This window comes from Eubalaena glacialis, chromosome 18 (genome assembly GCF_028564815.1).
Source record: "Eubalaena glacialis isolate mEubGla1 chromosome 18, mEubGla1.1.hap2.+ XY, whole genome shotgun sequence".
Classification (NCBI taxonomy): Eukaryota; Metazoa; Chordata; class Mammalia; order Artiodactyla; family Balaenidae; genus Eubalaena; species Eubalaena glacialis.
In genome coordinates, this window is record NC_083733.1 from 42,973,322 (window position 1) to 43,043,566 (window position 70,245).

The window sequence follows — 70,245 nt, forward strand, 5'->3', positions numbered from 1 at the left end:
GCGAGTTCACCCAGCTAGGAATCAAAGTTCAGGAAAGGTACTCAGGGTGCTGGTGAGCGCAGGTTCTTTCACCAGGCAGCCCAAATCGAGTACCTCCATACACATTGTTGTAAAGGCCTCACCCTTCAAGCCCACGTCAGTTGCATAGAGAAAACACCAGGCCTCGGTGTGCCTTCCTGTGGCAAGGAAACTTGGCTTGCATTCCTAAGGTGGCACATTGGCTCAGGACTGCCCTACCCGAAGCACTCAGGCTGTGCAGCCCGACTGGTGGAGATCAGCCCTTCTGGCTCTCTCACGGTTGAAACCAACTAGGAAAAGAGCCTCTCCTAAGCTGGGAACGTGGTGGCTTTTCCTAGTCTACCCAGGAACAGCACTCTGAGGGAGAGGAGCTGCTGACGTGTGGTAGCAAAATCTCCTCTGCTGAAGAGAAACATTTCGTTGTAAGCGGGATCCATCAGCCTTGCCACCTTTTCTCAGCTGGCTATACTGGAGGGCAGTCTGTTGGCAGACTCCCCTGAGGTCCTGCTTCCCAGGCTGTGATCCACACACGCCGCCTGCTTCAGCCCAAAGGGACAGCTTATGGTAAGGTCAAAACCCTGTGTTGTAAGTGCCTGCGTAACCCTCGCACAAGCACAAGCATATTGGCCATTGGTCAAAGGCATTCCCCACAAGCTTAACACGTTTGGTCCCATCCAGCCTCCGAAGGGCGAGTTCACCCAGCTAGGAATCAAAGTTCAGGAAAGGTACTCAGGGTGCTGGTGAGCGCAGGTTCTTTCACCAGGCAGCCCAAATCGAGTACCTCCATACACATTGTTGTAAAGGCCTCACCCTTCAAGCCCACGTCAGTTTCATAGAGAAAACACCAGGCCTCGGTGAGCCTTCCTGTGGCAAGGAAACTTGGCTTGCATTCCTAAGGTGGCACATTGGCTCAGGACTGCCCTACCCGAAGCACTCAGGCTGTGCGCCCGACTGGTGGAGATCAGCCCTTCTGGCTCTCTCACGGATGAAACCAACTAGGAAAAGAGTCTCTCCTAAGCTGGGGAACGTGGTGGCTTTTCCTAGTCTACCCAGGAACAGCACTCTGAGGGAGAGGAGCTGCTGACGTGTGGTAGCAAAATCTCCTCTGCTGAAGAGAAACATTTCGTTGTAAGCGGGATCCATCAGCCTTGCCACCTTTTCTCAGCTGGCTATACTGGAGGGCAGTCTGTTGGCAGACTCCCCTGAGGTCCTGCTTCCCAGGCTGTGATCCACACACGCCGCCTGCTTCAGCCCAAAGGGACAGCTTATGGTAAGGTCAAAACCCTGTGTTGCAAGTGCCTGCGTAACCCTCGCACAAGCACAAGCATATTGGCCATTGGTCAAAGGCTTTCCCCACAAGCTTAACACGTTTGGTCCCATCTAGCCTCCGAAGGGCGAGTTCACCCAGCTAGGAATCAAAGTTCAGGAAAGGTACTCAGGGTGCTGGTGAGCGCGGGTTCTTTCACCACGCAGCCCAAATCGAGTACCTCCATACACATTGTTGTAAAGACCTCACCCTTCAAGCCCACGTCAGTTTCATAGAGAAAACACCAGGCCTCGGTGTGCCTTCCTGTGGCAAGGAAACTTGGCTTGCATTCCTAAGGTGGCACATTGGCTCAGGACTGCCCTACCCGAAGCACTCAGGCTGTGCGCCCGACTGGTGGAGATCAGCCCTTCTGGCTCTCTCACGGTTGAAACCAACTAGGAAAAGAGCCTCTCCTAAGCTGGGAACGTGGTGGCTTTTCCTAGTCTACCCAGGAACAGCACTCTGAGGGAGAGGAGCTGCTGACGTGTGGTAGCAAAATCTCCTCTGCTGAAGAGAAACATTTCGTTGTAAGCGGGATCCATCAGCCTTGCCACCTTTTCTCAGCTGGCTATACTGGAGGGCAGTCTGTTGGCAGACTCCCCTGAGGTCCTGCTTCCCAGGCTGTGATCCACACACGCCGCCTGCTTCAGCCCAAAGGGACAGCTTATGGTAAGGTAAAAACCCTGTGTTGCAAGTGCCTGCGTAACCCTCGCACAAGCACAAGCATATTGGCCATTGGTCAAAGGCTTTCCCCACAAGCTTAACACGTTTGGTCCCATCTAGCCTCCGAAGGGCGAGTTCACCCAGCTAGGAATCAAAGTTCAGGAAAGGTACTCAGGGTGCTGGTGAGCGCAAGTTCTTTCACCAGACAGCCCAAATCGAGTACCTCCAAACACATTGTTGTAAAGGCCTCACCCTTCAAGCCCACGTCAGTTTCATAGAGAAAACACCAGGCCTCGGTGAGCCTTCCTGTGGCAAGGAAACTTGGCTTGCATTCCTAAGGTGGCACATTGGCTCAGGACTGCCCTACCCGAAGCTCTCAGGCTGTGCAGCCCGACTGGTGGAGATCAGCCCTTCTGGCTCTCTCACGGATGAAACCAACTAGGAAAAGAGTCTCTCCTAAACTGGGAACGTGGTGGCTTTTCCTAGTCTACCCAGGAACAGCACTCTGAGGGAGAGGAGCTGCTGACGTGTGGTAGCAAAATCTCCTCTGCTGAAGAGAAACATTTCGTTGTAAGCGGGATCCATCAGCCTTGCCACCTTTTCTCAGCTGGCTATACTGGAGGGCAGCCTGTTGGCAGACTCCCCTGAGGTCCTGCTTCCCAGGCTGTGATCCACACACGCCGCCTGCTTCAGCCCAAAGGGACAGCTTATGGTAAGGTCAAAACCCTGTGTTGCAAGTGCCTGCGTAACCCTCGCACAAGCACAAGCATATTGGCCATTGGTCAAAGGCTTTCCCCACAAGCTTAACACGTTTGGTCCCATCTAGCCTCCGAAGGGCGAGTTCACCCAGCTAGGAATCAAAGTTCAGGAAAGGTACTCAGGGTGCTGGTGAGCGCAGGTTCTTTCACCAGGCAGCCCAAATCGAGTACCTCCATACACATTGTTGTAAAGGCCTCACCCTTCAAGCCCACGTCAGTTGCATAGAGAAAACACCAGGCCTCGGTGTGCCTTCCTGTGGCAAGGAAACTTGGCTTGCATTCCTAAGGTGGCACATTGGCTCAGGACTGCCCTACCCGAAGCACTCAGGCTGTGCAGCCCGACTGGTGGAGATCAGCCCTTCTGGCTCTCTCACGGTTGAAACCAACTAGGAAAAGAGCCTCTCCTAAGCTGGGAACGTGGTGGCTTTTCCTAGTCTACCCAGGAACAGCACTCTGAGGGAGAGGAGCTGCTGACGTGTGGTAGCAAAATCTCCTCTGCTGAAGAGAAACATTTCGTTGTAAGCGGGTTCCATCAGCCTTGCCACCTTTTCTCAGCTGGCTATACTGGAGGGCAGTCTGTTGGCAGACTCCCCTGAGGTCCTGCTTCCCAGGCTGTGATCCACACACGCCGCCTGCTTCAGCCCAAAGGGACAGCTTATGGTAAGGGCAAAACCCTGTGTTAGCAAGTGCCCGCGTAACCCTCGCACAAGCACAAGCATATTGGCCATTGGTCAAAGGCTTTCCCCACAAGCTTAACACGTTTGGTCCCATCTAGCCACCGAAGGGCGAGTTCACCCAGCTAGGAATCAAAGTTCAGGAAAGGTACTCAGGGTGCTGGTGAGCGCAGGTTCTTTCACCAGGCAGCCCAAATCGAGTACCTCCATACACATTGTTGTAAAGGCCTCACCCTTCAAGCCCACGTCAGTTTCATAGAGAAAACACCAGGCCTCGGTGTGCCTTCCTGTGGCAAGGAAACTTGGCTTGCATTCCTAAGGTGGCACATTGGCTCAGGACTGCCCTACCCGAAGCACTCAGGCTGTGCAGCCCGACTGGTGGAGATCAGCCCTTCTGGCTCTCTCACGGTTGAAACCAACTAGGAAAAGAGCCTCTCCTAAGCTGGGAACGTGGTGGCTTTTCCTAGTCTACCCAGGAACAGCACTCTGAGGGAGAGGAGCTGCTGACGTGTGGTAGCAAAATCTCCTCTGCTGAAGAGAAACATTTCGTTGTAAGCGGGATCCATCAGCCTTGCCACCTTTTCTCAGCTGGCTATACTGGAGGGCAGTCTGTTGGCAGACTCCCCTGAGGTCCTGCTTCCCAGGCTGTGATCCACACACGCCGCCTGCTTCAGCCCAAAGGGACAGCTTATGGTAAGGTCAAAACCCTGTGTTGCAAGTGCCTGCGTAACCCTCGCACAAGCACAAGCATATTGGCCATTGGTCAAAGGCATTCCCCACAAGCTTAACACGTTTGGTCCCATCCAGCCTCCGAAGGGCGAGTTCACCCAGCTAGGAATCAAAGTTCAGGAAAGGTACTCAGGGTGCTGGTGAGCGCAGGTTCTTTCACCAGGCAGCCCAAATCGAGTACCTCCATACACATTGTTGTAAAGGCCTCACCCTTCAAGCCCACGTCAGTTTCATAGAGAAAACACCAGGCCTCGGTGAGCCTTCCTGTGGCAAGGAAACTTGGCTTGCATTCCTAAGGTGGCACATTGGCTCAGGACTGCCCTACCCGAAGCACTCAGGCTGTGCAGCCCGACTGGTGGAGATCAGCCCTTCTGGCTCTCTCACGGATGAAACCAACTAGGAAAAGAGTCTCTCCTAAGCTGGGGAACGTGGTGGCTTTTCCTAGTCTACCCAGGAACAGCACTCTGAGGGAGAGGAGCTGCTGACGTGTGGTAGCAAAATCTCCTCTGCTGAAGAGAAACATTTCGTTGTAAGCGGGATCCATCAGCCTTGCCACCTTTTCTCAGCTGGCTATACTGGAGGGCAGTCTGTTGGCAGACTCCCCTGAGGTCCTGCTTCCCAGGCTGTGATCCACACACGCCGCCTGCTTCAGCCCAAAGGGACAGCTTATGGTAAGGTCAAAACCCTGTGTTGCAAGTGCCTGCGTAACCCTCGCACAAGCACAAGCATATTGGCCATTGGTCAAAGGCTTTCCCCACAAGCTTAACACGTTTGGTCCCATCTAGCCTCCGAAGGGCGAGTTCACCCAGCTAGGAATCAAAGTTCAGGAAAGGTACTCAGGGTGCTGGTGAGCGCGGGTTCTTTCACCACGCAGCCCAAATCGAGTACCTCCATACACATTGTTGTAAAGACCTCACCCTTCAAGCCCACGTCAGTTTCATAGAGAAAACACCAGGCCTCGGTGTGCCTTCCTGTGGCAAGGAAACTTGGCTTGCATTCCTAAGGTGGCACATTGGCTCAGGACTGCCCTACCCGAAGCACTCAGGCTGTGCGCCCGACTGGTGGAGATCAGCCCTTCTGGCTCTCTCACGGTTGAAACCAACTAGGAAAAGAGCCTCTCCTAAGCTGGGAACGTGGTGGCTTTTCCTAGTCTACCCAGGAACAGCACTCTGAGGGAGAGGAGCTGCTGACGTGTGGTAGCAAAATCTCCTCTGCTGAAGAGAAACATTTCGTTGTAAGCGGGATCCATCAGCCTTGCCACCTTTTCTCAGCTGGCTATACTGGAGGGCAGTCTGTTGGCAGACTCCCCTGAGGTCCTGCTTCCCAGGCTGTGATCCACACACGCCGCCTGCTTCAGCCCAAAGGGACAGCTTATGGTAAGGTAAAAACCCTGTGTTGCAAGTGCCTGCGTAACCCTCGCACAAGCACAAGCATATTGGCCATTGGTCAAAGGCTTTCCCCACAAGCTTAACACGTTTGGTCCCATCTAGCCTCCGAAGGGCGAGTTCACCCAGCTAGGAATCAAAGTTCAGGAAAGGTACTCAGGGTGCTGGTGAGCGCAAGTTCTTTCACCAGACAGCCCAAATCGAGTACCTCCAAACACATTGTTGTAAAGGCCTCACCCTTCAAGCCCACGTCAGTTTCATAGAGAAAACACCAGGCCTCGGTGAGCCTTCCTGTGGCAAGGAAACTTGGCTTGCATTCCTAAGGTGGCACATTGGCTCAGGACTGCCCTACCCGAAGCTCTCAGGCTGTGCAGCCCGACTGGTGGAGATCAGCCCTTCTGGCTCTCTCACGGATGAAACCAACTAGGAAAAGAGTCTCTCCTAAACTGGGAACGTGGTGGCTTTTCCTAGTCTACCCAGGAACAGCACTCTGAGGGAGAGGAGCTGCTGACGTGTGGTAGCAAAATCTCCTCTGCTGAAGAGAAACATTTCGTTGTAAGCGGGATCCATCAGCCTTGCCACCTTTTCTCAGCTGGCTATACTGGAGGGCAGCCTGTTGGCAGACTCCCCTGAGGTCCTGCTTCCCAGGCTGTGATCCACACACGCCGCCTGCTTCAGCCCAAAGGGACAGCTTATGGTAAGGTCAAAACCCTGTGTTGCAAGTGCCTGCGTAACCCTCGCACAAGCACAAGCATATTGGCCATTGGTCAAAGGCTTTCCCCACAAGCTTAACACGTTTGGTCCCATCTAGCCTCCGAAGGGCGAGTTCACCCAGCTAGGAATCAAAGTTCAGGAAAGGTACTCAGGGTGCTGGTGAGCGCAGGTTCTTTCACCAGGCAGCCCAAATCGAGTACCTCCATACACATTGTTGTAAAGGCCTCACCCTTCAAGCCCACGTCAGTTGCATAGAGAAAACACCAGGCCTCGGTGTGCCTTCCTGTGGCAAGGAAACTTGGCTTGCATTCCTAAGGTGGCACATTGGCTCAGGACTGCCCTACCCGAAGCACTCAGGCTGTGCAGCCCGACTGGTGGAGATCAGCCCTTCTGGCTCTCTCACGGTTGAAACCAACTAGGAAAAGAGCCTCTCCTAAGCTGGGAACGTGGTGGCTTTTCCTAGTCTACCCAGGAACAGCACTCTGAGGGAGAGGAGCTGCTGACGTGTGGTAGCAAAATCTCCTCTGCTGAAGAGAAACATTTCGTTGTAAGCGGGTTCCATCAGCCTTGCCACCTTTTCTCAGCTGGCTATACTGGAGGGCAGTCTGTTGGCAGACTCCCCTGAGGTCCTGCTTCCCAGGCTGTGATCCACACACGCCGCCTGCTTCAGCCCAAAGGGACAGCTTATGGTAAGGTCAAAACCCTGTGTTGGCAAGTGCCCGCGTAACCCTCGCACAAGCACAAGCATATTGGCCATTGGTCAAAGGCTTTCCCCACAAGCTTAACACGTTTGGTCCCATCTAGCCACCGAAGGGCGAGTTCACCCAGCTAGGAATCAAAGTTCAGGAAAGGTACTCAGGGTGCTGGTGAGCGCAGGTTCTTTCACCAGGCAGCCCAAATCGAGTACCTCCATACACATTGTTGTAAAGGCCTCACCCTTCAAGCCCACGTCAGTTTCATAGAGAAAACACCAGGCCTCGGTGTGCCTTCCTGTGGCAAGGAAACTTGGCTTGCATTCCTAAGGTGGCACATTGGCTCAGGACTGCCCTACCCGAAGCACTCAGGCTGTGCAGCCCGACTGGTGGAGATCAGCCCTTCTGGCTCTCTCACGGTTGAAACCAACTAGGAAAAGAGCCTCTCCTAAGCTGGGAACGTGGTGGCTTTTCCTAGTCTACCCAGGAACAGCACTCTGAGGGAGAGGAGCTGCTGACGTGTGGTAGCAAAATCTCCTCTGCTGAAGAGAAACATTTCGTTGTAAGCGGGTTCCATCAGCCTTGCCACCTTTTCTCAGCTGGCTATACTGGAGGGCAGTCTGTTGGCAGACTCCCCTGAGGTCCTGCTTCCCAGGCTGTGATCCACACACGCCGCCTGCTTCAGCCCAAAGGGACAGCTTATGGTAAGGTCAAAACCCTGTGTTGCAAGTGCCTGCGTAACCCTCGCACAAGCACAAGCATATTGGCCATTGGTCAAAGGCATTCCCCACAAGCTTAACACGTTTGGTCCCATCTAGCCTCCGAAGGGCGAGTTCACCCAGCTAGGAATCAAAGTTCAGGAAAGGTACTCAGGGTGCTGGTGAGCGCAGGTTCTTTCACCAGGCAGCCCAAATCGAGTACCTCCAAACACATTGTTGTAAAGGCCTCACCCTTCAGGCCCACATCAGTTTCATAGAGAAAACACCAGTCCTCGGTGTGCCTTCCTGTGGCAAGGAAACTTGGCTTGCATTCCTAAGGTGGCACATTGGCTCAGGACTGCCCTACCCGAAGCACTCAGGCTGTGCAGCCCGACTGGTGGAGATCAGCCCTTCTGGCTCTCTCACGGTTGAAACCAACTAGGAAAAGAGCCTCTCCTAAACTGGGAACGTGGTGGCTTTTCCTAGTCTACCCAGGAACAGCACTCTGAGGGAGAGGAGCTGCTGACGTGTGGTAGCAAAATCTCCTCTGCTGAAGAGAAACATTTCGTTGTAAGCGGGTTCCATGAGCCTTGCCACCTTTTCTCAGCTGGCTATACTGGAGGGCAGTCTGTTGGCAGACTCCCCTGAGGTCCTGCTTCCCAGGCTGTGATCCACACACGCCGCCTGCTTCAGCCCAAAGGGACAGCTTATGGTAAGGTAAAAACCCTGTGTTGCAAGTGCCTGCGTAACCCTCGCACAAGCACAAGCATATTGGCCATTGGTCAAAGGCATTCCCCACAAGCTTAACACGTTTGGTCCCATCTAGCCTCCGAAGGGCGAGTTCACCCAGCTAGGAATCAAAGTTCAGGAAAGGTACTCAGGGTGCTGGTGAGCGCGGGTTCTTTCACCAGGCAGCCCAAATCGAGTACCTCCATACACATTGTTGTAAAGGCCTCACCCTTCAAGCCCACGTCTGTTTCATAGAGAAAACACCAGGCCTCGGTGTGCCTTCCTGTGGCAAGGAAACTTGGCTTGCATTCCTAAGGTGGCACATTGGCTCAGGACTGCCCTACCCGAAGCACTCAGGCTGTGCAGCCCGACTGGTGGAGATCAGCCCTTCTGGCTCTCTCACGGTTGAAACCAGCTAGGAAAAGAGCCTCTCCTAAGCTGGGAACGTGGTGGCTTTTCCTAGTCTACCCAGGAACAGCACTCTGAGGGAGAGGAGCTGCTGACGTGTGGTAGCAAAATCTCCTCTGCTGAAGAGAAACATTTCGTTGTAAGCGGGATCCATCAGCCTTGCCACCTTTTCTCAGCTGGCTATACTGGAGGGCAGTCTGTTGGCAGACTCCCCTGAGGTCCTGCTTCCCAGGCTGTGATCCACACACGCCGCCTGCTTCAGCCCAAAGGGACAGCTTATGGTACGTTAAAAAACCTGTGTTGCAAGTGCCTGCGTAACCCTCGCACAAGCACAAGCATATTGGCCATTGGTCAAAGGCTTTCCCCACAAGCTTAACACGTTTGGTCCCATCTAGCCTCCGAAGGGCGAGTTCACCCAGCTAGGAATCAAAGTTCAGGAAAGGTACTCAGGGTGCTGGTGAGCGCAGGTTCTTTCACCAGGCAGCCCAAATCGAGTACCTCCATACACATTGTTGTAAAGGCCTCACCCTTCAAGCCCACGTCAGTTTCATAGAGAAAACACCAGGCCTCGGTGTGCCTTCCTGTGGCAAGGAAACTTGGCTTGCATTCCTAAGGTGGCACATTGGCTCAGGACTGCCCTACCCGAAGCACTCAGGCTGTGCAGCCCGACTGGTGGAGATCAGCCCTTCTGGCTCTCTCACGGTTGAAACCAACTAGGAAAAGAGCCTCTCCTAAGCTGGGAACGTGGTGGCTTTTCCTAGTCTACCCAGGAACAGCACTCTGAGGGAGAGGAGCTGCTGACGTGTGGTAGCAAAATCTCCTCTGCTGAAGAGAAACATTTCGTTGTAAGCGGGATCCATCAGCCTTGCCACCTTTTCTCAGCTGGCTATACTGGAGGGCAGTCTGTTGGCAGACTCCCCTGAGGTCCTGCTTCCCAGGCTGTGATCCACACACGCCGCCTGCTTCAGCCCAAAGAGACAGCTTATGGTAAGGTCAAAACCCTGTGTTGCAAGTGCCTGCGTAACCCTCGCACAAGCACAAGCATATTGGCCATTGGTCAAAGGCATTCCCCACAAGCTTAACACGTTTGGTCCCATCCAGCCTCCGAAGGGCGAGTTCACCCAGCTAGGAATCAAAGTTCAGGAAAGGTACTCAGGGTGCTGGTGAGCGCAGGTTCTTTCACAGGCAGCCCAAATCGAGTACCTCCATACACATTGTTGTAAAGGCCTCACCCTTCAAGCCCACGTCAGTTTCATAGAGAAAACACCAGGCCTCGGTGAGCCTTCCTGTGGCAAGGAAACTTGGCTTGCATTCCTAAGGTGGCACATTGGCTCAGGACTGCCCTACCCGAAGCACTCAGGCTGTGCAGCCCGACTGGTGGAGATCAGCCCTTCTGGCTCTCTCACGGATGAAACCAACTAGGAAAAGAGTCTCTCCTAAGCTGGGGAACGTGGTGGCTTTTCCTAGTCTACCCAGGAACAGCACTCTGAGGGAGAGGAGCTGCTGACGTGTGGTAGCAAAATCTCCTCTGCTGAAGAGAAACATTTCGTTGTAAGCGGGATCCATCAGCCTTGCCACCTTTTCTCAGCTGGCTATACTGGAGGGCAGTCTGTTGGCAGACTCCCCTGAGGTCCTGCTTCCCAGGCTGTGATCCACACACGCCGCCTGCTTCAGCCCAAAGGGACAGCTTATGGTAAGGTCAAAACCCTGTGTTGCAAGTGCCTGCGTAACCCTCGCACAAGCACAAGCATATTGGCCATTGGTCAAAGGCTTTCCCCACAAGCTTAACACGTTTGGTCCCATCTAGCCTCCGAAGGGCGAGTTCACCCAGCTAGGAATCAAAGTTCAGGAAAGGTACTCAGGGTGCTGGTGAGCGCAGGTTCTTTCACCAGGCAGCCCAAATCGAATACCTCCAAACACATTGTTGTAAAGGCCTCACCCTTCAAGCCCACGTCAGTTTCATAGAGAAAACACCAGGCCTCGGTGTGCCTTCCTGTGGCAAGGAAACTTGGCTTGCATTCCTAAGGTGGCACATTGGCTCAGGACTGCCCTACCCGAAGCACTCAGGCTGTGCAGCCCGACTGGTGGAGATCAGCCCTTCTGGCTCTCTCACGGTTGAAACCAACTAGGAAAAGAGCCTCTCCTAAGCTGGGAACGTGGTGGCTTTTCCTAGCCTACCCAGGAACAGCACTCTGAGGGAGAGGAGCTGCTGACGTGTGGTAGCAAAATCTCCTCTGCTGAAGAGAAACATTTCGTTGTAAGCGGGTTCCATCAGCCTTGCCACCTTTTCACAGCTGGCTATACTGGAGGGCAGTCTGTTGGCAGACTCCCCTGAGGTCCTGCTTCCCAGGCTGTGATCCACACACGCCGCCTGCTTCAGCCCAAAGGGACAGCTTATGGTAAGGTAAAAACCCTGTGGTGCAAGTGCCTGCGTAACCCTCGCACAAGCACAAGCATATTGGCCATTGGTCAAAGGCTTTCCCCACAAGCTTAACACGTTTGGTCCCATCTAGCCTCCGAAGGGCGAGTTCACCCAGCTAGGAATCAAAGTTCAGGAAAGGTACTCAGGGTGCTGGTGAGCGCAGGTTCTTTCACCAGGCAGCCCAAATCGAGTACCTCCATACACATTGTTGTAAAGGCCTCACCCTTCAAGCCCACGTCAGTTTCATAGAGAAAACACCAGGCCTCGGTGTGCCTTCCTGTGGCAAGGAAACTTGGCTTGCATTCCTAAGGTGGCACATTGGCTCAGGACTGCCCTACCCGAAGCACTCAGGCTGTGCAGCCCGACTGGTGGAGATCAGCCCTTCTGGCTCTCTCACGGTTGAAACCAACTAGGAAAAGAGCCTCTCCTAAGCTGGGAACGTGGTGGCTTTTCCTAGTCTACCCAGGAACAGCACTCTGAGGGAGAGGAGCTGCTGACGTGTGGTAGCAAAATCTCCTCTGCTGAAGAGAAACATTTCGTTGTAAGCGGGATCCATCAGCCTTGCCACCTTTTCTCAGCTGGCTATACTGGAGGGCAGTCTGTTGGCAGACTCCCCTGAGGTCCTGCTTCCCAGGCTGTGATCCACACACGCCGCCTGCTTCAGCCCAAAGGGACAGCTTATGGTAAGGTCAAAACCCTGTGTTGCAAGTGCCTGCGTAACCCTCGCACAAGCACAAGCATATTGGCCATTGGTCAAAGGCTTTCCCCACAAGCTTAACACGTTTGGTCCCATCTAGCCTCCGAAGGGCGAGTTCACCCAGCTAGGAATCAAAGTTCAGGAAAGGTACTCAGGGTGCTGGTGAGCGCAGGTTCTTTCACCAGGCAGCCCAAATCGAGTACCTCCATACACATTGTTGTAAAGGCCTCACCCTTCAAGCCCACGTCAGTTTCATAGAGAAAACACCAGGCCTCGGTGTGCCTTCCTGTGGCAAGGAAACTTGGCTTGCATTCCTAAGGTGGCACATTGGCTCAGGACTGCCCTACCCGAAGCACTCAGGCTGTGCAGCCCGACTGGTGGAGATCAGCCCTTCTGGCTCTCTCACGGTTGAAACCAACTAGGAAAAGAGCCTCTCCTAAGCTGGGAACGTGGTGGCTTTTCCTAGTCTACCCAGGAACAGCACTCTGAGGGAGAGGAGCTGCTGACGTGTGGTAGCAAAATCTCCTCTGCTGAAGAGAAACATTTCGTTGTAAGCGGGATCCATCAGCCTTGCCACCTTTTCTCAGCTGGCTATACTGGAGGGCAGTCTGTTGGCAGACTCCCCTGAGGTCCTGCTTCCCAGGCTGTGATCCACACACGCCGCCTGCTTCAGCCCAAAGGGACAGCTTATGGTAAGGTCAAAACCCTGTGTTGCAAGTGCCTGCGTAACCCTCGCACAAGCACAAGCATATTGGCCATTGGTCAAAGGCTTTCCCCACAAGCTTAACACGTTTGGTCCCATCTAGCCTCCGAAGGGCGAGTTCACCCAGCTAGGAATCAAAGTTCAGGAAAGGTACTCAGGGTGCTGGTGAGCGCAAGTTCTTTCACCAGGCAGCCCAAATCGAGTACCTCCAAACACATTGTTGTAAAGGCCTCACCCTTCAAGCCCACGTCAGTTTCATAGAGAAAACACCAGGCCTCGGTGAGCCTTCCTGTGGCAAGGAAACTTGGCTTGCATTCCTAAGGTGGCACATTGGCTCAGGACTGCCCTACCCGAAGCTCTCAGGCTGTGCAGCCCGACTGGTGGAGATCAGCCCTTCTGGCTCTCTCACGGATGAAACCAACTAGGAAAAGAGTCTCTCCTAAACTGGGAACGTGGTGGCTTTTCCTAGTCTACCCAGGAACAGCACTCTGAGGGAGAGGAGCTGCTGACGTGTGGTAGCAAAATCTCCTCTGCTGAAGAGAAACATTTCGTTGTAAGCGGGATCCATCAGCCTTGCCACCTTTTCTCAGCTGGCTATACTGGAGGGCAGCCTGTTGGCAGACTCCCCTGAGGTCCTGCTTCCCAGGTTGTGATCCACACACGCCGCCTGCTTCAGCCCAAAGGGACAGCTTATGGTAAGGTCAAAACCCTGTGTTGCAAGTGCCTGCGTAACCCTCGCACAAGCACAAGCATATTGGCCATTGGTCAAAGGCTTTCCCCACAAGCTTAACACGTTTGGTCCCATCTAGCCTCCGAAGGGCGAGTTCACCCAGCTAGGAATCAAAGTTCAGGAAAGGTACTCAGGGTGCTGGTGAGCGCAGGTTCTTTCACCAGGCAGCCCAAATCGAGTACCTCCATACACATTGTTGTAAAGGCCTCACCCTTCAAGCCCACGTCAGTTGCATAGAGAAAACACCAGGCCTCGGTGTGCCTTCCTGTGGCAAGGAAACTTGGCTTGCATTCCTAAGGTGGCACATTGGCTCAGGACTGCCCTACCCGAAGCACTCAGGCTGTGCAGCCCGACTGGTGGAGATCAGCCCTTCTGGCTCTCTCACGGTTGAAACCAACTAGGAAAAGAGCCTCTCCTAAGCTGGGAACGTGGTGGCTTTTCCTAGTCTACCCAGGAACAGCACTCTGAGGGAGAGGAGCTGCTGACGTGTGGTAGCAAAATCTCCTCTGCTGAAGAGAAACATTTCGTTGTAAGCGGGATCCATCAGCCTTGCCACCTTTTCTCAGCTGGCTATACTGGAGGGCAGTCTGTTGGCAGACTCCCCTGAGGTCCTGCTTCCCAGGCTGTGATCCACACACGCCGCCTGCTTCAGCCCAAAGGGACAGCTTATGGTAAGGTCAAAACCCTGTGTTGCAAGTGCCTGCGTAACCCTCGCACAAGCACAAGCATATTGGCCATTGGTCAAAGGCATTCCCCACAAGCTTAACACGTTTGGTCCCATCCAGCCTCCGAAGGGCGAGTTCACCCAGCTAGGAATCAAAGTTCAGGAAAGGTACTCAGGGTGCTGGTGAGCGCAGGTTCTTTCACCAGGCAGCCCAAATCGAGTACCTCCATACACATTGTTGTAAAGGCCTCACCCTTCAAGCCCACGTCAGTTTCATAGAGAAAACACCAGGCCTCGGTGAGCCTTCCTGTGGCAAGGAAACTTGGCTTGCATTCCTAAGGTGGCACATTGGCTCAGGACTGCCCTACCCGAAGCACTCAGGCTGTGCAGCCCGACTGGTGGAGATCAGCCCTTCTGGCTCTCTCACGGATGAAACCAACTAGGAAAAGAGTCTCTCCTAAGCTGGGGAACGTGGTGGCTTTTCCTAGTCTACCCAGGAATAGCACTCTGAGGGAGAGGAGCTGCTGACGTGTGGTAGCAAAATCTCCTCTGCTGAAGAGAAACATTTCGTTGTAAGCGGGATCCATCAGCCTTGCCACCTTTTCTCAGCTGGCTATACTGGAGGGCAGTCTGTTGGCAGACTCCCCTGAGGTCCTGCTTCCCAGGCTGTGATCCACACACGCCGCCTGCTTCAGCCCAAAGGGACAGCTTATGGTAAGGTCAAAACCCTGTGTTGCAAGTGCCTGCGTAACCCTCGCACAAGCACAAGCATATTGGCCATTGGTCAAAGGCTTTCCCCACAAGCTTAACACGTTTGGTCCCATCTAGCCTCCGAAGGGCGAGTTCACCCAGCTAGGAATCAAAGTTCAGGAAAGGTACTCAGGGTGCTGGTGAGCGCGGGTTCTTTCACCACGCAGCCCAAATCGAGTACCTCCATACACATTGTTGTAAAGACCTCACCCTTCAAGCCCACGTCAGTTTCATAGAGAAAACACCAGGCCTCGGTGTGCCTTCCTGTGGCAAGGAAACTTGGCTTGCATTCCTAAGGTGGCACATTGGCTCAGGACTGCCCTACCCGAAGCACTCAGGCTGTGCGCCCGACTGGTGGAGATCAGCCCTTCTGGCTCTCTCACGGTTGAAACCAACTAGGAAAAGAGCCTCTCCTAAGCTGGGAACGTGGTGGCTTTTCCTAGTCTACCCAGGAACAGCACTCTGAGGGAGAGGAGCTGCTGACGTGTGGTAGCAAAATCTCCTCTGCTGAAGAGAAACATTTCGTTGTAAGCGGGATCCATCAGCCTTGCCACCTTTTCTCAGCTGGCTATACTGGAGGGCAGTCTGTTGGCAGACTCCCCTGAGGTCCTGCTTCCCAGGCTGTGATCCACACACGCCGCCTGCTTCAGCCCAAAGGGACAGCTTATGGTAAGGTAAAAACCCTGTGTTGCAAGTGCCTGCGTAACCCTCGCACAAGCACAAGCATATTGGCCATTGGTCAAAGGCTTTCCCCACAAGCTTAACACGTTTGGTCCCATCTAGCCTCCGAAGGGCGAGTTCACCCAGCTAGGAATCAAAGTTCAGGAAAGGTACTCAGGGTGCTGGTGAGCGCAAGTTCTTTCACCAGACAGCCCAAATCGAGTACCTCCAAACACATTGTTGTAAAGGCCTCACCCTTCAAGCCCACGTCAGTTTCATAGAGAAAACACCAGGCCTCGGTGAGCCTTCCTGTGGCAAGGAAACTTGGCTTGCATTCCTAAGGTGGCACATTGGCTCAGGACTGCCCTACCCGAAGCTCTCAGGCTGTGCAGCCCGACTGGTGGAGATCAGCCCTTCTGGCTCTCTCACGGATGAAACCAACTAGGAAAAGAGTCTCTCCTAAACTGGGAACGTGGTGGCTTTTCCTAGTCTACCCAGGAACAGCACTCTGAGGGAGAGGAGCTGCTGACGTGTGGTAGCAAAATCTCCTCTGCTGAAGAGAAACATTTCGTTGTAAGCGGGATCCATCAGCCTTGCCACCTTTTCTCAGCTGGCTATACTGGAGGGCAGCCTGTTGGCAGACTCCCCTGAGGTCCTGCTTCCCAGGCTGTGATCCACACACGCCGCCTGCTTCAGCCCAAAGGGACAGCTTATGGTAAGGTCAAAACCCTGTGTTGCAAGTGCCTGCGTAACCCTCGCACAAGCACAAGCATATTGGCCATTGGTCAAAGGCTTTCCCCACAAGCTTAACACGTTTGGTCCCATCTAGCCTCCGAAGGGCGAGTTCACCCAGCTAGGAATCAAAGTTCAGGAAAGGTACTCAGGGTGCTGGTGAGCGCAGGTTCTTTCACCAGGCAGCCCAAATCGAGTACCTCCATACACATTGTTGTAAAGGCTTCACCCTTCAAGCCCACGTCAGTTGCATAGAGAAAACACCAGGCCTCGGTGTGCCTTCCTGTGGCAAGGAAACTTGGCTTGCATTCCTAAGGTGGCACATTGGCTCAGGACTGCCCTACCCGAAGCACTCAGGCTGTGCAGCCCGACTGGTGGAGATCAGCCCTTCTGGCTCTCTCACGGTTGAAACCAACTAGGAAAAGAGCCTCTCCTAAGCTGGGAACGTGGTGGCTTTTCCTAGTCTACCCAGGAACAGCACTCTGAGGGAGAGGAGCTGCTGACGTGTGGTAGCAAAATCTCCTCTGCTGAAGAGAAACATTTCGTTGTAAGCGGGATCCATCAGCCTTGCCACCTTTTCTCAGCTGGCTATACTGGAGGGCAGTCTGTTGGCAGACTCCCCTGAGGTCCTGCTTCCCAGGCTGTGATCCACACACGCCGCCTGCTTCAGCCCAAAGGGACAGCTTATGGTAAGGTCAAAACCCTGTGTTGCAAGTGCCTGCGTAACCCTCGCACAAGCACAAGCATATTGGCCATTGGTCAAAGGCATTCCCCACAAGCTTAACACGTTTGGTCCCATCCAGCCTCCGAAGGGCGAGTTCACCCAGCTAGGAATCAAAGTTCAGGAAAGGTACTCAGGGTGCTGGTGAGCGCAGGTTCTTTCACCAGGCAGCCCAAATCGAGTACCTCCATACACATTGTTGTAAAGGCCTCACCCTTCAAGCCCACGTCAGTTTCATAGAGAAAACACCAGGCCTCGGTGAGCCTTCCTGTGGCAAGGAAACTTGGCTTGCATTCCTAAGGTGGCACATTGGCTCAGGACTGCCCTACCCGAAGCACTCAGGCTGTGCAGCCCGACTGGTGGAGATCAGCCCTTCTGGCTCTCTCACGGATGAAACCAACTAGGAAAAGAGTCTCTCCTAAGCTGGGGAACGTGGTGGCTTTTCCTAGTCTACCCAGGAACAGCACTCTGAGGGAGAGGAGCTGCTGACGTGTGGTAGCAAAATCTCCTCTGCTGAAGAGAAACATTTCGTTGTAAGCGGGATCCATCAGCCTTGCCACCTTTTCTCAGCTGGCTATACTGGAGGGCAGTCTGTTGGCAGACTCCCCTGAGGTCCTGCTTCCCAGGCTGTGATCCACACACGCCGCCTGCTTCAGCCCAAAGGGACAGCTTATGGTAAGGTCAAAACCCTGTGTTGCAAGTGCCTGCGTAACCCTCGCACAAGCACAAGCATATTGGCCATTGGTCAAAGGCTTTCCCCACAAGCTTAACACGTTTGGTCCCATCTAGCCTCCGAAGGGCGAGTTCACCCAGCTAGGAATCAAAGTTCAGGAAAGGTACTCAGGGTGCTGGTGAGCGCAGGTTCTTTCACCAGGCAGCCCAAATCGAATACCTCCAAACACATTGTTGTAAAGGCCTCACCCTTCAAGCCCACGTCAGTTTCATAGAGAAAACACCAGGCCTCGGTGTGCCTTCCTGTGGCAAGGAAACTTGGCTTGCATTCCTAAGGTGGCACATTGGCTCAGGACTGCCCTACCCGAAGCACTCAGGCTGTGCAGCCCGACTGGTGGAGATCAGCCCTTCTGGCTCTCACGGTTGAAACCAACTAGGAAAAGAGCCTCTCCTAAGCTGGGAACGTGGTGGCTTTTCCTAGCCTACCCAGGAACAGCACTCTGAGGGAGAGGAGCTGCTGACGTGTGGTAGCAAAATCTCCTCTGCTGAAGAGAAACATTTCGTTGTAAGCGGGATCCATCAGCCTTGCCACCTTTTCTCAGCTGGCTATACTGGAGGGCAGTCTGTTGGCAGACTCCCCTGAGGTCCTGCTTCCCAGGCTGTGATCCACACACGCCGCCTGCTTCAGCCCAAAGGGACAGCTTATGGTAAGGTAAAAACCCTGTGTTGGCAACTGCCTGCCTAACCCTCGCACAAGCACAAGCATATTGGCCATTGGTCAAAGGCTTTCCCCACAAGCTTAACACGTTTGGTCCCATCTAGCCTCCGAAGGGCGAGTTCACCCAGCTAGGAATCAAAGTTCAGGAAAGGTACTCAGGGTGCTGGTGAGCGCAGGTTCTTTCACCAGGCAGCCCAAATCGAGTACCTCCAAACACATTGTTGTAAAGGCCTCACCCTTCAAGCCCACGTCAGTTTCATAGAGAAAACACCAGGCCTCGGTGAGCCTTCCTGTGGCAAGGAAACTTGGCTTTCATTCCTAAGGTGGCACATTGGCTCAGGACTGCCCTACCCGAAGCTCTCAGGCTGTGCAGCCCGATTGGTGGAGATCAGCCCTTCTGGCTCTCTCACGGATGAAACCAACTAGGAAAAGAGCCTCTCCTAAGCTGGGAACGTGGTGGCTTTTCCTAGCCTACCCAGGAACAGCACTCTGAGGGAGAGGAGCTGCTGACGTGTGGTAGCAAAATCTCCTCTGCTGAAGAGAAACATTTCGTTGTAAGCGGGATCCATCAGCCTAGCCACCTTTTCTCAGCTGGCTATACTGGAGGGCAGTCTGTTGGCAGACTCCCCTGAGGTCCTGCTTCCCAGGCTGTGATCCACACACGCCGCCTGCTTCAGCCCAAAGGGACAGCTTATGGTAAGGTCAAAACCCTGTGTTGCAAGTGCCTGCGTAACCCTCGCACAAGCACAAGCATATTGGCCATTGGTCAAAGGCTTTCCCCACAAGCTTAACACGTTTGGTCCCATCTAGCCTCCGAAGGGCGAGTTCACCCAGCTAGGAATCAAAGTTCAGGAAAGGTACTCAGGGTGCTGGTGAGCGCAGGTTCTTTCACCAGGCAGCCCAAATCGAGTACCTCCAAACACATTGTTGTAAAGGCCTCACCCTTCAAGCCCACGTCAGTTTCATAGAGAAAACACCAGGCCTCGGTGAGCCTTCCTGTGGCAAGGAAACTTGGCTTGCATTCCTAAGGTGGCACATTGGCTCAGGACTGCCCTACCCGAAGCTGTCAGGCTGTGCAGCCCGACTGGTGGAGATCAGCCCTTCTGGCTCTCTCACGGATGAAACCAAGTAGGAAAAGAGCCTCTCCTAAGCTGGGAACGTGGTGGCTTTTCCTAGCCTACCCAGGAACAGCACTCTGAGGGAGAGGAGCTGCTGACGTGTGGTAGCAAAATCTCCTCTGCTGAAGAGAAACATTTCGTTGTAAGCGGGATCCATCAGCCTTGCCACCTTTTCTCAGCTGGCTATACTGGAGGGCAGCCTGTTGGCAGACTCCCCTGAGGTCCTGCTTCCCAGGCTGTGATCCACACACGCCGCCTGCTTCAGCCCAAAGGGACAGCTTATGGTAAGGTCAAAACCCTGTGTTGCAAGTGCCTGCGTAACCCTCGCACAAGCACAAGCATATTGGCCATTGGTCAAAGGCTTTCCCCACAAGCTTAACACGTTTGGTCCCATCTAGCCTCCGAAGGGCGAGTTCACCCAGCTAGGAATCAAAGTTCAGGAAAGGTACTCAGGGTGCTGGTGAGCGCAGGTTCTTTCACCAGGCAGCCCAAATCGAGTACCTCCATACACATTGTTGTAAAGGCCTCACCCTTCAAGCCAACGTCAGTTTCATAGAGAAAACACCAGGCCTCGGTGTGCCTTCCTGTGGCAAGGAAACTTGGCTTGCATTCCTAATGTGGCACATTGGCTCAGGACTGCCCTACCCGAAGCACTCAGGCTGTGCAGCCCGACTGGTGGAGATCAGCCCTTCTGGCTTTCTCACGGTTGAAACCAACTAGGAAAAGAGCCTCTCCTAAGCTGGGAACGTGGTGGCTTTTCCTAGTCTACCCAGGAACAGCACTCTGAGGGAGAGGAGCTGCTGACGTGTGGTAGCAAAATCTCCTCTGCTGAAGGGAAACATTTCGTTGTAAGCGAGTTCCATCAGCCTTGCCACCTTTTCTCAGCTGGCTATACTGGAGGGCAGTCTGTTGGCAGACTCCCCTGAGGTCCTGCTTCCCAGGCTGTGATCCACACACGCCGCCTGCTTCAGCCCAAAGGGACAGCTTATGGTAAGGTCAAAACCCTGTGTTGGCAAGTGCCTGCGTAACCCAGGCACAAGCACAAGCATATTGGCCATTGGTCAAAGGCTTTCCCCACAAGCTTAACACGTTTGGTCCCATCTAGCCTCCGAAGGGCGAGTTCACCCAGCTAGGAATCAAAGTTCAGGAAAGGTACTCAGGGTGCTGGTGAGCGCAGGTTCTTTCACCAGGCAGCCCAAATCGAGTACCTCCATACATATTGTTGTAAAGGCCTCACCCTTCAAGCCCACGTCAGTTTCATAGAGAAAACACCAGGCCTCGGTGTGCCTTCCTGTGGCAAGGAAACTTGGCTTGCATTCCTAAGGTGGCACATTGGCTCAGGACTGCTCTACCCAAAGCACTCAGGCTGTGCAGCCCGACTGGTGGAGATCAGCCCTTCTGGCTCTCTCACGGTTGAAACCAACTAGGAAAAGAGCCTCTCCTAAACTGGAAACGTGGTGGCTTTTCCTAGTCTACCCAGGAACAGCACTCTGAGGGAGAGGAGCTGCTGACGTGTGGTAGCAAAATCTCCTCTGCTGAAGAGAAACATTTCGTTGTAAGCGGGATCCATCAGCCTTGCCACCTTTTCTCAGCTGGCTCTACTGGAGGGCAGTCTGTTGGCAGACTCCCCTGAGGTCCTGCTTCCCAGGCTGTGATCCACACACGCCGCCTGCTTCAGCCCAAAGGGACAGCTTATGGTAAGGTCAAAACGCTGTGTTGGCAAGTGCCTGCGTAACCCTCGCACAAGCACAAGCATATTGGCCATTGGTCAAAGGCTTTCCCCACAAGCTTAACACGTTTGGTCCCATCTAGCCTCCGAAGGGCGAGTTCACCCAGCTAGGAATCAAAGTTCAGGAAAGGTACTCAGGGTGCTGGTGAGCGCAGGTTCTTTCACCAGGCAGCCCAAATCGAGTACCTCCATACACATTGTTGTAAAGGCCTCACCCTTCAAGCCCACGTCAGTTTCATAGAGAAAACTCCAGGCATCGGTGAGCTTTCCTGTGGCAAGTAAACTTGGCTTGCATTCCTAAGGTGGCACAATGGCTCAGGACTGCCCTACCCGAAGCACTCAGGCTGTGCAGCCCGACTGGTGGAGATCAGCCCTTCTGGCTCTCTCACGGTTGAAACCAACTAGGAAAAGAGCCTCTCCTAAGCTGGGAACGTGGTGGCTTTCCCTAGTCTACCCAGGAACAGCACTCTGAGGGAGAGGAGCTGCTGACGTGTGGTAGCAAAATCTCCTCTGCTGAAGAGAAACATTTCATTGTAAACGGATTCCATCAGCCTTGCCACCTTTTCTCAGCTGGCTATCATGGAGGGCAGTCTGTTGGCAGATTCCCCTGAGGCCCTGCTTCCCAGGCTGTGATACACACACGCCGCCTGCTTCAGCCCAAAGGGACAGCTTATGGTAAGGTCAAAACCCTGTGCTGGCAAGTTCCTGCCTAACCCTCGCACAGGGACAAGCATATTGGCCATTGGTCAAAGGCTTTCCCCACAAGCTTAACACGTTTGGTCCCATCTAGCCTCCGAAGGCCGAGTTGACCTAGCTAGGAATCAAAGTTCAGGAAAGGTACTCAGGGGGCTGGTGACTGCAGGTTCTTTCACCAGGCAGCCCAAATCCAGTCCACCTCCTTGCATTTTCCATGGGCAGAGCAAATGGTGTCAACTTACACGCCTCCGGCCAGGGAGGGGCGACCTACACTTTCTTCAGGGGATACAAGCCCATGCCTTCCGTGTGAAAGGCCTCTATGCCTCTTTGCTTTGGCAGCCAGGGATAGCGTCAGCCCTGAAATGCTTCCGAAGGAGCAGAGTCAGAGATCCTTCGAACCACAGAGCAGGTGCAGCCCAGAACAAGGACTGCTCTTGGCCTGAGAACACCCACTGCCCAGCGCTTCTTTGGGGTACGCACGTGTAGAGGAAGGGGGTTGAATTCTGCTGCGTGATAACTTCTCCGGGCCACGTAGTGTGAGCGCAAGTAGAGTGGCCCTATACCTCCTCCCAGTTTCCTGTGTAAGTTGTAGAAGGCCAACTCCCTGCTTGAATCCCTGGGTGGGGTACGTACCGTCCAGAGAAAGATGGATACTTGGGACCCTGGGCTGGGAGCTAGGTTAATGTTCTGTGCATCCACTTGGCAGCTGTTCTCTCTAAGCGGGTCCCAAAGGCTTTTTGGAGGAGTTTCCTGAGAGGGTCGGAAACAGGAAAGTAGCCAACAGGCCCACGGGGATGCCAGTTCTCTCTAGCAACAAGGCTACCAGCCTCAGACACTAGCGTTCTCTTTGGTACATGAAAGAACACTGTGCTTGGAAACTTCTTCCATCCAGTTTGCGAGTCGTGCTTCCACTGGGTCCTAGGATTCCAAGTGTTGCCATGCCGTCACAATGTCCAATTCTGAGGCCTAGGACGGCAGAGTGTCTGGCAGCTCTCAAAGAGACCTTAGCAATGCAGGCTTTTTGGCTCCTTCCGCCCAGAAACCAGCTCCTCCAGATCCTCTGTCGTTAGGTATTTCATGTCAGAATATCTCAGGGGGCCCTCATTCCTCCTCCACGAAGTAAGGCACAAACGGCATTGCCCTAAAGGGAAGAAGCCTTCTGAGTCCGGCAGAGAGGAAGTCTCTGCCACTCTGCATTCCCACTCGGCTGAGCCCTGGGTATGGGACCGAGAGAGGGAGAAAGAGAGCCGTAACCCCGAGCTTTTCCACAATGCGGTATAGGCCTCACCCTTCAAGCCCACGTCAATTTCATAGAGAAAACACCAGGCCTCGGTGTGCTTTCCTGTGGCAAGGAAACTTGGCTTGCATTCCTAAGGTGGCACATTGGCTCAGGACTGCCCTACCCGAAGCACTCAGGCTGTGCAGCCCGACTGGTGGAGATCAGCCCTTCTGGCTCTCTCACGGATGAAACCAACTAGGAAAAGAGTCTCTCCTAAGCTGGGGAACGTGGTGGCTTTTCCTAGTCTACCCAGGAACAGCACTCTGAGGGAGAGGAGCTGCTGACGTGTGGTAGCAAAATCTCCTCTGCTGAAGAGAAACATTTCGTTGTAAGCGGGATCCATCAGCCTTGCCACCTTTTCTCAGCTGGCTATACTGGAGGGCAGTCTGTTGGCAGACTCCCCTGAGGTCCTGCTTCCCAGGCTGTGATCCACACACGCCGCCTGCTTCAGCCCAAAGGGACAGCTTATGGTAAGGTCAAAACCCTGTGTTGCAAGTGCCTGCATAACCCTCGCACAAGCACAAGCATATTGGCCATTGGTCAAAGGCTTTCCCCACAAGCTTAACACGTTTGGTCCCATCTAGCCTCCGAAGGGCGAGTTCACCCAGCTAGGAATCAAAGTTCAGGAAAGGTACTCAGGGTGCTGGTGAGCGCAGGTTCTTTCACCAGGCAGCCCAAATCGAGTACCTCCATACACATTGTTGTAAAGGCCTCACCCTTCAAGCCCACGTCAGTTTCATAGAGAAAACACCAGGCCTCGGTGTGCCTTCCTGTGGCAAGGAAACTTGGCTTGCATTCCTAAGGTGGCACATTGGCTGAGGACTGCTCTACCCAAAGCACTCAGGCTGTGCAGCCCGACTGGTGGAGATCAGCCCTTCTGGCTCTCTCACGGTTGAAACCAACTAGGAAAAGAGCCTCTCCTAAGCTGGGAACGTGGTGGCTTTTCCTAGCCTACCCAGGAACAGCACTCTGAGGGAGAGGAGCTGCTGACGTGTGGTAGCAAAATCTCCTCTGCTGAAGAGAAACATTTCGTTGTAAGCGGGATCCATCAGCCTTGCCACCTTTTCTCAGCTGGCTATACTGGAGGGCAGTCTGTTGGCAGACTCCCCTGAGGTCCTGCTTCCCAGGCTGTGATCCACACACGCCGCCTGCTTCAGCCCAAAGGGACAGCTTATGGTAAGGTAAAAACCCTGTGTTGGCAGGTGCCTGCCTAACCCTCGCACAAGCACAAGCATATTGGCCATTGGTCAAAGGCTTTCCCCACAAGCTTAACACGTTTGGTCCCATCTAGCCACCGAAGGGCGAGTTCACCCAGCTAGGAATCAAAGTTCAGGAAAGGTACTCAGGGTGCTGGTGAGCGCGGGTTCTTTCACCACGCAGCCCAAATCGAGTACCTCCATACACATTGTTGTAAAGGCCTCACCCTTCAAGCCCACGTCAGTTTCATAGAGAAAACACCAGGCCTCGGTGTGCCTTCCTGTGGCAAGGAAACTTGGCTTGCATTCCTAAGGTGGCACATTGGCTCAGGACTGCCCTACCCGAAGCACTCAGGCTGTGCGCCCGACTGGTGGACATCAGCCCTTCTGGCTCTCTCACGGTTGAAACCAACTAGGAAAAGAGCCTCTCCTAAGCTGGGAACGTGGTGGCTTTTCCTAGTCTACCCAGGAACAGCACTCTGAGGGAGAGGAGCTGCTGACGTGTGGTAGCAAAATCTCCTCTGCTGAAGAGAAACATTTCGTTGTAAGCGGGATCCATCAGCCTTGCCACCTTTTCTCAGCTGGCTATACTGGAGGGCAGTCTGTTGGCAGACTCCCCTGAGGTCCTGCTTCCCAGGCTGTGATCCACACACGCCGCCTGCTTCAGCCCAAAGGGACAGCTTATGGTACGGTAAAAACCCTGTGTTGCAAGTGCCTGCGTAACCCTCGCACAAGCACAAGCATATTGGCCATTGGTCAAAGGCTTTCCCCACAAGCTTAACACGTTTGGTCCCATCTAGCCTCCGAAGGGCGAGTTCACCCAGCTAGGAATCAAAGTTCAGGAAAGGTACTCAGGGTGCTGGTGAGCGCAAGTTCTTTCACCAGGCAGCCCAAATCGAGTACCTCCAAACACATTGTTGTAAAGGCCTCACCCTTCAAGCCCACGTCAGTTTCATAGAGAAAACACCAGGCCTCGGTGAGCCTTCCTGTGGCAAGGAAACTTGGCTTGCATTCCTAAGGTGGCTCATTGGCTCAGGACTGCCCTACCCGAAGCTCTCAGGCTGTGCAGCCCGACTGGTGGAGATCAGCCCTTCTGGCTCTCTCACGGATGAAACCAACTAGGAAAAGAGTCTCTCCTAAGCTGGGGAACGTGGTGGCTTTTCCTAGTCTACCCAGGAACAGCACTCTGAGGGAGAGGAGCTGGTGACGTGTGGTAGCAAAATCTCCTCTGCTGAAGAGAAACATTTCGTTGTAAGCGGGATCCATCAGCCAAGCCACCTTTTCTCAGCTGGCTATACTGGAGGGCAGTCTGTTGGCAGACTCCCCTGAGGTCCTGCTTCCCAGGCTGTGATCCACACACGCCGCCTGCTTCACCCCAAAGGGACAGCTTATGGTAAGGTCAAAACCCTGTGTTGCAAGTACCTGCGTAACCCTCGCACAAGCACAAGCATATTGGCCATTGGACAAAGTCTTTCCCCACAAGCTTAACACGTTTGGTCCCATCTAGCCTCCGAAGGGCGAGTTCACCCAGCTAGGAATCAAAGTTCAGGAAAGGTACTCAGGGTGCTGGTGAGCGCAGGTTCTTTCACCAGGCAGCCCAAATCGAGTACCTCCAAACACATTGTTGTAAAGGCCTCACCCTTCAAGCCCACGTCAGTTTCATAGAGAAAACACCAGGCCTCGGTGAGCCTTCCTGTGGCAAGGAAACTTGGCTTTCATTCCTAAGGTGGCACATTGGCTCAGGACTGCCCTACCCGAAGCTCTCAGGCTGTGCAGCCCGACTGGTGGAGATCAGCCCTTCTGGCTCTCTCACGGATGAAACCAACTAGGAAAAGAGCCTCTCCTAAGCTGGGAACGTGGTGGCTTTTCCTAGCCTACCCAGGAACAGCACTCTGAGGGAGAGGAGCTGCTGACGTGTGGTAGCAAAATCTCCTCTGCTGAAGAGAAACATTTCGTTGTAAGCGGGATCCATCAGCCTTGCCACCTTTTCTCAGCTGGCTATACTGGAGGGCAGCCTGTTGGCAGACTCCCCTGAGGTCCTGCTTCCCAGGCTGTGATCCACACACGCCGCCTGCTTCAGCCCAAAGGGACAGCTTATGGTAAGGTCAAAACCCTGTGTTGCAAGTGCCTGCGTAACCCTCGCACAAGCACAAGCATATTGGCCATTGGTCAAAGGCTTTCCCCACAAGCTTAACACGTTTGGTCCCATCTAGCCTCCGAAGGGCGAGTTCACCCAGCTAGGAATCAAAGTTCAGGAAAGGTACTCAGGGTGCTGGTGAGCGCAGGTTCTTTCACCAGGCAGCCCAAATCGAGTACCTCCATACACATTGTTGTAAAGGCCTCACCCTTCAAGCCCACGTCAGTTTCATAGAGAAAACACCAGGCCTCGGTGTGCCTTCCTGTGGCAAGGAAACTTGGCTTGCATTCCTAAGGTGGCACATTGGCTCAGGACTGCCCTACCCGAAGCACTCAGGCTGTGCAGCCCGACTGGTGGAGATCAGCCCTTCTGGCTCTCTCACGGTTGAAACCAACTAGGAAAAGAGCCTCTCCTAAGCTGGGAACGTGGTGGCTTTTCCTAGTCTACCCAGGAACAGCACTCTGAGGGAGAGGAGCTGCTGACGTGTGGTAGCAAAATCTCCTCTGCTGAAGGGAAACATTTCGTTGTAAGCGGGTTCCATCAGCCTTGCCACCTTTTCTCAGCTGGCTATACTGGAGGGCAGTCTGTTGGCAGACTCCCCTGAGGTCCTGCTTCCCAGGCTGTGATCCACACACGCCGCCTGCTTCAGCCCAAAGGGACAGCGTATGGTAAGGTAAAAACCCTGTGTTGGCAAGTGCCTGCGTAACCCTCGCACAAGCACAAGCATATTGGCCATTGGTCAAAGTCTTTCCCCACAAGCTTAACACGTTTGGTCCCATCTAGCCTCCGAAGGGCGAGTTCACCCAGCTAGGAATCAAAGTTCAGGAAAGGTACTCAGGGTGCTGGTGAGCGCAGGTTCTTTCACCAGGCAGCCCAAATCGAGTACCTCCAAACACATTGTTGTAAAGGCCTCACCCTTCAAGCCCACGTCAGTTTCATAGAGAAAACACCAGGCCTCGGTGAGCCTTCCTGTGGCAAGGAAACTTGGCTTGCATTCCTAAGGTGGCACATTGGCTCAGGACTGCCCTACCCGAAGCTCTCAGGCTGTGCAGCCCGACTGGTGGAGATCAGCCCTTCTGGCTCTCTCACGGATGAAACCAACTAGGAAAAGAGTCTCTCCTAAGCTGGGGAACGTGGTGGCTTTTCCTACTCTACCCAGGAACAGCACTCTGAGGGAGAGGAGCTGCTGACGTGTGGTAGCAAAATCTCCTCTGCTGAAGAGAAACATTTCGTTGTAAGCGGGATCCATCAGCCTAGCCACCTTTTCTCAGCTGGCTATACTGGAGGGCAGTCTGTTGGCAGACTCCCCTGAGGTCCTGCTTCCCAGGCTGTGATCCACACACGCCGCCTGCTTCAGCCCAAAGGGACAGCTTATGGTAAGGTCAAAACCCTGTGTTGCAAGTGCCTGCGTAACCCTCGCACAAGCACAAGCATATTGGCCATTGGTCAAAGGCTTTCCCCACAAGCTTAACACGTTTGGTCCCATCTAGCCTCCGAAGGGCGAGTTCACCCAGCTAGGAATCAAAGTTCAGGAAAGGTACTCAGGGTGCTGGTGAGCGCAGGTTCTTTCACCAGGCAGCCCAAATCGAGTACCTCCAAACACATTGTTGTAAAGGCCTCACCCTTCAAGCCCACGTCAGTTTCATAGAGAAAACACCAGGCCTCGGTGAGCCTTCCTGTGGCAAGGAAACTTGGCTTGCATTCCTAAGGTGGCACATTGGCTCAGGACTGCCCTACCCGAAGCTCTCAGGCTGTGCAGCCCGACTGGTGGAGATCAGCCCTTCTGGCTCTCTCACGGATGAAACCAAGTAGGAAAAGAGCCTCTCCTAAGCTGGGAACGTGGTGGCTTTTCCTAGCCTACCCAGGAACAGCACTCTGAGGGAGAGGAGCTGCTGACGTGTGGTAGCAAAATCTCCTCTGCTGAAGAGAAACATTTCGTTGTAAGCGGGATCCATCAGCCTTGCCACCTTTTCTCAGCTGGCTATACTGGAGGGCAGCCTGTTGGCAGACTCCCCTGAGGTCCTGCTTCCCAGGCTGTGATCCACACACGCCGCCTGCTTCAGCCCAAAGGGACAGCTTATGGTAAGGTCAAAACCCTGTGTTGCAAGTGCCTGCGTAACCCTCGCACAAGCACAAGCATATTGGCCATTGGTCAAAGGCTTTCCCCACAAGCTTAACACGTTTGGTCCCATCTAGCCTCCGAAGGGCGAGTTCACCCAGCTAGGAATCAAAGTTCAGGAAAGGTACTCAGGGTGCTGGTGAGCGCAGGTTCTTTCACCAGGCAGCCCAAATCGAGTACCTCCATACACATTGTTGTAAAGGCCTCACCCTTCAAGCCCACGTCAGTTTCATAGAGAAAACACCAGGCCTCGGTGTGCCTTCCTGTGGCAAGGAAACTTGGCTTGCATTCCTAATGTGGCACATTGGCTCAGGACTGCCCTACCCGAAGCACTCAGGCTGTGCAGCCCGACTGGTTGAGATCAGCCCTTCTGGCTCTCTCACGGTTGAAACCAACTAGGAAAAGAGCCTCTCCTAAGTTGGGAACGTGGTGGCTTTTCCTAGTCTACCCAGGAACAGCACTCTGAGGGAGAGGAGCTGCTGACGTGTGGTAGCAAAATCTCCTCTGCTGAAGGGAAACATTTCGTTGTAAGCGAGTTCCATCAGCCTTGCCACCTTTTCTCAGCTGGCTATACTGGAGGGCAGTCTGTTGGCAGACTCCCCTGAGGTCCTGCTTCCCAGGCTGTGATCCACACACGCCGCCTGCTTCAGCCCAAAGGGACAGCTTATGGTAAGGTCAAAACCCTGTGTTGGCAAGTGCCTGCGTAACCCTCGCACAAGCACAAGCATATTGGCCATTGGTCAAAGGCTTTCCCCACAAGCTTAACACGTTTGGTCCCATCTAGCCTCCGAAGGGCGAGTTCACCCAGCTAGGAATCAAAGTTCAGGAAAGGTACTCAGGGTGCTGGTGAGCGCAGGTTCTTTCACCAGGCAGCCCAAATCGAGTACCTCCATACACATTGTTGTAAAGGCCTCACCCTTCAAGCCCACGTCAGTTTCATAGAGAAAACACCAGGCCTCGGTGTGCCTTCCTGTGGCAAGGAAACTTGGCTTGCATTCCTAAGGTGGCACATTGGCTCAGGACTGCTCTACCCAAAGCACTCAGGCTGTGCAGCCCGACTGGTGGAGATCAGCCCTTCTGGCTCTCTCACGGTTGAAACCAACTAGTAAAAGAGCCTCTCCTAAACTGGAAACGTGGTGGCTTTTCCTAGTCTACCCAGGAACAGCACTCTGAGGGAGAGGAGCTGCTGACGTGTGGTAGCAAAATCTCCTCTGCTGAAGAGAAACATTTCGTTGTAAGCGGGATCCATCAGCCTTGCCACCTTTTCTCAGCTGGCTATACTGGAGGGCAGTCTGTTGGCAGACTCCCCTGAGGTCCTGCTTCCCAGGCTGTGATCCACACACCCCGCCTGCTTCAGCCCAAAGGGACAGCTTATGGTAAGGTCAAAACGCTGTGTTGGCAAGTGCCTGCGTAACCCTCGCACAAGCACAAGCATATTGGCCATTGGTCAAAGGCTTTCCCCACAAGCTTAACACGTTTGGTCCCATCTAGCCTCCGAAGGGCGAGTTCACCCAGCTAGGAATCAAAGTTCAGGAAAGGTACTCAGGGTGCTGGTGAGCGCAGGTTCTTTCACCAGGCAGCCCAAATCGAGTACCTCCATACACATTGTTGTAAAGGCCTCACCCTTCAAGCCCACGTCAGTTTCATAGAGAAAACTCCAGGCCTCGGTGAGCTTTCCTGTGGCAAGGAAACTTGGCTTGCATTCCTAAGGTGGCACAATGGCTCAGGACTGCCCTACCCGAAGCACTCAGGCTGTGCAGCCCGACTGGTGGAGATCAGCCCTTCTGGCTCTCTCACGGTTGAAACCAACTAGGAAAAGAGCCTCTCCTAAGCTGGGAACGTGGTGGCTTTTCCTAGTCTACCCAGGAACAGCACTCTGAGGGAGAGGAGCTGCTGACGTGTGGTAGCAAAATCTCCTCTGCTGAAGAGAAACATTTCATTGTAAGCGGATTCCATCAGCCTTGCCACCTTTTCTCAGCTGGCTATCATGGAGGGCAGTCTGTTGGCAGATTCCCCTGAGGCCCTGCTTCCCAGGCTGTGATACACACACGCCGCCTGCTTCAGCCCAAAGGTACAGCTTATGGTAAGGTCAAAACCCTGTGCTGGCAAGTTCCTGCCTAACCCTCGCACAGGGACAAGCATATTGGCCATTGGTCAAAGGCTTTCCCCACAAGCTTAACACGTTTTGTCCCATCTAGCCTCCGAAGGCCGAGTTGACCTAGCTAGGAATCAAAGTTCAGGAAAGGTACTCAGGGGGCTGGTGACTGCAGGTTCTTTCACCAGGCAGCCCAAATCGAGTCCACCTCCTTGCATTTTCCATGGGCAGAGCAAATGGTGTCAACTTACACGCCTCCGGCCAGGGAGGGGCGACCTACACTTTCTTCAGGGGATACAAGCCCATGCCTTCCGTGTGAAAGGCCTCTATGCCTCTTTGCTTTGGCAGCCAGGGATAGCGTCAGCCCTGAAATGCTTCCGAAGGAGCAGAGTCAGAGATCCTTCGAACCACAGAGCAGGTGCAGCCCAGAACAAGGACTGCTCTTGGCCTGAGAACACCCACTGCCCAGCGCTTCTTTGGGGTACGCACGTGTAGAGGAAGGGGGTTGAATTCTGCTGCGTGATAACTTCTCCGGGCCACGTAGTGTGAGCGCAAGTAGAGTGGCCCTACATCTCCTCCCAGTTTCCTGTGTAAGTTGTAGAAGGCCAACTCCCTGCTTGAATCCCTGGGTGGGGTACGTACCGTCCAGAGAAAGATGGATACTTGGGACCCTGGGCTGGGAGCTAGGTTAATGTTCTGTGCATCCACTTGGCAGCTGTTCTCTCTAAGCGGGTCCCAAAGGCTTTTTGGAGGAGTTTCCTGAGAGGGTCGGAAACAGGAAAGTAGCCAACAGGCCCACGGGGATGCCAGTTCTCTCTAGCAACAAGGCTACCAGCCTCAGACACTAGCGTTCTCTTTGGTACATGAAAGAACACTGTGCTTGGAAACTTCTTCCATCCAGTTTGCGAGTCGTGCTTCCACTGGGTCCTAGGATTCCAAGTGTTGCCATGCCGTCACAATGTCCAATTCTGAGGCCTAGGACTGCAGAGTGTCTGGCAGCTCTCAAAGAGACCTTAGCAATGCAGGCTTTTTGGCTCCTTCCGCCCAGAAACCAGCTCCTCCAGATCCTCTGTCGTTAGGTATTTCATGTCAGAATATCTCAGGGGGCCCTCATTCCTCCTCCACGAAGTAAGGCACAAACGGCATTGCCCTAAAGGGAAGAAGCCTTCTGAGTCCGGCAGAGAGGAAGTCTCTGCCACTCTGCATTCCCACTCGGCTGAGCCCTGGGTATGGGACCGAGAGAGGGAGAAAGAGAGCCGTAACCCCGAGCTTTTCCACAATGCGGTATAGGCCTCACCCTTCAAGCCCACGTCAATTTCATAGAGAAAACACCAGGCCTCGGTGTGCTTTCCTGTGGCAAGGAAACTTGGCTTTCATTCTTCAGGTGGCACATTGGCTCAGGACTGGCCTACCCCAGGACTCAGGCTGTGCAGCTCGACTGGTTGAGATCAGCCCTTCTAGCTCTCTCACGGTTGAAACCAACTAGGAAAAGAGCCTCTCCTAAGCTGGGGAACGTGGTGGCTTTTCCTAGTCTACCCAGGAACAGCACTCTGAGGGAGAGGAGCTGCTGACGTGTGGTAGCAAAATCTCCTCTGCTGAAGAGAAACATTTCATTGTAAGCGGATTCCATCAGCCTTGCCACCTTTTCTCAGCTGGCTATACTGGAGGGCAGTCTGTTGGCAGATTCCCCTGAGGCCCTGCTTCCCAGGCTGTGATACACACACGCCGCCTGCTTCAGCCCAAAGGGACAGCTTATGGTAAGGTCAAAACCCTGTGCTGGCAAGTTCCTGCCTAACCCTCGCACAGGGACAAGCATATTGGCCATTGTTCAAAGGCTTTCCCCACAAGCTTAACACGTTTGGTCCCATCTAGCCTCCGAAGGCCGAGTTGACCTAGCTAGGAATCAAAGTTCAGGAAAGGTACTCAGGGGGCTGGTGACTGCAGGTTCTTTCACCAGGCAGCCCAAATCGAGTCCACCTCCTTGCATTTTCCATGGGCAGAGCAAATGGTGTCAACTTACACGCCTCCGGCCAGGGAGGGGCGACCTACACTTTCTTCAGGGGATACAAGCCCATGCCTTCCGTGTGAAAGGCCTCTATGCCTGTTTGCTTCGGCAGCCCAGGGATAGCGTCAGCCCTGAAATGCTTCCGAAGGAGCAGAGTCAGAGATCCTTCAAACCACAGAGCAGGTGCAGCCCAGAACAAGGACTGCTCTTGGCCTGAGAACACCCACTGCCCAGCGCTTCTTTGGGGTACGCACGTGTAGAGGAAGGGGGTTGAATTCTGCTGCGTGATAACTTCTCCGGGCCACGTAGTGTGAGCGCAAGTAGAGTGGCCCTACATCTCCTCCCAGTTTCCTGTGTAAGTTGTAGAAGGCCAACTCCCTGCTTGAATCCCTGGGTGGGGTAGGTACCGTCCAGAGAAAGATGGATGCTTGGGACCCTGGGCCGGGAGCTAGGTTAATGTTCTGTGCATCCACTTGGCAGCTGTTCTCTCTAAGGGGGTCCCAAAGGCTTTTTGGAGGAGTTTCCTGAGAGGGTCGGAAACAGGAAAGTAGCCAACAGGCCCACGGGGATGCCAGTTCTCTCTAGCAACAAGGCTACCAGCCTCAGACACTAGCGTTCTCTTTGGTACATGAAAGAACACTGTGCTTGGAAACTTCTTCCATCCAGTTTGCGAGTCGCGCTTCCACTGCGTCCTAGGATTCCAAGTGTTGCCATGCCGTCACAATGTCCAATTCTGAGGCCTAGGACGGCAGAGTGTCTGGCAGCTCTCAAAGAGACCTTAGCAATGCAGGCTTTTTGGCTCCTTCCGCCCAGAAACCAGCTCCTCCAGATCCTCTGTCGTTAGGTATTTCATGTCAGAATATCTCAGGGGGCCCTCATTCCTCCTCCACGAAGTAAGGCACAAACAGCATTGCCCTAAAGGGAAGAAGCCTACTGAGTCCGGCAGAGAGGAAGTCTCTGCCACTCTGCATTCCCACTCGGCTGAGCCCTGGGTATGGGACCGAGAGAGGGAGAAAGAGAGCCGTAACCCCGAGCTTTTCCACAATGCGGTATAGGCTTCACCCTTCAAGCCCACGTCAATTTCATAGAGAAAACACCAGGCCTCGGTGTGCTTTCCTGTGGCAAGGAAACTTTGCTGTCATTCCTTAGGTGGCCCATTGGCTCAGGACTGCCCTACCCCAAGGACTCAGGCTGTGCAGCCCGACTGGTTGAGATCAGCCCTTCTGGCTCTCTCACGGATGAAACCAACTAGGAAAAGAGCCTCCCCTAAGCTGGGGAACGTGGTGGCTTTTCCTAGTCTACCCAGGAACAGCACTCTGAGGGAGAGGAGCTGCTGACGTGTGGTAGCAAAATCTCCTCTGCTGAAGAGAAACATTTCGTTGTAAGTGGGATCCATCAGCCTTGCCACCTTTTCTCAGCTGGCTATACTGGAGGGCAGTCTGTTGGCAGACTCCCCTGAGGTCCTGCTTCCCAGGCTGTGATCCACACACGCCGCCTGCTTCAGCCCAAAGGGACAGCTTATGGTAAGGTCAAAACCCTGTGTTGCAAGTGCCTGCGTAACCCTCGCACAAGCACAAGCATATTGGCCATTGGTCAAAGGCTTTCCCCACAAGCTTAACACGTTTGGTCCCATCTAGCCTCCGAAGGGCGAGTTCACCTAGCTAGGAATCAAAGTTCAGGAAAGGTACTCAGGGTGCTGGTGAGCGCAGGTTCTTTCACCAGGCAGCCCAAATCGAGTACCTCCATACACATTGTTGTAAAGGCCTCACCCTTCAAGCCCACGTCAGTTTCATAGAGAAAACACCAGGCCTCGGTGTGCCTTCCTGTGGCAAGGAAACTTGGCTTGCATTCCTAAGGTGGCACATTGGCTCAGAACTGCCCTACCCAAAGCATTCAGGCTGTGCAGCCCGACTGGTGGAGATCAGCCCTTCTGGCTCTCTCACGGATGAAACCAACTAGGAAAAGAGTCTCTCCTAAGCTGGGGAACGTGGTGGCTTTTCCTAGCCTACCCAGGAACAGCACTCTGAGGGAGACGAGCTGCTGACGTGTGGTAGCAAAATCTCCTCTGCTGAAGAGAAACATTTCGTTGTAAGCGGGTTCCATCAGCCTTGCCACCTTTTCTCAGCTGGCTATACTGGAGGGCAGTCTGTTGGCAGACTCCCCTGAGGTCCTGCTTCCCAGGCTGTGATCCACACACGCCGCCTGCTTCAGCCCAAAGGGACAGCTTATGGTAAGGTCAAAACCCTGTGTTGCAAGTGCCTGCGTAACCCTCGCACAAGCACAAGCATATTGGCCATTGGTCAAAGGCTTTCCCCACAAGCTTAACACGTTTGGTCCCATCTAGCCTCCGAAGGGCGAGTTCACCCAGCTAGGAATCAAAGTTCAGGAAAGGTACTCAGGGTGCTGGTGAGCGCAGGTTCTTTCACCAGGCAGCCCAAATCGAGTACCTCCAAACACATTGTTGTAAAGGCCTCACCCTTCAAGCCCACGTCAGTTTCATAGAGAAAACACCAGGCCTCGGTGAGCCTTCCTGTGGCAAGGAAACTTGGCTTGCATTCCTAAGGTGGCACATTGGCTCAGGACTGCCCTACCCGAAGCACTCAGGCTGTGCAGCCCGACTGGTGGAGATCAGCCCTTCTGGCTCTCTCACGGATGAAACCAACTAGGAAAAGAGTCTCTCCTAAGCTGGGGAACGTGGTGGCTTTTCCTAGTCTACCCAGGAACAGCACTCTGAGGGAGAGGAGCTGCTGACGTGTGGTAGCAAAATCTCCTCTGCTGAAGAGAAACATTTCGTTGTAAGCGGGATCCATCAGCCTTGCCACCTTTTCTCAGCTGGCTATACTGGAGGGCAGTCTGTTGGCAGACTCCCCTGAGGTCCTGCTTCCCAGGCTGTGATCCACACACGCTGCCTGCTTCAGCCCAAAGGGACAGCTTATGGTAAGGTCAAAACCCTGTGTTGCAAGTGCCTGCGTAACCCTCGCACAAGCACAAGCATATTGGCCATTGGTCAAAGGCTTTCCCCACAAGCTTAACACGTTTGGTCCCATCTAGCCTCCGAAGGGCGAGTTCACCCAGCTAGGAATCAAAGTTCAGGAAAGGTACTCAGGGTGCTGGTGAGCGCAGGTTCTTTCACCAGGCAGCCCAAATCGAATACCTCCAAACACATTGTTGTAAAGGCCTCACCCTTCAAGCCCACGTCAGTTTCATAGAGAAAACACCAGGCCTCGGTGTGCCTTCCTGTGGCAAGGAAACTTGGCTTGCATTCCTAAGGTGGCACATTGGCTCAGGACTGCCCTACCCGAAGCACTCAGGCTGTGCAGCCCGACTGGTGGAGATCAGCCCTTCTGGCTCTCTCACGGTTGAAACCAACTAGGAAAACAGCCTCTCCTAAGCTGGGAACGTGGTGGCTTTTCCTAGCCTACCCAGGAACAGCACTCTGAGGGAGAGGAGCTGCTGACGTGTGGTAGCAAAATCTCCTCTGCTGAAGAGAAACATTTCGTTGTAAGAGGGTTCCATCAGCCTTGCCACCTTTTCTCAGCTGGCTATACTGGAGGGCAGTCTGTTGGCAGACTCCCCTGAGGTCCTGCTTCCCAGGCTGTGATCCACACACGCCGCCTGCTTCAGCCCAAAGGGACAGCTTATGGTAAGGTCAAAACCCTGTGTTGGCAAGTGCCTGCGTAACCCTCGCACAAGCACAAGCATATTGGCCATTGGTCAAAGGCTTTCCCCACAAGCTTAACACGTTTGGTCCCATCTAGCCACCGAAGGGCGAGTTCACCCAGCTAGGAATCAAAGTTCAGGAAAGGTACTCAGGGTGCTGGTGAGCGCAGGTTCTTTCACCAGGCAGCCCAAATCGAGTACCTCCATACACATTGTTGTAAAGGCCTCACCCTTCAAGCCCACGTCAGTTTCATAGAGAAAACACCAGGCCTCGGTGTGCCTTCCTGTGGCAAGGAAACTTGGCTTGCATTCCTAAGGTGGCACATTGGCTCAGGACTGCCCTACCCGAAGCACTCAGGCTCTGCAGCCCGACTGGTGGAGATCAGCCCTTCTGGCTCTCTCATGGTTGAAACCAACTAGGAAAACAGCCTCTCCTAAACTGGGAACGTGGTGGCTTTTCCTAGTCTACCCAGGAACAGCACTCTGAGGGAGAGGAGCTGCTGACGTGTGGTAGCAAAATCTCCTCTGCTGAAGAGAAACATTTCGTTGTAAGCGGGTTCCATCAGCCTTGTCACCTTTTCTCAGCTGGCTATACTGGAGGGCAGTCTGTTGGCAGACTCCCCTGAGGTCCTGCTTCCCAGGCTGTGATCCACACACGCCGCCTGCTTCAGCCCAAAGGGACAGCTTATAGTAAGGTCAAAACCCTGTGTTGCAAGTGCCTGCGTAACCCTCGCACAAGCACAAGCATATTGGCCATTGGTCAAAGGCATTCCCCACAAGCTTAACACGTTTGGTCCCATCTAGCCTCCGAAGGGCGAGTTCACCCAGCTAGGAATCAAAGTTCAGGAAAGGTACTCAGGGTGCTGGTGAGCGCGGGTTCTTTCACCAGGGAGCCCAAATCGAGTACCTCCATACACATTGTTGTAAAGGCCTCACCCTTCAAGCCCACGTCAGTTTCATAGAGAAAACACCAGGCCTCGGTGAGCCTTCCTGTGGCAAGGAAACTTGGCTTGCATTCCTAAGGTGGCACATTGGCTCAGGACTGCCCTACCCGAAGCTCTCAGGCTGTGCAGCCCGACTGGTGGAGATCAGCCCTTCTGGCTCTCTCACGGATGAAACCAACTAGGAAAACAGTCTCTCCTAAGCTGGGGAACGTGGTGGCTTTTCCTAGTCTACCCAGGAACAGCACTCTGAGGGAGAGGAGCTGCTGACCTGTGGTAGCAAAATCTCCTCTGCTGAAGAGAAACATTTCGTTGTAAGCGGGATCCATCAGCCTAGCCACCTTTTCTCAGCTGGCTATACTGGAGGGCAGTCTGTTGGCAGACTCCCCTGAGGTCCTGCTTCCCAGGCTGTGATCCACACACGCCGCCTGCTTCAGCCCAAAGGGACAGCTTATGGTAAGGTCAAAACCCTGTGTTGCAAGTACCTGCGTAACCCTCGCACAAGCACAAGCATATTGGCCATTGGTCAAAGGCTTTCCCCACAAGCTTAACACGTTTGGTCCCATCTAGCCTCCGAAGGGCGAGTTCACCCAGCTAGGAATCAAAGTTCAGGAAAGGTACTCAGGGTGCTGGTGAGCGCAGGTTCTTTCACCAGACAGCCCAAATCGAGTACCTCCAAACACATTGTTGTAAAGGCCTCACCCTTCAAGCCCACGTCAGTTTCATAGAGAAAACACCAGGCCTCGGTGAGCCTTCCTGTGGCAAGGAAACTTGGCTTGCATTCCTAAGGTGGCACATTGGCTCAGGACTGCCCTACCCGAAGCTCTCAGGCTGTGCAGCCCGACTGGTGGAGATCAGCCCTTCTGGCTCTCTCACGGATGAAACCAAGTAGGAAAAGAGCCTCTCCTAAGCTGGGAACGTGGTGGCTTTTCCTAGCCTACCCAGGAACAGCACTCTGATGGAGAGGAGCTGCTGACGTGTGGTAGCAAAATCTCCTCTGCTGAAGAGAAACATTTCGTTGTAAGCGGGATCCATCAGCCTTGCCACCTTTTCTCAGCTGGCTATACTGGAGGGCAGCCTGTTGGCAGACTCCCCTGAGGTCCTGCTTCCCAGGCTGTGATCCACACACGCCGCCTCCTTCAGCCCAAAGGGAAAGCTTATGGTAAGTTCAAAACCCTGTGTTGCAAGTACCTGCGTAACCCTCGCACAAGCACAAGCATATTGGCCATTGGTCAAAGGCTTTCCCCACAAGCTTAACACGTTTGGTCCCATCTAGCCTCCGAAGGGCGAGTTCACCCAGCTAGGAATCAAAGTTCAGGAAAGGTACTCAGGGTGCTGGTGAGCGCAGGTTCTTTCACCAGGCAGCCCAAATCGAGTACCTCCATACACATTGTTGTAAAGGCCTCACCCTTCAAGCCCACGTCAGTTTCATAGAGAAAACACCAGGCCTCGGTGTTCCTTCCTGTGGCAAGGAAACTTGGCTTGCATTCCTAAGGTGGCACATTGGCTCAGGACTGCCCTACCCGAAGCACTCAGGCTGTGCAGCCCGACTGGTGGAGATCAGCCCTTCTGGCTCTCTCACGGTTGAAACCAACTAGGAAAACAGCCTCTCCTAAGCTGGGAACGTGGTGGCTTTTCCTAGCCTACCCAGGAACAGCACTCTGAGGGAGAGGAGCTGCTGACGTGTGGTAGCAAAATCTCCTCTGCTGAAGAGAAACATTTCGTTGTAAGAGGGTTCCATCAGCCTTGCCACCTTTTCTCAGCTGGCTATACTGGAGGGCAGTCTGTTGGCAGACTCCCCTGAGGTCCTGCTTCCCAGGCTGTGATCCACACACGCCGCCTGCTTCAGCCCAAAGGGACAGCTTATGGTAAGGTCAAAACCCTGTGTTGGCAAGTGCCTGCGTAACCCTCGCACAAGCACAAGCATATTGGCCATTGGTCAAAGGCTTTCCCCACAAGCTTAACACGTTTGGTCCCATCTAGCCACCGAAGGGCGAGTTCACCCAGCTAGGAATCAAAGTTCAGGAAAGGTACTCAGGGTGCTGGTGAGCGCAGGTTCTTTCACCAGGCAGCCCAAATCGAGTACCTCCATACACATTGTTGTAAAGGCCTCACCCTTCAAGCCCACGTCAGTTTCATAGAGAAAACACCAGGCCTCGGTGTGCCTTCCTGTGGCAAGGAAACTTGGCTTGCATTCCTAAGGTGGCACATTGGCTCAGGACTGCCCTACCCGAAGCACTCAGGCTCTGCAGCCCGACTGGTGGAGATCAGCCCTTCTGGCTCTCTCATGGTTGAAACCAACTAGGAAAAGAGCCTCTCCTAAACTGGGAACGTGGTGGCTTTTCCTAGTCTACCCAGGAACAGCACTCTGAGGGAGAGGAGCTGCTGACGTGTGGTAGCAAAATCTCCTCTGCTGAAGAGAAACATTTCGTTGTAAGCGGGTTCCATCAGCCTTGTCACCTTTTCTCAGCTGGCTATACTGGAGGGCAGTCTGTTGGCAGACTCCCCTGAGGTCCTGCTTCCCAGGCTGTGATCCACACACGCCGCCTGCTTCAGCCCAAAGGGACAGCTTATAGTAAGGTCAAAACCCTGTGTTGCAAGTGCCTGCGTAACCCTCGCACAAGCACAAGCATATTGGCCATTGGTCAAAGGCATTCCCCACAAGCTTAACACGTTTGGTCCCATCTAGCCTCCGAAGGGCGAGTTCACCCAGCTAGGAATCAAAGTTCAGGAAAGGTACTCAGGGTGCTGGTGAGCGCGGGTTCTTTCACCAGGGAGCCCAAATCGAGTACCTCCATACACATTGTTGTAAAGGCCTCACCCTTCAAGCCCACGTCAGTTTCATAGAGAAAACACCAGGCCTCGGTGAGCCTTCCTGTGGCAAGGAAACTTGGCTTGCATTCCTAAGGTGGCACATTGGCTCAGGACTGCCCTACCCGAAGCTCTCAGGCTGTGCAGCCCGACTGGTGGAGATCAGCCCTTCTGGCTCTCTCACGGATGAAACCAACTAGGAAAACAGTCTCTCCTAAGCTGGGGAACGTGGTGGCTTTTCCTAGTCTACCCAGGAACAGCACTCTGAGGGAGAGGAGCTGCTGACCTGTGGTAGCAAAATCTCCTCTGCTGAAGAGAAACATTTCGTTGTAAGCGGGATCCATCAGCCTAGCCACCTTTTCTCAGCTGGCTATACTGGAGGGCAGTCTGTTGGCAGACTCCCCTGAGGTCCTGCTTCCCAGGCTGTGATCCACACACGCCGCCTGCTTCAGCCCAAAGGGACAGCTTATGGTAAGGTCAAAACCCTGTGTTGCAAGTACCTGCGTAACCCTCGCACAAGCACAAGCATATTGGCCATTGGTCAAAGGCTTTCCCCACAAGCTTAACACGTTTGGTCCCATCTAGCCTCCGAAGGGCGAGTTCACCCAGCTAGGAATCAAAGTTCAGGAAAGGTACTCAGGGTGCTGGTGAGCGCAGGTTCTTTCACCAGACAGCCCAAATCGAGTACCTCCAAACACATTGTTGTAAAGGCCTCACCCTTCAAGCCCACGTCAGTTTCATAGAGAAAACACCAGGCCTCGGTGAGCCTTCCTGTGGCAAGGAAACTTGGCTTGCATTCCTAAGGTGGCACATTGGCTCAGGACTGCCCTACCCGAAGCTCTCAGGCTGTGCAGCCCGACTGGTGGAGATCAGCCCTTCTGGCTCTCTCACGGATGAAACCAAGTAGGAAAAGAGCCTCTCCTAAGCTGGGAACGTGGTGGCTTTTCCTAGCCTACCCAGGAACAGCACTCTGATGGAGAGGAGCTGCTGACGTGTGGTAGCAAAATCTCCTCTGCTGAAGAGAAACATTTCGTTGTAAGCGGGATCCATCAGCCTTGCCACCTTTTCTCAGCTGGCTATACTGGAGGGCAGCCTGTTGGCAGACTCCCCTGAGGTCCTGCTTCCCAGGCTGTGATCCACACACGCCGCCTCCTTCAGCCCAAAGGGAAAGCTTATGGTAAGGTCAAAACCCTGTGTTGCAAGTACCTGCGTAACCCTCGCACAAGCACAAGCATATTGGCCATTGGTCAAAGGCTTTCCCCACAAGCTGAACACGTTTGGTCCCATCTAGCCTCCGAAGGGCGAGTTCACCCAGCTAGGAATCAAAGTTCAGGAAAGGTACTCAGGGTGCTGGTGAGCGCAGGTTCTTTCACCAGGCAGCCCAAATCGAGTACCTCCATACACATTGTTGTAAAGGCCTCACCCTTCAAGCCCACGTCAGTTTCATAGAGAAAACACCAGGCCTCGGTGTTCCTTCCTGTGGCAAGGAAACTTGGCTTGCATTCCTAAGGTGGCACATTGGCTCAGGACTGCCCTACCCGAAGCACTCAGGCTGTGCAGCCCGACTGGTGGAGATCAGCCCTTCTGGCTCTCTCACGGTTGAAACCAACTAGGAAAAGAGGCTCTCCTAAGCTGGGAACGTGGTGGCTTTTCCTAGTCTACCCAGGAACAGCACTCTGAGGGAGAGGAGCTGCTGACGTGTGGTAGCAAAATCTCCTCTGCTGAAGGGAAACATTTCGTTGTAAGCGGGTTCCATCAGCCTTGCCACCTTTTCTCAGCTGGCTATACTGGAGGGCAGTCTGTTGGCAGACTCCCCTGAGGTCCTGCTTCCCAGGCTGTGATCCACACACGCCGCCTGCTTCAGCCCAAAGGGACAGCTTATGGTAGGTAAAAACCCTGTGTTGGCAAGTGCCTGCGTAGCCCTCGCACAAGCACAAGCATATTGGCCATTGGTCAAAGGCTTTCCCCACAAGCTTAACACGTTTGGTCCCATCTAGCCTCCGAAGGGCGAGTTCACCCAGCTAGGTATCAAAGTTCAGGAAAGGTACTCAGGGTGCTGGTGAGCGCAGGTTCTTTCACCAGGCAGCCCAAATCGAGTACCTCCAAACACATTGTTGTAAAGGCCTCACCCTTCAAGCCCACGTCAGTTTTATAGAGAAAACACCAGGCCTCGGTGAGCCTTCCTGTGGCAAGGAAACTTGGCTTGCATTCCTAAGGTGGCACATTGGCTCAGGACTGCCCTATCCGAAGCTCTCAGGCTGTGCAGCCCGACTGGTGGAGATCAGCCCTTCTGGCTCTCTCACGGTTGAAACCAACTAGGAGAAGAGTCTCTCCTAAGCTGGGGAACGTGGTGGCTTTTCCTACTCTACCCAGGAACAGCACTCTGAGGGAGAGGAGCTGCTGACGTGTGGTAGCAAAATCTCCTCTGCTGAAGAGAAACATTTCGTTGTAAGCGGGATCCATCAGCCTAGCCACCTTTTCTCAGCTGGCTATACTGGAGGGCAGTCTGTTGGCAGACTCCCCTGAGGTCCTGCTTCCCAGGCTGTGATCCACACACGCCGCCTGCTTCAGCCCAAAGGGACAGCTTATGGTAAGGTCAAAACCCTGTGTTGCAAGTGCCTGCGTAACCCTCGCACAAGCACAAGCATATTGGCCATTGGTCAAAGGCTTTCCCCACAAGCTTAACACGTTTGGTCCCATCTAGCCTCCGAAGGGCGAGTTCACCCAGCTAGGAATCAAAGTTCAGGAAAGGTACTCAGGGTGCTGGTGAGCGCAGGTTCTTTCACCAGACAGCCCAAATCGAGTACCTCCAAACACATTGTTGTAAAGGCCTCACCCTTCAAGCCCACGTCAGTTTCATAGAGAAAACACGAGGCCTCGGTGAGCCTTCCTGTGGCAAGGAAACTTGGCTTGCATTCCTAAGGTGGCACATTGGCTCAGGACTGCCCTACCCGAAGCTCTCAGGCTGTGCAGCCCGACTGGTGGAGATCAGCCCTTCTGGCTCTCTCACGGATGAAACCAAGTAGGAAAAGAGCCTCTCCTAAGCTGGGAACGTGGTGGCTTTTCCTAGCCTACCCAGGAACAGCACTCTGAGGGAGAGGAGCTGCTGACGTGTGGTAGCAAAATCTCCTCTGCTGAAGAGAAACATTTCGTTGTAAGCGGGATCCATCAGCCTTGCCACCTTTTCTCAGCTGGCTATACTGGAGGGCAGCCTGTTGGCAGACTCCCCTGAGGTCCTGCTTCCCAGGCTGTGATCCACACACGCCGCCTGCTTCAGCCCAAAGGGACAGCTTATGGTAAGGTCAAAACCCTGTGTTGCAAGTGCCTGCGTAACCCTCGCACAAGCACAAGCATATTGGCCATTGGTCAAAGGCTTTCCCCACAAGCTTAACACGTTTGGTCCCATCTAGCCTCCGAAGGGCGAGTTCACCCAGCTAGGAATCAAAGTTCAGGAAAGGTACTCAGGGTGCTGGTGAGCGCAGGTTCTTTCACCAGGCAGCCCAAATCGAGTACCTCCATACACATTGTTGTAAAGGCCTCACCCTTCAAGCCCACGTCAGTTTCATAGAGAAAACACCAGGCCTCGGTGTGCCTTCCTGTGGCAAGGAAACTTGGCTTGCATTCCTAATGTGGCACATTGGCTCAGGACTGCCCTACCCGAAGCACTCAGGCTGTGCAGCCCGACTGGTTGAGATCAGCCCTTCTGGCTCTCTCACGGTTGAAACCAACTAGGAAAAGAGCCTCTCCTAAGCTGGGAACGTGGTGGCTTTTCCTAGTCTACCCAGGAACAGCACTCTGAGGGAGAGGAGCTGCTGACGTGTGGTAGCAAAATCTCCTCTGCTGAAGGGAAACATTTCGTTGTAAGCGGGTTCCATCAGCCTTGCCACCTTTTCTCAGCTGGCTATACTGGAGGGCAGTCTGTTGGCAGACTCCCCTGAGGTCCTGCTTCCCAGGCTGTGATCCACACACGCCACCTGCTTCAGCCCAAAGGGACAGCTTATGGTAAGGTCAAAACCCTGTGTTGGCAAGTGCCTGCGTAACCCTCGCACTAGCACAAGCATATTGGCCATTGGTCAAAGGCTTTCCCCACAAGCTTAACACGTTTGGTCCCATCTAGCCTCCGAAGGGCGAGTTCACCCAGCTAGGAATCAAAGTTCAGGAAAGGTACTCAGGGTGCTGGTGAGCGCAGGTTCTTTCACCAGGCAGCCCAAATCGAGTACCTCCAAACACATTGTTGTAAAGGCCTCACCCTTCAAGCCCACGTCAGTTTCATAGAGAAAACACCAGGCCTCGGTGAGCCTTCCTGTGGCAAGGAAACTTGGCTTGCATTCCTAAGGTGGCACATTGGCTCAGGACTGCCCTACCCGAAGCTCTCAGGCTGTGCAGCCCGACTGGTGGAGATCAGCCCTTCTGGCTCTCTCACGGATGAAACCAAGTAGGAAAAGAGCCTCTCCTAAGCTGGGAACGTGGTGGCTTTTCCTAGCCTACCCAGGAACAGCACTCTGATGGAGAGGAGCTGCTGACGTGTGGTAGCAAAATCTCCTCTGCTGAAGGGAAACATTTCGTTGTAAGCGGGTTCTATCAGCCTTGCCACCTTTTCTCAGCTGGCTATACTGGAGGGCAGTCTGTTGGCAGACTCCCCTGAGGTCCTGCTTCCCAGGCTGTGATCCACACACGCCGCCTGCTTCAGCCCAAAGGGACAGCTTATGGTAAGGTCAAAACCCTGTGTTGCAAGTGCCTGCGTAACCCTCGCACAAGCACAAGCATATTGGCCATTGGTCAAAGGCTTTCCCCACAAGCTTAACACGTTTGGTCCCATCTAGCCTCCGAAGGGCGAGTTCACCCAGCTAGGAATCAAAGTTCAGGAAAGGTACTCAGGGTGCTGGTGAGCGCAGGTTCTTTCACCAGGCAGCCCAAATCGAGTACCTCCAAACACATTGTTGTAAAGGCCTCACCCTTCAAGCCCACGTCAGTTTCATAGAGAAAACACCAGGCCTCGGTGAGCCTTCCTGTGGCAAGGAAACTTGGCTTGCATTCCTAAGGTGGCACATTGGCTCAGGACTGCCCTACCCGAAGCTCCCAGGCTGTGCAGCCCGACTGGTGGAGATCAGCCCTTCTGGCTCTCTCACGGATGAAACCAAGTAGGAAAAGAGCCTCTCCTAAGCTGGGAACGTGGTGGCTTTTCCTAGCCTACCCAGGAACAGCACTCTGAGGGAGAGGAGCTGCTGACGTGTGGTAGCAAAATCTCCTCTGCTGAAGAGAAACATTTCGTTGTAAGCGGGATCCATCAGCCTTGCCACCTTTTCTCAGCTGGCTATACTGGAGGGCAGCCTGTTGGCAGACTCCCCTGAGGTCCTGCTTCCCAGGCTGTGATCCACACACGCCGCCTGCTTCAGCCCAAAGGGACAGCTTATGGTAAGGTCAAAACCCTGTGTTGCAAGTGCCTGCGTAACCCTCGCACAAGCACAAGCATATTGGCCATTGGTCAAAGGCTTTCCCCACAAGCTTAACACGTTTGGTCCCATCTAGCCTCCGAAGGGCGAGTTCACCCAGCTAGGAATCAAAGTTCAGGAAAGGTACTCAGGGTGCTGGTGAGCGCAGGTTCTTTCACCAGGCAGCCCAAATCGAGTACCTCCATACACATTGTTGTAAAGGCCTCACCCTTCAAGCCCACGTCAGTTTCATAGAGAAAACACCAGGCCTCGGTGTGCCTTCCTGTGGCAAGGAAACTTGGCTTGCATTCCTAATGTGGCACATTGGCTCAGGACTGCCCTACCCGAAGCACTCAGGCTGTGCAGCCCGACTGGTTGAGATCAGCCCTTCTGGCTCTCTCACGGTTGAAACCAACTAGGAAAAGAGCCTCTCCTAAGCTGGGAACGTGGTGGCTTTTCCTAGTCTACCCAGGAACAGCACTCTGAGGGAGAGGAGCTGCTGACGTGTGGTAGCAAAATCTCCTCTGCTGAAGGGAAACATTTCGTTGTAAGCGGGTTCCATCAGCCTTGCCACCTTTTCTCAGCTGGCTATACTGGAGGGCAGTCTGTTGGCAGACTCCCCTGAGGTCCTGCTTCCCAGGCTGTGATCCACACACGCCGCCTGCTTCAGCCCAAAGGGACAGCTTATGGTAAGGTCAAAACCCTGTGTTGGCAAGTGCCTGCGTAACCCTCGCACAAGCACAAGCATATTGGCCATTGGTCAAAGGCTTTCCCCACAAGCTTAACACGTTTGGTCCCATCTAGCCTCCGAAGGGCGAGTTCACCCAGCTAGGAATCAAAGTTCAGGAAAGGTACTCAGGGTGCTGGTGAGCGCAGGTTCTTTCACCAGGCAGCCCAAATCGAGTACCTCCATACACATTGTTGTAAAGGCCTCACCCTTCAAGCCCACGTCAGTTTCATAGAGAAAACACCAGGCCTCGGTGTGCCTTCCTGTGGCAAGGAAACTTGGCTTGCATTCCTAAGGTGGCACATTGGCTCAGGACTGCCCTACCCAAAGCACTCAGGCTGTGCAGCCCGACTGGTGGAGATCAGCCCTTCTGGCTCTCTCACGGTTGAAACCAACTAGGAAAAGAGCCTCTCCTAAACTGGGAACGTGGTGGCTTTTCCTAGTCTACCCAGGAACAGCACTCTGAGGGAGAGGAGCTGCTGACGTGTGGTAGCAAAATCTCCTCTGCTGAAGAGAAACATTTCGTTGTAAGCGGGATCCATCAGCCTTGCCACCTTTTCTCAGCTGGCTATACTGGAGGGCAGTCTGTTGGCAGACTCCCCTGAGGTCCTGCTTCCCAGGCTGTGATCCACACACGCCGCCTGCTTCAGCCCAAAGGGACAGCTTATGGTAAGGTCAAAACCCTGTGTTGGCAAGTGCCTGCGTAACCCTCGCACAAGCACAAGCATATTGGCCATTGGTCAAAGGCTTTCCCCACAAGCTTGACGCGTTTGGTCCCATCTAGCCTCCGAAGGGCGAGTTCACCCAGCTAGGAATCAAAGTTCAGGAAAGGTACTCAGGGTGCTGGTGAGCGCAGGTTCTTTCACCAGGCAGCCCAAATCGAGTACCTCCATACACATTGTTGTAAAGGCCTCACCCTTCAAGCCCACGTAGTTTCATAGAGAAAACACCAGGCCTCGGTGAGCCTTCCTGTGGCAAGGAAACTTGGCTTGCATTCCTAAGGTGGCACAATGGCTCAGGACTGCCCTACCCGAAGCACTCAGGCTGTGCAGCCCGACTGGTGGAGATCAGCCCTTCTGGCTCTCTCACGGTTGAAACCAACTAGGAAAAGAGCCTCTCCTAAGCTGGGAACGTGGTGGCTTTTCCTAGTCTACCCAGGAACAGCACTCTGAGGGAGAGGAGCTGCTGACGTGTGGTAGCAAAATCTCCTCTGCTGAAGAGAAACATTTCATTGTAAGCGGATTCCATCAGCCTTGCCACCTTTTCTCAGCTGGCTATCATGGAGGGCAGTCTGTTGGCAGATTCCCCTGAGGCCCTGCTTCCCAGGCTGTGATCCACACACGCCGCCTGCTTCAGCCCAAAGGGACAGCTTATGGTAAGGTCAAAACCCTGTGCTGGCAAGTTCCTGCCTAACCCTCGCACAGGGACAAGCATATTGGCCATTGGTCAAAGGCTTTCCCCACAAGCTTAACACGTTTGGTCCCATCTAGCCTCCGAAGGCCGAGTTGACCTAGCTAGGAATCAAAGTTCAGGAAAGGTACTCAGGGGGCTGTTGACTGCAGGTTCTTTCACCAGGCAGCCCAAATCGAGTCCACCTCCTTGCATTTTCCATGGGCAGAGCAAATGGTGTCAACTTACACGCCTCCGGCCAGGGAGGGGCGACCTACACTTTCTTCAGGGGATACAAGCCCATGCCTTCCGTGTGAAAGGCCTCTATGCCTGTTTGCTTCGGCAGCCCAGGGATAGAGTCAGCCCTGAAATGCTTCCGAAGGAGCAGAGTCAGAGATCCTTCGAACCACAGAGCAGGTGCAGCCCAGAACAAGGACTGCTCTTGGCCTGAGAACACCCACTGCCCAGCGCTTCTTTGGGGTACGCACGTATAGAGGAAGGGGGTTGAATTCTGCTGCGTGATAACTTCTCCGGGCCACGTAGTGTGAGCGCAAGTAGAGTGGCCCTACATCTCCTCCCAGTTTCCTGTGTAAGTTGTAGAAGGCCAACTCCCTGCTTGAATCCCTGGGTGGGGTAGGTACCGTCCAGAGAAAGATGGATGCTTGGGACCCTGGGCCGGAGCTAGGTTAATGTTCTGTGCATCCACTTGGCAGCTGTTCTCTCTAAGGGGGTCCCAAAGGCTTTTTGGAGGAGTTTCCTGAGAGGGTCGGAAACAGGAAAGTAGCCAACAGGCCCACGGGGATGCCAGTTCTCTCTAGCAACAAGGCTACCAGCCTCAGACACTAGCGTTCTCTTTGGTACATGAAAGAACACTGTGCTTGGAAACTTCTTCCATCCAGTTTGCGAGTCGCGCTTCCACTGCGTCCTAGGATTCCAAGTGTTGCCATGCCGTCACAATGTCCAATTCTGAGGCCTAGGACGGCAGAGTGTCTGGCAGCTCTCAAAGAGACCTTAGCAATGCAGGCTTTTTGGCTCCTTCCGCCCAGAAACCAGCTCCTCCAGATCCTCTGTCGTTAGGTATTTCATGTCAGAATATCTCAGGGGGCCCTCATTCCTCCTCCACGAAGTAAGGCACAAACGGCATTGCCCTAAAGGGAAGAAGCCTTCTGAGTCCGGCAGAGAGGAAGTCTCTGCCACTCTGCATTCCCACTCGGCTGAGCCCTGGGTATGGGACCGAGAGAGGGAGAAAGAGAGCCGTAACCCCGAGCTTTTCCACAATGCGGTATAGGCTTCACCCTTCAAGCCCACGTCAATTTCATAGAGAAAACACCAGGCCTCGGTGTGCTTTCCTGTGGCAAGGAAACTTTGCTGTCATTCCTTAGGTGGCCCATTGGCTCAGGACTGCCCTACCCCCAGGACTCAGGCTGTGCAGCCCGACTGGTGGAGATCAGCCCTTCTGGCTCTCTCACGGTTGAAACCAACTAGGAAAAGAGCCTCTCCTAAGCTGGGAACGTGGTGGCTTTTCCTAGCCTACCCAGGAACAGCACTCTGAGGGAGAGGAGCTGCTGACGTGTGGTAGCAAAATCTCCTCTGCTGAAGGGAAACATTTCGTTGTAAGCGGGTTCCATCAGCCTTGCCACCTTTTCTCAGCTGGCTATACTGGAGGGCAGTCTGTTGGCAGACTCCCCTGAGGTCCTGCTTCCCAGGCTGTGATCCACACACGCCGCCTGCTTCAGCCCAAAGGGACAGCTTATGGTAAGGTCAAAACCCTGTGTTGCAAGTGCCTGCGTAACCCTCGCACAAGCACAAGCATATTGGCCATTGGTCAAAGGCTTTCCCCACAAGCTTAACACGTTTGGTCCCATCTAGCCTCCGAAGGGCGAGTTCACCCAGCTAGGAATCAAAGTTCAGGAAAGGTACTCAGGGTGCTGGTGAGCGCAGGTTCTTTCACCAGACAGCCCAAATCGAGTACCTCCAAACACATTGTTGTAAAGGCCTCACCCTTCAAGCCCACGTCAGTTTCATAGAGAAAACACCAGGCCTCGGTGAGCCTTCCTGTGGCAAGGAAACTTGGCTTGCATTCCTAAGGTGGCACATTGGCTCAGGACTGCCCTACCCGAAGCTCTCAGGCTGTGCAGCCCGACTGGTGGAGATCAGCCCTTCTGGCTCTCTCACGGATGAAACCAAGTAGGAAAAGAGCCTCTCCTAAGCTGGGAACGTGGTGGCTTTTCCTAGCCTACCCAGGAACAGCACTCTGAGGGAGAGGAGCTGCTGACGTGTGGTAGCAAAATCTCCTCTGCTGAAGAGAAACATTTCGTTGTAAGCGGGATCCATCAGCCTTGCCACCTTTTCTCAGCTGGCTATACTGGAGGGCAGTCTGTTGGCAGACTCCCCTGAGGTCCTGCTTCCCAGGCTGTGATCCACACACGCCGCCTGCTTCAGCCCAAAGGGACAGCTTATGGTAAGGTCAAAACCCTGTGTTGCAAGTGCCTGCGTAACCCTCGCACAAGCACAAGCATATTGGCCATTGGTCAAAGGCTTTCCCCACAAGCTTAACACGTTTGGTCCCATCTAGCCTCCGAAGGGCGAGTTCACCCAGCTAGGAATCAAAGTTCAGGAAAGGTACTCAGGGTGCTGGTGAGCGCAGGTTCTTTCACCAGGCAGCCCAAATCGAGTACCTCCATACACATTGTTGTAAAGGCCTCACCCTTCAAGCCCACGTCAGTTTCATAGAGAAAACACCAGGCCTCGGTGTGCCTTCCTGTGGCAAGGAAACTTGGCTTGCATTCCTAATGTGGCACATTGGCTCAGGACTGCCCTACCCGAAGCACTCAGGCTGTGCAGCCCGACTGGTTGAGATCAGCCCTTCTGGCTCTCTCACGGTTGAAACCAACTAGGAAAAGAGCCTCTCCTAAGCTGGGAACGTGGTGGCTTTTCCTAGTCTACCCAGGAACAGCACTCTGAGGGAGAGGAGCTGCTGACGTGTGGTAGCAAAATCTCCTCTGCTGAAGGGAAACATTTCGTTGTAAGCGGGTTCCATCAGCCTTGCCACCTTTTCTCAGCTGGCTATACTGGAGGGCAGTCTGTTGGCAGACTCCCCTGAGGTCCTGCTTCCCAGGCTGTGATCCACACACGCCGCCTGCTTCAGCCCAAAGGGACAGCTTATGGTAAGGTCAAAACCCTGTGTTGGCAAGTGCCTGCGTAACCCTCGCACAAGCACAAGCATATTGGCCATTGGTCAAAGGCTTTCCCCACAAGCTTAACACGTTTGGTCACATCTAGCCTCCGAAGGGCGAGTTCACCCAGCTAGGAATCAAAGTTCAGGAAAGGTACTCAGGGTGCTGGTGAGCGCAGGTTCTTTCACCAGGCAGCCCAAATCTAGTACCTCCATACACGTTGTAAAGGCCTCACCCTTCAAGCCCACGTCAGTTTCATAGAGAAAACACCAGGCCTCGGTGTGCCTTCCTGTGGCAAGGAAACTTGGCTTGCATTCCTAAGGTGGCACATTGGCTCAGGACTGCCCTACCCAAAGCACTCAGGCTGTGCAGCCCGACTGGTGGAGATCAGCCCTTCTGGCTCTCTCACGGTTGAACCAACTAGGAAAAGAGCCTCTCCTAAACTGGGAACGTGGTGGCTTTTCCTAGTCTACCCAGGAACAGCACTCTGAGGGAGAGGAGCTGCTGACGTGTGGTAGCAAAATCTCCTCTGCTGAAGAGAAACATTTCGTTGTAAGCGGGATCCATCAGCCTTGCCACCTTTTCTCAGCTGGCTATACTGGAGGGCAGTCTGTTGGCAGACTCCCCTGAGGTCCTGCTTGCCAGGCTGTGATCCACACACGCCGCCTGCTTCAGCCCAAAGGGACAGCTTATGGTAAGGTCAAAACCCTGTGTTGGCAAGTGCCTGCGTAACCCTCGCACAAGCACAAGCATATTGGCCATTGGTCAAAGGCTTTCCCCACAAGCTTAACACGTTTGGTCCCATCTAGCCTCCGAAGGGCGAGTTCACCCAGCTAGGAATCAAAGTTCAGGAAAGGTACTCAGGGTGCTGGTGAGCGCAGGTTCTTTCACCAGGCAGCCCAAATCGAGTATCTCCATACACATTGTTGTAAAGGCCTCACCCTTCAAGCCCACGTAGTTTCATAGAGAAAACACCAGGCCTCGGTGAGCCTTCCTGTGGCAAGGAAACTTGGCTTGCATTCCTAAGGTGGCACAATGGCTCAGGACTGCCCTACCCGAAGCACTCAGGCTGGGCAGCCCGACTGGTGGAGATCAGCCCTTCTGGCTCTCTCACGGTTGAAACCAACTAGGAAAAGAGCCTCTCCTAAGCTGGGAACGTGGTGGCTTTTCCTAGTCTACCCAGGAACAGCACTCTGAGGGAGAGGAGCTGCTGACGTGTGGTAGCAAAATCTCCTCTGCTGAAGAGAAACATTTCATTGTAAGCGGATTCCATCAGCCTTGCCACCTTTTCTCAGCTGGCTATCATGGAGGGCAGTCTGTTGGCAGATTCCCCTGAGGCCCTGCTTCCCAGGCTGTGATCCACACACGCCGCCTGCTTCAGCCCAAAGGGACAGCTTATGGTAAGGTCAAAACCCTGTGCTGGCAACTTCCTGCCTAACCCTCGCACAGGGACAAGCATATTGGCCATTGGTCAAAGGCTTTCCCCACAAGCTTAACACGTTTGGTCCCATCTAGCCTCCGAAGGCCGAGTTGACCTAGCTAGGAATCAAAGTTCAGGAAAGGTACTCAGGGGGCTGGTGACTGCAGGTTCTTTCACCAGGCAGCCCAAATCGAGTCCACCTCCTTGCATTTTCCATGGGCAGAGCAAATGGTGTCAACTTACACGCCTCCGGCCAGGGAGGGGCGACCTACACTTTCTTCAGGGGATACAAGCCCATGCCTTCCGTGTGAAAGGCCTCTATGCCTGTTTGCTTCGGCAGCCCAGGGATAGAGTCAGCCCTGAAATGCTTCCGAAGGAGCAGAGTCAGAGATCCTTCGAACCACAGAGCAGGTGCAGCCCAGAACAAGGACTGCTCTTGGCCTGAGAACACCCACTGCCCAGCGCTTCTTTGGGGTACGCACGTGTAGAGGAAGGGGGTTGAATTCTGCTGCGTGATAACTTCTCCGGGCCACGTAGTGTGAGCGCAAGTAGAGTGGCCCTACATCTCCTCCCAGTTTCCTGTGTAAGTTGTAGAAGGCCAACTCCCTGCTTGAATCCCTGGGTGGGGTAGGTACCGTCCAGAGAAAGATGGATGCTTGGGACCCTGGGCCGGGAGCTAGGTTAATGTTCTGTGCATCCACTTGGCAGCTGTTCTCTCTAAGGGGGTCCCAAAGGCTTTTTGGAGGAGTTTCCTGAGAGGGTCGGAAACAGGAAAGTAGCCAACAGGCCCACGGGGATGCCAGTTCTCTCTAGCAACAAGGCTACCAGCCTCAGACACTAGCGTTCTCTTTGGTACATGAAAGAACACTGTGCTTGGAAACTTCTTCCATCCAGTTTGCGAGTCGCGCTTCCACTGCGTCCTAGGATTCCAAGTGTTGCCATGCCGTCACAATGTCCAATTCTGAGGCCTAGGACGGCAGAGTGTCTGGCAGCTCTCAAAGAGACCTTAGCAATGCAGGCTTTTTGGCTCCTTCCGCCCAGAAACCAGCTCCTCCAGATCCTCTGTCGTTAGGTATTTCATGTCAGAATATCTCAGGGGGCCCTCATTCCTCCTCCACGAAGTAAGGCCCAAACGGCATTGCCCTAAAGGGAAGAAGCCTTCTGAGTCCGGCAGAGAGGAAGTCTCTGCCACTCTGCATTCCCACTCGGCTGAGCCCTGGGTATGGGACCGAGAGAGGGAGAAAGAGAGCCGTAACCCCGAGCTTTTCCACAATGCGGTATAGGCTTCACCCTTCAAGCCCACGTCAATTTCATAGAGAAAACACCAGGCCTCGGTGTGCTTTCCTGTGGCAAGGAAACTTTGCTGTCATTCCTTAGGTGGCCCATTGGCTCAGGACTGCCCTACCCCAAGGACTCAGGCTGTGCAGCCCGACTGGTGGAGATCAGCCCTTCTGGCTCTCTCACGGTTGAAACCAACTAGGAAAAGAGCCTCTCCTAAGCTGGGAACGTGGTGGCTTTTCCTAGCCTACCCAGGAACAGCACTCTGAGGGAGAGGAGCTGCTGACGTGTGGTAGCAAAATCTCCTCTGCTGAAGAGAAACATTTCGTTGTAAGCGGGATCCATCAGCCTTGCCACCTTTTCTCAGCTGGCTATACTGGAGGGCAGTCTGTTGGCAGACTCCCCTGAGGTCCTGCTTCCCAGGCTGTGATCCACACACGCCGCCTGCTTCAGCCCAAAGGGACAGCTTATGGTAAGGTCAAAACCCTGTGTTGCAAGTGCCTGCGTAACCCTCGCACAAGCACAAGCATATTGGCCATTGGTCAAAGGCTTTCCCCACAAGCTTAACACGTTTGGTCCCATCTAGCCTCCGAAGGGCGAGTTCACCCAGCTAGGAATCAAAGTTCAGGAAAGGTACTCAGGGTGCTGGTGAGCGCAGGTTCTTTCACCAGACAGCCCAAATCGAGTACCTCCAAACACATTGTTGTAAAGGCCTCACCCTTCAAGCCCACGTCAGTTTCATAGAGAAAACACCAGGCCTCGGTGAGCCTTCCTGTGGCAAGGAAACTTGGCTTGCATTCCTAAGGTGGCACATTGGCTCAGGACTGCCCTACCCGAAGCTCTCAGGCTGTGCAGCCCGACTGGTGGAGATCAGCCCTTCTGGCTCTCTCACGGATGAAACCAAGTAGGAAAAGAGCCTCTCCTAAGCTGGGAACGTGGTGGCTTTTCCTAGCCTACCCAGGAACAGCACTCTGAGGGAGAGGAGCTGCTGACGTGTGGTAGCAAAATCTCCTCTGCTGAAGAGAAACATTTCGTTGTAAGCGGGATCCATCAGCCTTGCCACCTTTTCTCAGCTGGCTATACTGGAGGGCAGTCTGTTGGCAGACTCCCCTGAGGTCCTGCTTCCCAGGCTGTGATCCACACACGCCGCCTGCTTCAGCCCAAAGGGACAGCTTATGGTAAGGTCAAAACCCTGTGTTGGCAAGTGCCTGCGTAACCCTCGCACAAGCACAAGCATATTGGCCATTGGTCAAAGGCTTTCCCCACAAGCTTAACACGTTTGGTCCCATCTAGCCTCCGAAGGGCGAGTTCACCCAGCTAGGAATCAAAGTTCAGGAAAGGTACTCAGGGTGCTGGTGAGCGCAGGTTCTTTCACCAGGCAGCCCAAATCGAGTACCTCCATACACATTGTTGTAAAGGCCTCACCCTTCAAGCCCACGTAGTTTCATAGAGAAAACACCAGGCCTCGGTGAGCCTTCCTGTGGCAAGGAAACTTGGCTTGCATTCCTAAGGTGGCACAATGGCTCAGGACTGCCCTACCCGAAGCACTCAGGCTGTGCAGCCCGACTGGTGGAGATCAGCCCTTCTGGCTCTCTCACGGTTGAAACCAACTAGGAAAAGAGCCTCTCCTAAGCTGGGAACGTGGTGGCTTTTCCTAGTCTACCCAGGAACAGCACTCTGAGGGAGAGGAGCTGCTGACGTGTGGTAGCAAAATCTCCTCTGCTGAAGAGAAACATTTCATTGTAAGCGGATTCCATCAGCCTTGCCACCTTTTCTCAGCTGGCTATCATGGAGGGCAGTCTGTTGGCAGATTCCCCTGAGGCCCTGCTTCCCAGGCTGTGATCCACACACGCCGCCTGCTTCAGCCCAAAGGGACAGCTTATGGTAAGGTCAAAACCCTGTGCTGGCAAGTTCCTGCCTAACCCTCGCACAGGGACAAGCATATTGGCCATTGGTCAAAGGCTTTCCCCACAAGCTTAACACGTTTGGTCCCATCTAGCCTCCGAAGGCCGAGTTGACCTAGCTAGGAATCAAAGTTCAGGAAAGGTACTCAGGGGGCTGTTGACTGCAGGTTCTTTCACCAGGCAGCCCAAATCGAGTCCACCTCCTTGCATTTTCCATGGGCAGAGCAAATGGTGTCAACTTACATGCCTCCGGCCAGGGAGGGGCGACCTACACTTTCTTCAGGGGATACAAGCCCATGCCTTCCGTGTGAAAGGCCTCTATGCCTGTTTGCTTCGGCAGCCCAGGGATAGAGTCAGCCCTGAAATGCTTCCGAAGGAGCAGAGTCAGAGATCCTTCGAACCACAGAGCAGGTGCAGCCCAGAACAAGGACTGCTCTTGGCCTGAGAACACCCACTGCCCAGCGCTTCTTTGGGGTACGCACGTGTAGAGGAAGGGGGTTGAATTCTGCTGCGTGATAACTTCTCCGGGCCACGTAGTGTGAGCGCAAGTAGAGTGGCCCTACATCTCCTCCCAGTTTCCTGTGTAAGTTGTAGAAGGCCAACTCCCTGCTTGAATCCCTGGGTGGGGTAGGTACCGTCCAGAGAAAGATGGATGCTTGGGACCCTGGGCCGGGAGCTAGGTTAATGTTCTGTGCATCCACTTGGCAGCTGTTCTCTCTAAGGGGGTCCCAAAGGCTTTTTGGAGGAGTTTCCTGAGAGGGTCGGAAACAGGAAAGTAGCCAACAGGCCCACGGGGATGCCAGTTCTCTCTAGCAACAAGGCTACCAGCCTCAGACACTAGCGTTCTCTTTGGTACATGAAAGAACACTGTGCTTGGAAACTTCTTCCATCCAGTTTGCGAGTCGCGCTTCCACTGCGTCCTAGGATTCCAAGTGTTGCCATGCCGTCACAATGTCCAATTCTGAGGCCTAGGACGGCAGAGTGTCTGGCAGCTCTCAAAGAGACCTTAGCAATGCAGGCTTTTTGGCTCCTTCCGCCCAGAAACCAGCTCCTCCAGATCCTCTGTCGTTAGGTATTTCATGTCAGAATATCTCAGGGGGCCCTCATTCCTCCTCCACGAAGTAAGGCACAAACGGCATTGCCCTAAAGGGAAGAAGCCTTCTGAGTCCGGCAGAGAGGAAGTCTCTGCCACTCTGCATTCCCACTCGGCTGAGCCCTGGGTATGGGACCGAGAGAGGGAGAAAGAGAGCCGTAACCCCGAGCTTTTCCACAATGCGGTATAGGCTTCACCCTTCAAGCCCACGTCAATTTCATAGAGAAAACACCAGGCCTCGGTGTGCTTTCCTGTGGCAAGGAAACTTTGCTGTCATTCCTTAGGTGGCCCATTGGCTCAGGACTGCCCTACCCCAAGGACTCAGGCTGTGCAGCCCGACTGGTGGAGATCAGCCCTTCTGGCTCTCTCACGGTTGAAACCAACTAGGAAAAGAGCCTCTCCTAAGCTGGGAACGTGGTGGCTTTTCCTAGCCTACCCAGGAACAGCACTCTGAGGGAGAGGAGCTGCTGACGTGTGGTAGCAAAATCTCCTCTGCTGAAGAGAAACATTTCGTTGTAAGCGGGATCCATCAGCCTTGCCACCTTTTCTCAGCTGGCTATACTGGAGGGCAGTCTGTTGGCAGACTCCCCTGAGGTCCTGCTTCCCAGGCTGTGATCCACACACGCCGCCTGCTTCAGCCCAAAGGGACAGCTTATGGTAAGGTCAAAACCCTGTGTTGCAAGTGCCTGCGTAACCCTCGCACAAGCACAAGCATATTGGCCATTGGTCAAAGGCTTTCCCCACAAGCTTAACACGTTTGGTCCCATCTAGCCTCCGAAGGGCGAGTTCACCCAGCTAGGAATCAAAGTTCAGGAAAGGTACTCAGGGTGCTGGTGAGCGCAGGTTCTTTCACCAGACAGCCCAAATCGAGTACCTCCAAACACATTGTTGTAAAGGCCTCACCCTTCAAGCCCACGTCAGTTTCATAGAGAAAACACCAGGCCTCGGTGAGCCTTCCTGTGGCAAGGAAACTTGGCTTGCATTCCTAAGGTGGCACATTGGCTCAGGACTGCCCTACCCAAAGCACTCAGGCTGTGCAGCCCGACTGGTGGAGATCAGCCCTTCTGGCTCTCTCACGGTTGAACCAACTAGGAAAAGAGCCTCTCCTAAACTGGGAACGTGGTGGCTTTTCCTAGTCTACCCAGGAACAGCACTCTGAGGGAGAGGAGCTGCTGACGTGTGGTAGCAAAATCTCCTCTGCTGAAGAGAAACATTTCGTTGTAAGCGGGATCCATCAGCCTTGCCACCTTTTCTCAGCTGGCTATACTGGAGGGCAGTCTGTTGGCAGACTCCCCTGAGGTCCTGCTTGCCAGGCTGTGATCCACACACGCCGCCTGCTTCAGCCCAAAGGGACAGCTTATGGTAAGGTCAAAACCCTGTGTTGGCAAGTGCCTGCGTAACCCTCGCACAAGCACAAGCATATTGGCCATTGGTCAAAGGCTTTCCCCACAAGCTTAACACGTTTGGTCCCATCTAGCCTCCGAAGGGCGAGTTCACCCAGCTAGGAATCAAAGTTCAGGAAAGGTACTCAGGGTGCTGGTGAGCGCAGGTTCTTTCACCAGGCAGCCCAAATCGAGTATCTCCATACACATTGTTGTTAAGGCCTCACCCTTCAAGCCCACGTAGTTTCATAGAGAAAACACCAGGCCTCGGTGAGCCTTCCTGTGGCAAGGAAACTTGGCTTGCATTCCTAAGGTGGCACAATGGCTCAGGACTGCCCTACCCGAAGCACTCAGGCTGGGCAGCCCGACTGGTGGAGATCAGCCCTTCTGGCTCTCTCACGGTTGAAACCAACTAGGAAAAGAGCCTCTCCTAAGCTGGGAACGTGGTGGCTTTTCCTAGTCTACCCAGGAACAGCACTCTGAGGGAGAGGAGCTGCTGACGTGTGGTAGCAAAATCTCCTCTGCTGAAGAGAAACATTTCATTGTAAGCGGATTCCATCAGCCTTGCCACCTTTTCTCAGCTGGCTATCATGGAGGGCAGTCTGTTGGCAGATTCCCCTGAGGCCCTGCTTCCCAGGCTGTGATCCACACACGCCGCCTGCTTCAGCCCAAAGGGACAGCTTATGGTAAGGTCAAAACCCTGTGCTGGCAACTTCCTGCCTAACCCTCGCACAGGGACAAGCATATTGGCCATTGGTCAAAGGCTTTCCCCACAAGCTTAACACGTTTGGTCCCATCTAGCCTCCGAAGGCCGAGTTGACCTAGCTAGGAATCAAAGTTCAGGAAAGGTACTCAGGGGGCTGTTGACTGCAGGTTCTTTCACCAGGCAGCCCAAATCGAGTCCACCTCCTTGCATTTTCCATGGGCAGAGCAAATGGTGTCAACTTACACGCCTCCGGCCAGGGAGGGGCGACCTACACTTTCTTCAGGGGATACAAGCCCATGCCTTCCGTGTGAAAGGCCTCTATGCCTGTTTGCTTCGGCAGCCCAGGGATAGAGTCAGCCCTGAAATGCTTCCGAAGGAGCAGAGTCAGAGATCCTTCGAACCACAGAGCAGGTGCAGCCCAGAACAAGGACTGCTCTTGGCCTGAGAACACCCACTGCCCAGCGCTTCTTTGGGGTACGCACGTGTAGAGGAAGGGGGTTGAATTCTGCTGCGTGATAACTTCTCCGGGCCACGTAGTGTGAGCGCAAGTAGAGTGGCCCTACATCTCCTCCCAGTTTCCTGTGTAAGTTGTAGAAGGCCAACTCCCTGCTTGAATCCCTGGGTGGGGTAGGTACCGTCCAGAGAAAGATGGATGCTTGGGACCCTGGGCCGGGAGCTAGGTTAATGTTCTGTGCATCCACTTGGCAGCTGTTCTCTCTAAGGGGGTCCCAAAGGCTTTTTGGAGGAGTTTCCTGAGAGGGTCGGAAACAGGAAAGTAGCCAACAGGCCCACGGGGATGCCAGTTCTCTCTAGCAACAAGGCTACCAGCCTCAGACACTAGCGTTCTCTTTGGTACATGAAAGAACACTGTGCTTGGAAACTTCTTCCATCCAGTTTGCGAGTCGCGCTTCCACTGCGTCCTAGGATTCCAAGTGTTGCCATGCCGTCACAATGTCCAATTCTGAGGCCTAGGACGGCAGAGTGTCTGGCAGCTCTCAAAGAGACCTTAGCAATGCAGGCTTTTTGGCTCCTTCCGCCCAGAAACCAGCTCCTCCAGATCCTCTGTCGTTAGGTATTTCATGTCAGAATATCTCAGGGGGCCCTCATTCCTCCTCCACGAAGTAAGGCACAAACGGCATTGCCCTAAAGGGAAGAAGCCTTCTGAGTCCGGCAGAGAGGAAGTCTCTGCCACTCTGCATTCCCACTCGGCTGAGCCCTGGGTATGGGACCGAGAGAGGGAGAAAGAGAGCCGTAACCCCGAGCTTTTCCACAATGCGGTATAGGCTTCACCCTTCAAGCCCACGTCAATTTCATAGAGAAAACACCAGGCCTCGGTGTGCTTTCCTGTGGCAAGGAAACTTTGCTGTCATTCCTTAGGTGGCCCATTGGCTCAGGACTGCCCTACCCCAAGGACTCAGGCTGTGCAGCCCGACTGGTGGAGATCAGCCCTTCTGGCTCTCTCACGGTTGAAACCAACTAGGAAAAGAGCCTCTCCTAAGCTGGGAACGTGGTGGCTTTTCCTAGCCTACCCAGGAACAGCACTCTGAGGGAGAGGAGCTGCTGACGTGTGGTAGCAAAATCTCCTCTGCTGAAGAGAAACATTTCGTTGTAAGCGGGATCCATCAGCCTTGCCACCTTTTCTCAGCTGGCTATACTGGAGGGCAGTCTGTTGGCAGACTCCCCTGAGGTCCTGCTTGCCAGGCTGTGATCCACACACGCCGCCTGCTTCAGCCCAAAGGGACAGCTTATGGTAAGGTCAAAACCCTGTGTTGGCAAGTGCCTGCGTAACCCTCGCACAAGCACAAGCATATTGGCAATTGGTCAAAGGCTTTCCCCACAAGCTTAACACGTTTGGTCCCATCTAGCCTCCGAAGGGCGAGTTCACCCAGCTAGGAATCAAAGTTCAGGAAAGGTACTCAGGGTGCTGGTGAGCGCAGGTTCTTTCACCAGGCAGCCCAAATCGAGTATCTCCATACACATTGTTGTAAAGGCCTCACCCTTCAAGCCCACGTAGTTTCATAGAGAAAACACCAGGCCTCGGTGAGCCTTCCTGTGGCAAGGAAACTTGGCTTGCATTCCTAAGGTGGTACAATGGCTCAGGACTGCCCTACCCGAAGCACTCAGGCTGTGCAGCCCGACTGGTGGAGATCAGCCCTTCTGGCTCTCTCACGGTTGAAACCAACTAGGAAAAGAGCCTCTCCTAAGCTGGGAACGTGGTGGCTTTTCCTAGTCTACCCAGGAACAGCACTCTGAGGGAGAGGAGCTGCTGACGTGTGGTAGCAAAATCTCCTCTGCTGAAGAGAAACATTTCATTGTAAGCGGATTCCATCAGCCTTGCCACCTTTTCTCAGCTGGCTATCATGGAGGGCAGTCTGTTGGCAGATTCCCCTGAGGCCCTGCTTCCCAGGCTGTGATCCACACACGCCGCCTGCTTCAGCCCAAAGGGACAGCTTATGGTAAGGTCAAAACCCTGTGCTGGCAACTTCCTGCCTAACCCTCGCACAGGGACAAGCATATTGGCCATTGGTCAAAGGCTTTCCCCACAAGCTTAACACGTTTGGTCCCATCTAGCCTCCGAAGGCCGAGTTGACCTAGCTAGGAATCAAAGTTCAGGAAAGGTACTCAGGGGGCTGGTGACTGCAGGTTCTTTCACCAGGCAGCCCAAATCGAGTCCACCTCCTTGCATTTTCCATGGGCAGAGCAAATGGTGTCAACTTACACGCCTCCGGCCAGGGAGGGGCGACCTACACTTTCTTCAGGGGATACAAGCCCATGCCTTCCGTGTGAAAGGCCTCTATGCCTGTTTGCTTCGGCAGCCCAGGGATAGAGTCAGCCCTGAAATGCTTCCGAAGGAGCAGAGTCAGAGATCCTTCGAACCACAGAGCAGGTGCAGCCCAGAACAAGGACTGCTCTTGGCCTGAGAACACCCACTGCCCAGCGCTTCTTTGGGGTACGCACGTGTAGAGGAAGGGGGTTGAATTCTGCTGCGTGATAACTTCTCCGGGCCACGTAGTGTGAGCGCAAGTAGAGTGGCCCTACATCTCCTCCCAGTTTCCTGTGTAAGTTGTAGAAGGCCAACTCCCTGCTTGAATCCCTGGGTGGGGTAGGTACCGTCCAGAGAAAGATGGATGCTTGGGACCCTGGGCCGGGAGCTAGGTTAATGTTCTGTGCATCCACTTGGCAGCTGTTCTCTCTAAGGGGGTCCCAAAGGCTTTTTGGAGGAGTTTCCTGAGAGGGTCGGAAACAGGAAAGTAGCCAACAGGCCCACGGGGATGCCAGTTCTCTCTAGCAACAAGGCTACCAGCCTCAGACACTAGCGTTCTCTTTGGTACATGAAAGAACACTGTGCTTGGAAACTTCTTCCATCCAGTTTGCGAGTCGCGCTTCCACTGCGTCCTAGGATTCCAAGTGTTGCCATGCCGTCACAATGTCCAATTCTGAGGCCTAGGACGGCAGAGTGTCTGGCAGCTCTCAAAGAGACCTTAGCAATGCAGGCTTTTTGGCTCCTTCCGCCCAGAAACCAGCTCCTCCAGATCCTCTGTCGTTAGGTATTTCATGTCAGAATATCTCAGGGGGCCCTCATTCCTCCTCCACGAAGTAAGGCACAAACGGCATTGCCCTAAAGGGAAGAAGCCTTCTGAGTCCGGCAGAGAGGAAGTCTCTGCCACTCTGCATTCCCACTCGGCTGAGCCCTGGGTATGGGACCGAGAGAGGGAGAAAGAGAGCCGTAACCCCGAGCTTTTCCACAATGCGGTATAGGCTTCACCCTTCAAGCCCACGTCAATTTCATAGAGAAAACACCAGGCCTCGGTGTGCTTTCCTGTGGCAAGGAAACTTTGCTGTCATTCCTTAGGTGGCCCATTGGCTCAGGACTGCCCTACCCCAAGGACTCAGGCTGTGCAGCCCGACTGGTGGAGATCAGCCCTTCTGGCTCTCTCACGGTTGAAACCAACTAGGAAAAGAGCCTCTCCTAAGCTGGGAACGTGGTGGCTTTTCCTAGCCTACCCAGGAACAGCACTCTGAGGGAGAGGAGCTGCTGACGTGTGGTAGCAAAATCTCCTCTGCTGAAGAGAAACATTTCGTTGTAAGCGGGATCCATCAGCCTTGCCACCTTTTCTCAGCTGGCTATACTGGAGGGCAGTCTGTTGGCAGACTCCCCTGAGGTCCTGCTTCCCAGGCTGTGATCCACACACGCCGCCTGCTTCAGCCCAAAGGGACAGCTTATGGTAAGGTCAAAACCCTGTGTTGCAAGTGCCTGCGTAACTCTCGCACAAGCACAAGCATATTGGCCATTGGTCAAAGGCTTTCCCCACAAGCTTAACACGTTTGGTCCCATCTAGCCTCCGAAGGGCGAGTTCACCCAGCTAGGAATCAAAGTTCAGGAAAGGTACTCAGGGTGCTGGTGAGCGCAGGTTCTTTCACCAGACAGCCCAAATCGAGTACCTCCAAACACATTGTTGTAAAGGCCTCACCCTTCAAGCCCACGTCAGTTTCATAGAGAAAACACCAGGCCTCGGTGAGCCTTCCTGTGGCAAGGAAACTTGGCTTGCATTCCTAAGGTGACACATTGGCTCAGGACTGCCCTACCCGAAGCTCTCAGGCTGTGCAGCCCGACTGGTGGAGATCAGCCCTTCTGGCTCTCTCACGGATGAAACCAACTAGGAAAAGAGCCTCTCCTAAGCTGGGAACGTGGTGGCTTTTCCTAGCCTACCCAGGAACAGCACTCTGAGGGAGAGGAGCTGCTGACGTGTGGTAGCAAAATCTCCTCTGCTGAAGAGAAACATTTCGTTGTAAGCGGGATCCATCAGCCTTGCCACCTTTTCTCAGCTGGCTATACTGGAGGGCAGTCTGTTGGCAGACTCCCCTGAGGTCCTGCTTCCCAGGCTGTGATCCACACACGCCGCCTGCTTCAGCCCAAAGGGACAGCTTATGGTAAGGTCAAAACCCTGTGTTGGCAAGTGCCTGCGTAACCCTCGCACAAGCACAAGCATATTGGCCATTGGTCAAAGGCTTTCCCCACAAGCTTAACACGTTTGGTCCCATCTAGCCTCCGAAGGGCGAGTTCACCCAGCTAGGAATCAAAGTTCAGGAAAGGTACTCAGGGTGCTGGTGAGCGCAGGTTCTTTCACCAGGCAGCCCAAATCGAGTACCTCCATACACATTGTTGTAAAGGCCTCACCCTTCAAGCCCACGTAGTTTCATAGAGAAAACACCAGGCCTCGGTGAGCCTTCCTGTGGCAAGGAAACTTGGCTTGCATTCCTAAGGTGGCACAATGGCTCAGGACTGCCCTACCCGAAGCACTCAGGCTGTGCAGCCCGACTGGTGGAGATCAGCCCTTCTGGCTCTCTCACGGTTGAAACCAACTAGGAAAAGAGCCTCTCCTAAGCTGGGAACGTGGTGGCTTTTCCTAGTCTACCCAGGAACAGCACTCTGAGGGAGAGGAGCTGCTGACGTGTGGTAGCAAAATCTCCTCTGCTGAAGAGAAACATTTCATTGTAAGCGGATTCCATCAGCCTTGCCACCTTTTCTCAGCTGGCTATCATGGAGGGCAGTCTGTTGGCAGATTCCCCTGAGGCCCTGCTTCCCAGGCTGTGATCCACACACGCCGCCTGCTTCAGCCCAAAGGGACAGCTTATGGTAAGGTCAAAACCCTGTGCTGGCAACTTCCTGCCTAACCCTCGCACAGGGACAAGCATATTGGCCATTGGTCAAAGGCTTTCCCCACAAGCTTAACACGTTTGGTCCCATCTAGCCTCCGAAGGCCGAGTTGACCTAGCTAGGAATCAAAGTTCAGGAAAGGTACTCAGGGGGCTGGTGACTGCAGGTTCTTTCACCAGGCAGCCCAAATCGAGTCCACCTCCTTGCATTTTCCATGGGCAGAGCAAATGGTGTCAACTTACACGCCTCCGGCCAGGGAGGGGCGACCTACACTTTCTTCAGGGGATACAAGCCCATGCCTTCCGTGTGAAAGGCCTCTATGCCTGTTTGCTTCGGCAGCCCAGGGATAGAGTCAGCCCTGAAATGCTTCCGAAGGAGCAGAGTCAGAGATCCTTCGAACCACAGAGCAGGTGCAGCCCAGAACAAGGACTGCTCTTGGCCTGAGAACACCCACTGCCCAGCGCTTCTTTGGGGTACGCACGTGTAGAGGAAGGGGGTTGAATTCTGCTGCGTGATAACTTCTCCGGGCCACGTAGTGTGAGCGCAAGTAGAGTGGCCCTACATCTCCTCCCAGTTTCCTGTGTAAGTTGTAGAAGGCCAACTCCCTGCTTGAATCCCTGGGTGGGGTAGGTACCGTCCAGAGAAAGATGGATGCTTGGGACCCTGGGCCGGGAGCTAGGTTAATGTTCTGTGCATCCACTTGGCAGCTGTTCTCTCTAAGGGGGTCCCAAAGGCTTTTTGGAGGAGTTTCCTGAGAGGGTCGGAAACAGGAAAGTAGCCAACAGGCCCACGGGGATGCCAGTTCTCTCTAGCAACAAGGCTACCAGCCTCAGACACTAGCGTTCTCTTTGGTACATGAAAGAACACTGTGCTTGGAAACTTCTTCCATCCAGTTTGCGAGTCGCGCTTCCACTGCGTCCTAGGATTCCAAGTGTTGCCATGCCGTCACAATGTCCAATTCTGAGGCCTAGGACGGCAGAGTGTCTGGCAGCTCTCAAAGAGACCTTAGCAATGCAGGCTTTTTGGCTCCTTCCGCCCAGAAACCAGCTCCTCCAGATCCTCTGTCGTTAGGTATTTCATGTCAGAATATCTCAGGGGGCCCTCATTCCTCCTCCACGAAGTAAGGCACAAACGGCATTGCCCTAAAGGGAAGAAGCCTTCTGAGTCCGGCAGAGAGGAAGTCTCTGCCACTCTGCATTCCCACTCGGCTGAGCCCTGGGTATGGGACCGAGAGAGGGAGAAAGAGAGCCGTAACCCCGAGCTTTTCCACAATGCGGTATAGGCTTCACCCTTCAAGCCCACGTCAATTTCATAGAGAAAACACCAGGCCTCGGTGTGCTTTCCTGTGGCAAGGAAACTTTGCTGTCATTCCTTAGGTGGCCCATTGGCTCAGGACTGCCCTACCCCAAGGACTCAGGCTGTGCAGCCCGACTGGTGGAGATCAGCCCTTCTGGCTCTCTCACGGTTGAAACCAACTAGGAAAAGAGCCTCTCCTAAGCTGGGAACGTGGTGGCTTTTCCTAGCCTACCCAGGAACAGCACTCTGAGGGAGAGGAGCTGCTGACGTGTGGTAGCAAAATCTCCTCTGCTGAAGAGAAACATTTCGTTGTAAGCGGGATCCATCAGCCTTGCCACCTTTTCTCAGCTGGCTATACTGGAGGGCAGTCTGTTGGCAGACTCCCCTGAGGTCCTGCTTCCCAGGCTGTGATCCACACACGCCGCCTGCTTCAGCCCAAAGGGACAGCTTATGGTAAGGTCAAAACCCTGTGTTGCAAGTGCCTGCGTAACCCTCGCACAAGCACAAGCATATTGGCCATTGGTCAAAGGCTTTCCCCACAAGCTTAACACGTTTGGTCCCATCTAGCCTCCGAAGGGCGAGTTCACCCAGCTAGGAATCAAAGTTCAGGAAAGGTACTCAGGGTGCTGGTGAGCGCAGGTTCTTTCACCAGACAGCCCAAATCGAGTACCTCCAAACACATTGTTGTAAAGGCCTCACCCTTCAAGCCCACGTCAGTTTCATAGAGAAAACACCAGGCCTCGGTGAGCCTTCCTGTGGCAAGGAAACTTGGCTTGCATTCCTAAGGTGGCACATTGGCTCAGGACTGCCCTACCCGAAGCTCTCAGGCTGTGCAGCCCGACTGGTGGAGATCAGCCCTTCTGGCTCTCTCACGGATGAAACCAAGTAGGAAAAGAGCCTCTCCTAAGCTGGGAACGTGGTGGCTTTTCCTAGCCTACCCAGGAACAGCACTCTGAGGGAGAGGAGCTGCTGACGTGTGGTAGCAAAATCTCCTCTGCTGAAGAGAAACATTTCGTTGTAAGCGGGATCCATCAGCCTTGCCACCTTTTCTCAGCTGGCTATACTGGAGGGCAGTCTGTTGGCAGACTCCCCTGAGGTCCTGCTTCCCAGGCTGTGATCCACACACGCCGCCTGCTTCAGCCCAAAGGGACAGCTTATGGTAAGGTCAAAACCCTGTGTTGGCAAGTGCCTGCGTAACCCTCGCACAAGCACAAGCATATTGGCCATTGGTCAAAGGCTTTCCCCACAAGCTTAACACGTTTGGTCCCATCTAGCCTCCGAAGGGCGAGTTCACCCAGCTAGGAATCAAAGTTCAGGAAAGGTACTCAGGGTGCTGGTGAGCGCAGGTTCTTTCACCAGGCAGCCCAAATCGAGTACCTCCATACACATTGTTGTAAAGGCCTCACCCTTCAAGCCCACGTAGTTTCATAGAGAAAACACCAGGCCTCGGTGAGCCTTCCTGTGGCAAGGAAACTTGGCTTGCATTCCTAAGGTGGCACAATGGCTCAGGACTGCCCTACCCGAAGCACTCAGGCTGTGCAGCCCGACTGGTGGAGATCAGCCCTTCTGGCTCTCTCACGGTTGAAACCAACTAGGAAAAGAGCCTCTCCTAAGCTGGGAACGTGGTGGCTTTTCCTAGTCTACCCAGGAACAGCACTCTGAGGGAGAGGAGCTGCTGACGTGTGGTAGCAAAATCTCCTCTGCTGAAGAGAAACATTTCGTTGTAAGCGGGATCCATCAGCCTTGCCACCTTTTCTCAGCTGGCTATACTGGAGGGCAGTCTGTTGGCAGACTCCCCTGAGGTCCTGCTTCCCAGGCTGTGATCCACACACGCCGCCTGCTTCAGCCCAAAGGGACAGCTTATGGTAAGGTAAAAACCCTGTGTTGCAAGTGCCTGCGTAACCCTCGCACAAGCACAAGCATATTGGCCATTGGTCAAAGGCTTTCCCCACAAGCTTAACACGTTTGGTCCCATCTAGCCTCCGAAGGGCGAGTTCACCCAGCTAGGAATCAAAGTTCAGGAAAGGTACTCAGGGTGCTGGTGAGCGCGGGTTCTTTCACCAGGCAGCCCAAATCGAGTACCTCCATACACATTGTTGTAAAGGCCTCACCCTTCTAGCCCACGTCATTTTCATAGAGAAAACACCAGGCCTCGGTGTGCCTTCCTGTGGCAAGGAAACTTGGCTTGCATTCCTAAGGTGGCACATTGGCTCAGGACTGCCCTACCCGAAGCACTCAGGCTGTGCGCCCGACTGGTGGAGATCAGCCCTTCTGGCTCTCTCACGGTAGAAACCAACTAGGAAAAGAGCCTCTCCTAAGCTGGGAACGTGGTGACTTTTCCTAGCCTACCCAGGAACAGCACTCTGAGGGAGAGGAGCTGCTGACGTGTGGTAGCAAAATCTCCTCTGCTGAAGAGAAACATTTCGTTGTAAGCGGGTTCCATCAGCCTTGCCACCTTTTCTCAGCTGGCTATACTGGAGGGCAGTCTGTTGGCAGACTCCCCTGAGGTCCTGCTTCCCAGGCTGTGATCCACACACGCCGCCTGCTTCAGCCCAAAGGGACAGCTTATGGTAAGGTCAAAACCCTGTGCTGGCAACTTCCTGCCTAACCCTCGCACAGGGACAAGCATATTGGCCATTGGTCAAAGGCTTTCCCCACAAGCTTAACACGTTTGGTCCCATCTAGCCTCCGAAGGCCGAGTTGACCTAGCTAGGAATCAAAGTTCAGGAAAGGTACTCAGGGGGCTGTTGACTGCAGGTTCTTTCACCAGGCAGCCCAAATCGAGTCCACCTCCTTGCATTTTCCATGGGCAGAGCAAATGGTGTCAACTTACACGCCTCCGGCCAGGGAGGGGCGACCTACACTTTCTTCAGGGGATACAAGCCCATGCCTTCCGTGTGAAAGGCCTCTATGCCTGTTTGCTTCGGCAGCCCAGGGATAGAGTCAGCCCTGAAATGCTTCCGAAGGAGCAGAGTCAGAGATCCTTCGAACCACAGAGCAGGTGCAGCCCAGAACAAGGACTGCTCTTGGCCTGAGAACACCCACTGCCCAGCGCTTCTTTGGGGTACGCACGTGTAGAGGAAGGGGGTTGAATTCTGCTGCGTGATAACTTCTCCGGGCCACGTAGTGTGAGCGCAAGTAGAGTGGCCCTACATCTCCTCCCAGTTTCCTGTGTAAGTTGTAGAAGGCCAACTCCCTGCTTGAATCCCTGGGTGGGGTAGGTACCGTCCAGAGAAAGATGGATGCTTGGGACCCTGGGCCGGGAGCTAGGTTAATGTTCTGTGCATCCACTTGGCAGCTGTTCTCTCTAAGGGGGTCCCAAAGGCTTTTTGGAGGAGTTTCCTGAGAGGGTCGGAAACAGGAAAGTAGCCAACAGGCCCACGGGGATGCCAGTTCTCTCTAGCAACAAGGCTACCAGCCTCAGACACTAGCGTTCTCTTTGGTACATGAAAGAACACTGTGCTTGGAAACTTCTTCCATCCAGTTTGCGAGTCGCGCTTCCACTGCGTCCTAGGATTCCAAGTGTTGCCATGCCGTCACAATGTCCAATTCTGAGGCCTAGGACGGCAGAGTGTCTGGCAGCTCTCAAAGAGACCTTAGCAATGCAGGCTTTTTGGCTCCTTCCGCCCAGAAACCAGCTCCTCCAGATCCTCTGTCGTTAGGTATTTCATGTCAGAATATCTCAGGGGGCCCTCATTCCTCCTCCACGAAGTAAGGCACAAACGGCATTGCCCTAAAGGGAAGAAGCCTTCTGAGTCCGGCAGAGAGGAAGTCTCTGCCACTCTGCATTCCCACTCGGCTGAGCCCTGGGTATGGGACCGAGAGAGGGAGAAAGAGAGCCGTAACCCCGAGCTTTTCCACAATGCGGTATAGGCTTCACCCTTCAAGCCCACGTCAATTTCATAGAGAAAACACCAGGCCTCGGTGTGCTTTCCTGTGGCAAGGAAACTTTGCTGTCATTCCTTAGGTGGCCCATTGGCTCAGGACTGCCCTACCCCAAGGACTCAGGCTGTGCAGCCCGACTGGTGGAGATCAGCCCTTCTGGCTCTCTCACGGTTGAAACCAACTAGGAAAAGAGCCTCTCCTAAGCTGGGAACGTGGTGGCTTTTCCTAGCCTACCCAGGAACAGCACTCTGAGGGAGAGGAGCTGCTGACGTGTGGTAGCAAAATCTCCTCTGCTGAAGAGAAACATTTCGTTGTAAGCGGGATCCATCAGCCTTGCCACCTTTTCTCAGCTGGCTATACTGGAGGGCAGTCTGTTGGCAGACTCCCCTGAGGTCCTGCTTCCCAGGCTGTGATCCACACACGCCGCCTGCTTCAGCCCAAAGGGACAGCTTATGGTAAGGTCAAAACCCTGTGTTGGCAAGTGCCTGCGTAACCCTCGCACAAGCACAAGCATATTGGCCATTGGTCAAAGGCTTTCCCCACAAGCTTAACACGTTTGGTCCCATCTAGCCTCCGAAGGGCGAGTTCACCCAGCTAGGAATCAAAGTTCAGGAAAGGTACTCAGGGTGCTGGTGAGCGCAGGTTCTTTCACCAGACAGCCCAAATCGAGTACCTCCAAACACATTGTTGTAAAGGCCTCACCCTTCAAGCCCACGTCAGTTTCATAGAGAAAACACCAGGCCTCGGTGAGCCTTCCTGTGGCAAGGAAACTTGGCTTGCATTCCTAAGGTGGCACATTGGCTCAGGACTGCCCTACCCGAAGCTCTCAGGCTGTGCAGCCCGACTGGTGGAGATCAGCCCTTCTGGCT